The sequence below is a fragment of the Anguilla rostrata genome, chromosome 7 (assembly GCF_018555375.3).
Source record: "Anguilla rostrata isolate EN2019 chromosome 7, ASM1855537v3, whole genome shotgun sequence".
In the NCBI taxonomy this organism is placed as follows: domain Eukaryota; kingdom Metazoa; phylum Chordata; class Actinopteri; order Anguilliformes; family Anguillidae; genus Anguilla; species Anguilla rostrata.
The window spans coordinates 9,414,419-9,484,594 of record NC_057939.1 but is presented as its reverse complement, the minus strand read 5'-3'; the positions used below and the strand labels follow the sequence as shown (position 1 = coordinate 9,484,594).

Genomic DNA, 70,176 nt, shown 5'->3' with positions numbered 1-70,176 from the left:
TACTACTACTACTACTAATAATAATAATAATAATAATAAATCAAAGTATATTTAAAGTGTAACTAGGAACATTAACACTGACAGAACAGAAAGATTAATGAGGAGAGGACAGGATCCCAGTTCAACATCTTGCGAGGCTCTAACTGTCAGTGTCTGGCTGGCAGTTGGCCCTGAGAAATGCAGGGAGATGTTTGGTCTGGCTCTCCTTGTTACCAGGCATACTGCTCAGTCAGTGCCGGGCCACCGCTGAAACAAACAGCCCCATTCAGCACCGAGACGAAGAAAAATGGCTGACCTTATATTCTCCAAATCCTCTGACAGCACCAGCACTGGTTGTTTAAAGAAAATTGGCACTCTCACTTGCCCAATCACTTCTCTTCCTCTCTATGAAAGTATACACTTCCAAAACACTCAATATGCCCGTAAAACAATACTTAGGATGATGCAACAATTTTTTATATTAACAGGTTGCTACACACAAAGACCTATCAGAGGACATCAAAGATGTGGGAACAAGAACAAGTGTGCCCATGCAGGTAAAAATGGATATGTGTTTGTGTGTGTGTGTGTGTGTATGTGTGTGTAGTCTGAATATGTGAGCCACTGCTATATGTAAAATTGGATATGAAGTAAGGGTAATCTTACATTAATGCTAACTATGTTCAGAACTGGAAATCCTTTTGGCTTATGAACAAATAATTTTAGATGTTAGAAGAGGACACGACACCTTATAGTCCATTTTATAGTCCATTATCCTGAATATCGACACAGGAGGTTGCCAGAATGCTGTTTTGCATTGTATCCAGTAGCACCTCATAGCCTCGCCTATATTCACAACATAACACATATTCGAGAACCACATTTTTTTTATTATCAACAGTCCTGAGATATTCAGCAATTCCATGGTACTCCCTTAGTGATTTCTAGGTACGGCAGTGTGTTCTTATCTTGAAGATAAAATTGAATGTCATGAAATGCATGCGGTGTGCTGGTGCTGAAAAAGACATGTGCTTTGTGAGTAATTCCCTTGAGACCCGATATATAGGTAAGTGTGCATAATACAAATGTGCTGGTGAGCAATCTTCCATTGTGTGTTATTTTTCAGTTCACACACTGGAAGATCCCCTAAGACTCACACTGTTTCCCAATAGGAAACGTCTATCGAAAATGGACACACTATGTTACTGTAAACAAATGTCATCTGTGTTTCAGATTAAATTAATTAAATTGAGGTGAACCAGCTGGGAGTGACTTAATTTCAGAGGGATTTAGCCTACTTTTCACCGCCGGCTAATTCGATGCCAGGTAACGAACACTGAAAAACGCCTGTATGCTAATTACAAATACAAACAGGGGAAATGGATAACCGATAACTTGAGAACGCTGTCCCTTGAAAATGACGAAGGGGACAGTGTTGAAAAGTGCAGTAGCCCTATATGGGTATTGAAAACGGTATCTCTACACATTGTTTTGTATTTTGTTTGTTAATTGTTAATTGTTTTTGGCTCACAGTGAATCCCTGGTTCCTTTGCACTTGTGTCCTCATTAGCTGACCCGATGTCCTCTTGTTCCCAGACATGTCCTCTTCTTGGAACCAAAAATATCCGTTCTAGTGGGATATTTAAGTTCCCAAAAATGTCCGGTTAGGATTTGTCTTCCCGTAGACTATATGAAAATAAACGCATAGCCTAATATTTTGTTACGAAACTCCAGACCACACCTGTCTTCTTATATTTTAAAACCGAAATATGGTCACCTATATTATCATGGTAACCAGACGGAATCTTAGCTCAGACCCTCTGTGCTCTAACGAGAATGATTTACGGATGCTCAGCATCTGGCCAGATCCTGTCCAGTCCCTGCTCAGGCCCCGAGAGAGGAAGAGAGATACAAACAGGAGTTTTCCAAGCCTTTGTCATCGACAGGGGATTGCAGACGTGAAACCAGAAAGAGACAGAGGCCTGGCAGGCTCAATTGCTGCTAATGGCATAAGGTTTCTCGCAAAGCTTCCGATGGGTCACGTGTCACAGAATCAAACGTCGACTGAGCCTCGGTGTCTTAACGTCAATATCGAACCGATGTCTCCAATGACACGTGTGTTCCTTAGGAAGGAGAGTGGCAGTTGCAAGGGTTTGAATTACCTTGGGCTGATTCAGTGGGGAGAAAGTTCTGTTATATTTCGAACATTCCATCTTTTGAAAAGGACATTTCACTATTCTGTGAATCTTCGTCAGGAGATGTTTTGTGGGCACGTCATAGGGGTTTAAACACCAACTTCTACAGTCTCATTCTATGATATTTTCTTAGGTTCATTTCACGTTTGATAACGTATGGGCAGTGCATCATGCTTGAACCATGGTGAGATATCCATTCTGTTGAGTATTGTACAGATTAAGGGGCTGGAATCTGTTCCCTTTTAAGAACTGACTTTGGCAGTGCACATCCACTCTGGGAGGTAAGGAGGCCAGCAGGTATTTGAAGGGTAAACAAACGTGGGTTTTCGAATACATGCCCAAAGCTGCCTGAAGTTTCTAACCCTTTCAAAAGCATGCGTGCACTTACTGGCCCCCTGATTAAACTTCCCTCACTGTGACCTCTGCTGACTGCTCACCAGAGCTGTACCCCTGCCACCCCCATATCTGAGCGTCGTAATGGCCTGTGTTTTAGCTGTTTTGTGGCTGTGCTGTCTGTGTTTAAATCACTGGGAAATATACCCCACCCGCTGTCAGCAATTTGTGCTAGCATGACAAATGACAGACATGCAATTACTAGAGTTGTTCAGCTCATCATGAAGCCACAAATGGATGTGTGCAAAACAGAAGTGACAGTGCAGCAATTCAACAGAATGTTAAAGTGCACTGTAGTGCTCATGCCGGGAATCTTCAACGAAATCATGAAATTATTCATTTATCTCAACCATCGGGAAACCGTTATGTAAAGATCAGCAGGTTTTATTTACGAGAAAAGGACTGACTAACCAGTCCACCAAATGGTTCTGAGTGCTTGGAAATAAAAATCTATTTGAATTTGAATGAGTTTGAATGCTGATATCAGAGCAGTTAATTAAAAGCAGACTTGCCTGGAGACTCGTGAAGTGCGGTGGAATTACTACAAACAATCCATTTTTAATGAAGAGACTGCTGTGGCCTTATTTCATCCTCGTCACTGAAAATAAAGCTGGCATTAAATGATTTTCGTTCTACTTTGCCTGCATACACATATCTCATTTGTCTTTCAGGTCCAGCATGGTTTTGAGATTCGCACTGGAATTTATAGTCCCGGCGTTACAGAAGGAAATTAACACACAGCACCCCCACCCCCCCCCCCCCAACCAAAATAAAATAAATATTCTTCCTGTTTTTCAGAAGATCCAACCAAACCTAAGTGTAACATCAAAGACTGGAGCAAATTAAAATTTTACTATTATCCAACTTCCATTCTTTATTTCTTCCCCAGTTTGCAATGCTCTATGGGAATTGTAGTCCCTTCTCATGGCTACTTTATTGTCCATTGATTTTGTCAGGAATGTCTCCCTGACACACAACCTCCAAAATGCCGTCAGCTGACATTTCTTTTTACTCTACAATGGACAAGGTGAGCAGCAATGATACTACAGGAGAGGACTGGCGACAGGCACAGGTACATCACTGGATTTCGTACAATCAGAGGAGTTTCCAATCACTGGAGAATACCATGGTGACTAAAACCCTTCCTCTCTGAGAAATGCAATCGGCAGTTTTATGCCACTCCACAGGGTGCCAAGGCACAGTCTCCACTGGACTGGACCAGTTTTATGCAAAATGTTTAGTGTTTAACATTTAATGAATTCTCAATACTTTACTAGAGGTTTAGATTAGTAGACTGTGGCAAGACTCTCTGCTAAGTTAGCACAAAAAAAAAGAAGAGTTCAGCAAGTTCAAGTTCCCAAAGTTCCCACCCTGAAATCTATTAGTATCAACATATTGGGGACAGCTGCCCCATGAAGCATATTTATTAAATACATTTTTTCCTTCATGCAGTGATCAAAAGTCTTTGAAAATAAAAGCCAGGTGTAAAATCAGGTTTCTGGAGGAGGCGGAGTTCTCATGCACATCTTTCAGTGTCATATGATGGAGATGTGGTACTTATATAATCAAATCCACTGTCTTCTGGTAGGCACGGTGAATCTAAACAATACCAGAAGGCCCAGAAGAGAATGCTTGTATTGTTTCCTGTTTGCTTTTATGGAAGAGCACCAACAAAAGTTTAAAAAGAGCAAAAAGGTAATTACCCTTAATTGTGTGTGGAAAGAAATTATGTAACTTTTCGGGAACAGGAATTACTGAGGGGGGGGGGGGGGGTGGCTGGGCTGTAACATTTCAACATTGAGGGTGACAGGGAATCCCACTCCTCTAAAATCTATGCCTATCTCTGGGGACATATTGTATGAGGCATTACTCAGAAATTACTAAGCCGTATCTAAACTGGACTGATTAGTTGCATTGAAAATAGCATGTATGCTCTATAGCACAAAGTAACATCTTGGTGAAACAGCCAAAGAGTTGTGTTTAGTATCATACAGAATTAACCAAGATACAGATCACTCAAATAGGAAGAAGGTACATTGTTACCATGGTAATACTGAAAATGTTCAGTTCTGTCCTTCGTTCCAGTCTTATTCTGCAAGGACAATGTGTTGAGGTGAGGTATGAGTGTGGACATGTGGTGTGCAGAGGAGAGTTCCTTTTAAGCACTCTTAATGCATTTCAGAAGTCACGGCAGACTTGTTTTGAATTTAGAATGCACATTCAGAATTTAGAATGCTACAGGGATTCTCTGAACACCTTGAATTTATGTCACACCACCTACGGCAGCTGGAAATGTGGATAACAGATGCCAGGCTGCCAGTTTAGTGAGCTCATTGCTGGGTTTTCCCATTAACAGCAACACTGATTGAGTACTGTCTATGCAAATTGAATGTAAAATTTCCCCATGGCCACAAAACATCAGAAACCTTGAGAAATCTTGAAAATCCAAAAAAAGTGTTCCATTAAATAATGTGTTTGTGAGAACATTTCTACTTTGTTAATGCCCTAAAAAAATAAGCTTACTGATTATGCCCATTACGAAATAATGAAATAAAGCATTAATCTGGTTATATAAGGTATTTACTGAAAACTATTATATAACCTCAAGCTAGTCTTTCAATTCAAATGACCATGACTACAAATACATAGCCCGAAATGAAATTAAACAAGCATCATATAAAGGCTTTCAACATGCGGCAAAGAACATTTTTTTAAATAAAAAAGTCACATTTGTATCCCAGGAAACATCAACAAGTGGAATCAGCAGAATCATGGGGAGACTTTAGTTGTTCCACGGTATGAAATACCAGCAGATGTGTCAATACATAAAACCATCCAATAACAGCATGGAAATCAACCAAGAAACTTCATTGGAGCTCACTATAAACCACAATGAAACAATTTCTTTGTGGTTTTATTCATTTCCATGATGATTATTGGGATACCTGTAAAAGACTGTCATGAAAACACATTTCCTGCAATGAATTTAACCTTTTGAATCTATTCAAAACAAAAGACTATCTTGAGCTTTCCTTGGATGGCTCTGTACAGTAATTCCTCTAAACAACGACTAGCTTCCTTCCCTAACTGAGCTCAATCACATTCATCCAATTCGAAGAACCTTGCTATTCTTGTTCACAGTCCTGCTCTCCCTTACAAAAGAGTATGAATGGAACCGAATGATTGCACTTTTAAATGGTAAATGGACCGCATTTATATAGCGCGTTTATCCAAAGCGCTTTACAACTGATGCCTCTCATTCACCAGAGCACTTCGACACGCCCAGGGCGGGGATCGAACCATCAACTCTTACCTCTTGAGCTATGTCGCCCTTTTACCCCATACTTTTTTGTGGGATGAAACATTTTCCATGGAAAGATGATGCACGAGCTGACCTCCTCAGTGAGATAGATCAGCTGATTCAAAAGCATTCCCTTCCCTGAGCCTTATGTAAAAACGTGTGGAGGCAAAATAATATTCTTCTGCATGGACCATTGTACCATCAATGTACTCACTATGATTTTTTTTTTTTTGCTGTAACTACTTAAAAAAATAAATATGAACATATTTCAATCTGCAGTAATTTGTATATTTGCCTATAAATTATAAAGGATTGCGACAAACAACGAACCATGAGTACTATGGTGTTTAATTTCTGAACGGGTATAAAATTATTTTGCATAACTGATTAGCAGGGGATCCTGGATACCAACCTTCAAGAAAGAAAATATTCCATGAAAGATTCCATATTCTCAACTGTACTTTACACTCAGATGAACCAAAGCCCGAGAACTTGCTGGATCGCTGAATTTCTTATGTGTGAAAACACAGGAAATGTCATGACTGTACTGGGAATGGCACCAGCACCTCCAGCCAGAATTTTCCACTGGGTCATTTTCACAAGGCCACTAATGACTCAGCTGGTGTTTTTATAACTGCCATTTGGAGTGATGGTAAACTACTGTGGTGTGGAGCAGCCCCTTTTAAAATGTATGTATTTATTTATTTATTTACTTGCTTACTTTTTTATTTAGTTGCATTGTTTATTTAACCATGAAAACTAATTAAGTGGGGTTCTTCAATAGAACATAAATGGACAGATTACCATAAGAATACAGTGCGTCCTGTGGATTGGTCAAATGGAATAATTTCCCACAGTGTTTTTGGCTCCGGTCATACGGCGTTTCTTTTCGCAGAAGGCTTGCACTGGACTGCTGCTTTCAATTTCAATTCAGGCTTTTTTTTTCGCTCCCGGCTTTCAGAAATCTGTTCGGTCCATCAGGCATCTTTCTCCAGCCAAACATTACTTCAGATCCAGTGCAGATCTCCTGCTTAAACGCTTTAGGCCCTGTGAGACCTGGTCTCGATCTGTTTTTTAAGGGCTGAATGTGAATCGCGGACCTGCTGGGGAAAACATTTTGTCGCAGCACCCGGAGAGGGCCGCGAGAGGAGAAAGTCACCGTCGCAAAGAAAACGGGGAAGACCCACAGAGTTCAATTCATTCACATCACCTCAAGTTACAGGAAACTAAAATGAATCTGTCGCAGTTCCTCCTTTCGGGAAAGGAACTGCGATGAATTTGTCATAGCGTGCACTCCCCATTGCGCTGAGGTTCATTACTCTGAGGGATCTGAGGTGAATATTCTTGCGCTGAGCTCACCCATCTGGGCCCGAATACAGAGGGGTTTCTCTCCCAGCAGCAGACCAGATGGTCCTGTTCAGTGCCCAGGGTGCTTTCGCCAAACAGTGATCAGTCACATCCGAGGCTGTTTACGTTTTTAAAAACATCATTATGCAAGCAAAGCTGAGACGTTTCCCCGAAGAGCACAAAGGTCACAGAGACACAGGAAAGAGGAGTAACTTGATCCGCCCTGGTTGAAAAAGCCTCTGCATCCTCTGTGTTGGTACATACAGTCCCTGCCTTACAGTGAAATATTCCCATCTGGAAGAGGGGTGTCATATGTGTTCAGCACTGCTCCACAAAAACGATCAAGCAGCACATGCAGAATTACAACTGGTATTTATTCCTAAATGCATATATATATATATATATATATATATATATATATACTCCATTTAAAACGTGGCCAATGATATAACGTGTGTATCGTTTGTGAGATGTTGGGATATACAGTGAGCTCCATAATGTTTGGGATGAAGACATATATACATTTTCTTGATTTGGCTCCGTTGAGACAGTGAGGATTGAGTATAGTGAGTTTAGGTTGTGCAACATGGAAGGTTGAGAGTGACGGGGTGGGTTAGGGAGGTGTTTTGCACTGATTGGGTAATAGCGTGGAAGGGTGGGGTATGTTATCGGAAAGCTGACATATTTGCATATTAAAGTGTCCTTATGTTGTGGGAAGCAGGGCTATGAACTATGATATTGTTATCAAAAGATTCGTGGTTTTAGACTCTTTATAAAGACATCAAATATGAATAAGTTAGGTTGTAATCCCGCTCAATTATTGCTTACCCCTAAATAAGATGGAAGTTTACTTCTGCTTCTAACAACAGAGGTGATTTTTGTGGACAAATAATTATTAAATCCAGTCAGCTATAATCTCCACCTTCAGGCAAAATATTTTCCATGGAACAAAACCAAATTGCACCACGTTTGTTTCTGCTTGAAACTGGAACTGCTTCTAAAAATTTAGATTTCAACTATCAGACCTCAACAACCATTGTCAATATACAGACATTTAGATTTTCAATCAATGATTTCAATTAAATGTCGCAGATTGCATTCAAACTTAATATCAAAAGCAACAAGTTCTTTGTGTGTTCTGTAGTTCGGGCATCTGTGTTTCCTCCAAAAGGTAAATAAGTAATAAAACTTTCAAGGAGGAGAAAACCCCAGGACACCCCAGGTTTGTATAAATATATGGCCTGTGACATGAAGTTTAATTGCCCCAAGGATGTTTCCTCTGATGTTTGTGGAGGGGAGAAGACTAGCATAGAGCATAGAGAAAGTTTGCCAGATCAAATTATATAGTCTGTTCCCTAAAGGTGATAATCTAAAAACTCAAGAAAAAAAACTCTTTGTCCCAAACATTATAGAGCTCACTTGTATAGATGATTTTCCAGTATGCAATGAGTTTGTGTAAAGCGACTTGATAATCCTATTCTTCACTTCGCTCAGTAATAGTAACCAATTTTTTTCTTTCACCGACAGATCCAACAGAAGAGAACCAATCCACTGCTGTCTTTCAGTTGACAGACTAATGTTCATGACCAAACTGCTGATTTTCATCGTAGATATAATTATCTAAAACAGTTATGTTCTTGTAGAGGCATTTTTTGTTCGCAAGTTGCACAGTAGTTCAAACACTGTTTGTGTATTTGAAAGTCGAACCAAATATAGGGCATCTGAAAAAAAAAAAAAAAACTGGCTTCGTGTTACCATGAAAAGATGCAGTTTAATGAGCTCTCAGAAGAAGTGGGGAAATGAAGGATTTTAACAGCTGGTTTTATTTTGTCATTGAGGGGAATGAGACAGGCGTCTGCAGTGAGCCACACGTCAGCCCCGTGTGGGACAGGAGGAGTGGGGTGGGGGGGGGGTCGGGGGGGGGGGAGGCCACGACCGGCTGGCCCGTGGAGCGGCGTTTTTATTAGAGAAAGTCCCGGAACTCTGCTGAGTAATGGAAAGAGACTGCGGACCACTCTCATTTCACCCTCCGGCACTTTTCCAAAGTATTTAAGACCTGTGAGCTTTGGAGCAAAACGCCTGGCCTCTTGTTACGGTCGTCCTGTGGAGAGGCAAGACTCTACCTGCTCGCTTTTCCTCTCTCCCTCGGATGCTTTGTCTCGCTCTCTCTATTTGTCTCTCTCACTCTCTCTCTCTCTCTCTCTCTCACACACACACATTCATGCCCACGCGAGCACACACACACACACACACAAACACACACATTATTGGTTACAGAATCGTTTTTTTTTTTCCCTCCAAAATCCTCACAATCAATCAATCAACACACGGGCCACGTCAAGAGCTGTCTCTGCCGAAACCTGCCCACTGCCTACGTCTGTCTTTATCAGTGTCGTCCTCCTTTATCGGGCCACAATGGGAGCAGAACCAGCTCCCGAGGGAGCCGCGTCTCCCCCTCCCCGCTCCTCCTATCTCTCATTCGATCTCTCGCACTAATCTCCCCCCGAAGGACTATTTCGTTCTGTCTCTCCGCCGCTCACACATTCAGGCTCAGGCCCACTTTCGCACATGTGTGTCATAATTCATTACATTTTCTGTTTTTGTATCAGTGATGTGTGGTTTAACCGCAGTAATAAAAACACAGACATTTAAAATGGCTTTCAGTGGTTGTATCCAAAAATCACTGGTATTGTTTTTTTTTATTGAATATAATGACTTCCTTTTAATTCAGTTATGGTCTCTTTTTCCAGTACTATGTCTGCGTCTCAAACATGGTGACAGTGTGGGCATTCTCAATGAATTAAGACAAAGTAGCATATTACAGCTTCTGGGTGTGTATCTTGGCATCGGTGTTATTGTAAATAAGAGAGCGGCCCATTATGTACAATATTATTAAATAGCAGCGCTATATCATTCACCAGAGGGGAACGTATCACTGATAAAGGAAACAGATCGCTCGCAGGCAGCAGTATGAGTTCTCCATTTGATGTGTGTGCAGTATAATCATTCACCTTTCTCCGTCTGTTTCTCTAACGCGATGGAAACTATTTATCCGCTCTGAAATTTCCCCCAAATTCCTTTCCTCTCTGTCTCAAAGTGACCTGTTCTGCCCACCCAGCCCGCAGACACCAGGAGAGAATAAATGTGTCAAACTGTGTTCCCCAGCTATTCAAACTTCCATCCGTAGATCCTGTAAAAACACCCGTTAGTTTAATACTTAATAATACTGGTGCAAAAATACCCACCATGCTGTTTTTACCCTTACTTTGCAGACACTGTAGACCAGGGGTCCTCAATCTTATCCAGAGAGGCCCGGTGTGGGTGCAGGCTTTTGTTCCAGCCAAGCAGTGACACACCTGATTCTACTAATCAAGGTCCTTAGCAAAGACTACTCTAGTGGTTGATTAGTAGAATCAGGTGTGTAACTGCTCAGTTGGAACAAAAGTCTGCACCCACACTGGCACTTTATGGATAAGATTGAGGACCCCTGCTGTAGACAGTGTATGAAATTTAAACAAATTACTTGTTTTCTCTCTTGCAGAGTAATTCTAGCAGCTTTTTCCCTGATTGTGGTGTTAGCAGGCGAAAGCAGCAGTGTAAAGAGACGATGGGTTTTCTTTAACTGTGGTTCTGGACTAGGCTCCAAGTCCACAGGGACAGTCTGGCAAATGGCGAGCTCGTACCTGGACAAGTCGGATTATACGATGCCCATCTGTCTCCCTTCGCATTGGGGTTTTCTCCCAGTGAATGAGCCACCTTTGGGACTCACTGACTTTCACTACGAGAACAGTCAGATTCGAGAACGGAATGTGACTCTGGCTGGTTCTCAAAGATCTAAAGTAGTGTTCCAGGCAAGGACCAGCGTAGCCCACTTTGAAAACAATGAGGCGATGCTCAGAGCGGATAGCACACCCCTGACGCATGGATTTACAATCATCGGTGTTAACCCCTAATACAAACTCCAAACGCTTTGTGTGGAGTTCAAACTGACCCAGGGTCAGTGGTCATTCCCCTTATCGATCATCACTGTGCTTTTTAAAGGGCTAGTGCATGAGCTTGCAGCACATCCAGACGTTCACCCAGGATTGTTTCTCAAACAGTTCATTAGACCAGTGAATGACCTCCAGTTAAACATGTCTGATGGTGTTTGAGAGACGGCGGAGGTGTTGTTGCTAAGTAACACTGTAACAGAAACACGGGCACTTTCGGGTCACGAGGTCAGAGCAGAGGACTGTGGTCCGTGGGGACCTCCTGTCCCTTTTCCCACTCAGAAGTGACTGGCTGTGAAGGGTAGCACTGGGTGACCTTTGCCACAGGTAAGTTTCCATGTGTAACAAACACCTGAAAGTGGCTTACCATGGTTTGGACAGGGTATGGGAACTGTTTTTTGTGCATTTTAGTTACTATAGTTACCCTGGGAATGGTTTATTATTGCAGTAACTTCTTTTACCATGTGAAAGCCTCTACAACTCAAAATATATGTCACTATTAATAATCTACGTGCTAAGTACCATTCCTATTTTAGCTCTTATTCTTTTTATGTCTATAGTTGATGTATATATTTATTTTATGTTATATTATCTTCACCTAAACCTAAAATATCTGATCCTGAAGACAAACATGTGTCAAAACCCAGAACCCCTTAAGATCTTACTGCAAGCTGAGTAGTGACAGAGAGCCAGGAACAAACTCCTCCAATCTGCCACCAGCTCCTCTTTCCATTGCGTAGCGTTGTGTTAAATAGAACAAAGCTAAATTAGGGGGAGGGGGGAGGGGGGGTGGGTATTGAGCTGAGGCTCTGGGATTAAATTTAAAAAAACACGAAGAGGAAAGTGAAAGCTAGCCCAGCCGGAGACAGTCTTGATTTCCCTCCGTCAGGACAGGGAAAGTACAGGGTGATAAACTGCCCCTGGCTAAGGCACAGAGGAGCATTACCAGGGGATACCTTGAGCATCAGCCTGGCTGCGCCCTGTGTTCACTGACTCAGATAACGTCTGTCTCTCTCTCTCTCTTTCACAAACACACACTCTCCCTTTCTGTCACTCTTTCTCTCTCTCTCACACACACACACACTCTCTCCCTTGCTCTTTCACACACACACACTTTCTTTTGCTCTCTCTCCCTCTCTCTTTTGCTCTCTCTCCCCCCTCTCTTTCTCCCTGTCTCTCTCTATTTTGCTTTCTCTCCCTCTCTCTTTCTCCCTGTCTCTCTCTTTTGCTTTTTTCTCCCTCCCCCACTCCCCCCTCCCCCCTTTTTCCTCTGTTGTTCCAGCTGCTTTTGGAAAACAGCACCCAGAGGGGGGAGTTCTCTCCAATGATTGTCTCATCCATTCAAACAGGGCTTGAGTAACGGGAGCCTCTCTCTCTCTCTCTCCTTCTCCCTCCCGCTCGCCCTCCGTTGGCCATGCTCTCCCCCTCCCTCTCTATTCCTCTCTTTGCCTCTCCCTCCCTCCCTCTCTCCCTCCCTCCCTCTCTTGTCCCCTGCCTCCTCTCCTCCTCCTGTGACTGCTCACACCTGCCTCGTCTTCTGTACACTTTTTTTTTTTTTCCAGCACAATTACCCCTCGGCCTCCTGAGCGCACACTGCAAACATTTCCCCTTCTGGATTTTGGGAGACAAACACGCAGAAGCACCTTGCTAAAAAGAACACAGGTAAGATTTCTTCTCTTTGCAGGACTTGTCTTGGAAGCTTAGAAAACACCTGATACGCTCAGAAGTGAAGGAATACATGCAACTTTGTAGAGAGATAAGGATAAAAGAGATGCAGACAGTGTCACTAAAAAACAGAACCTGATATCTTTGCTTAATTTCCTTAATAGAAACACGAATTTGAGCAGTGCTGCTCTGCTGTGAAGATTTTTTTAAATCGCCAAAGTCTCGTGTCAGAAAATGCGCTGTTGGGTCTAAAGTTTGTGATGATAGACACACAGAAACGCTGATAGCACCCTTTTCATAAGAATGTTTGGTGCTAGGCAGGATTGGATCTTTCTCTCTGACAGTGTGCTTAATGATAGAGTGCTTTTTACTGATAGCGTGTACAGTTTGTATGGTTCACTGCAGCACCCTGAAGTATCCTTTCCTTCCAGTACCTGGTAGACTGTATTAACTCTACCCAGTTTCGTGCGCTGTTTGTGTGGGTGGATGGCGAAAAACACGTGCGTGTTTGTGCGTCTGGAGTTTTCCTTGTGCACACATGCGTGTGTGTTAATAAGTCAATGCTGTGCGTGTGTGTGTGTGTGTGCGTGTGTGTGTGCATGTGTGTGCATATGTGCGTGTATGTGTGTGCATGTATGTATGTGTGTGAGTGTGTGTGTGTGCGTGCATGTATGTATGTGTGTGGGTGTGTGTGTGTGTGCGTGCATGTATGTATGTGTGTGTGCGTGTGTGCGTGTGTGCATGTATGTGCGTGTGCCTGTGCTGCTGGCATGTATGCACTCTCTGAGTGTGCCTGTGTGCTGTGCTTGCACACGCATCTGTCCAGCAGGTCTGTCTCCCAGCAGGGTCATTTTTTGTTATAGGAGAACTCAGCTAAACACATCCAGACCTGACCTGGAATGTGCATCTGCTAAATGTACAGTATGTGAGGCGGTTGCTCTTATTTATCCCACATTTTGATATATACGAGTGACTTTGGTGTCGCCGTGTCTCACTGTGTTAGCTCGCTAGTCTGTGTACTTTTGCGGAGGCGACTGTTGTTCCCAGTGCTTTCAAAGGAGACATTTCCCCACGCACAGTAAAATGTCCAGTGTTACTTCAACCCTAACACAGTACATATGTGTCCAAATAGGGACCATATGTACTCGGCTGGAGTTGATTTAACACTGACCATTTTATGTGTGTGGATCAATGAAAAGATGAGATTGCAGAGGTTGGGTGGGGGGTGTGTGGGTGGGGGGGGGGGGGGGGGGCTTAACTTGTAAAATATTGTAAGTTCTTCTCTCTGCCTGACTGGCAAAGCCTTCAAGTTTATGGGAGCATTTTTTTCCCCTATGTAAGTCTTGGCATTTAAACAACCCAGAAAGAAAAAGAAAAAACCCAAGAAAAACAAGGATTTCTCTGTTCTTTATCATCTTCTGTAATTACTGTTGTTCGTGCGACTCCACCATTTAAAAAAAAAAGAAATAAAAAAAAACGATTTGGCATCAGGAGGGCATCTGGAAATGAAATGAGCGGATTTGGGCTTGGAGGTCCGAGTGCAGACAGTAGAGAGGGTATCTGTCCCAGTAATGGCGGGTTCTGCTGGGAGCCGCTCGGCCCGCTACAGCCCCTGGTTTCGGACGGCCTTGCTCCCTGCTTCTCCGTTTGACGGCGGCAGAGTTGAAACGCTCCTCCTGGGGGCAAACCCAAAATCCAAAAAAGGGAGGAGTACCTTTTTGAAGTACATGAAAAACCACATCTCCCGGGCCCTGTGTTCCAATAATCCTTTAATAACACTGCTTCCTGTTCACAGCGTGTCTGGCTGATGGTATCAGAGACCGACACAGCATGTAGGGGATCTCATGATGTTCACACAAAGTCACCGGCGTAGGACTGAGGAAAGGAGAAGGGCCTCAGCGTTGTGTTCGTGGATGAGAGGCCGAGGCCGTACTTAGAGATAGACACTTAAATTAGAATTTTGAGTTTCCGGGGGGCGGAGTCACACAGCTGTGAAAAATGACTTGCGTGGACATCTACAGTTCTTCCTTGCTAAAATAACAGAAAATTCCAGAGCCTAATGCCGTCGCAGGGTCATATCTGAGCCTCTCACTACATAGAGAGATTAGGAGAGAAGGATTGAATGAGTGAGAAGGGTATGCGAGAGAGAGAGAGAGAGAGAGAGAGAGAGAGATTGGCAAAGAAGAGTTGAGGTTTGTCCAAGCTCTAAGCTGCCAACAATGTGGCCCAGACTAGAGAAACATACTTTCTGGTGCAGAAGTAGTTTATTCATTCCATTCCATTTATTTATTTATTTTTAAAATAATGCAACAGTCCTTTGAGCATTTATGAAGACTTGTAAAATGAATGGAACGTTCAGTTTTAAAAGTGGGTCAGAGATTATTTGACTATCCAGGTGTCTGTAAATAATAAAACATTGTTCATAATTCTCCTTTCTGTAGAATGACAGGGAAATAGTGGATTATGGTTATTAACTCATCAAAGCTGTGCTCACCACAACTGTGGCTTCTCCTCTCTGACCCAAAAAGATGGAAAGCACAATACATGTAGGATCTCCTGCTGAGCATTATGTGATTTTGTACCCAGGGGACATTTCAAAAGACAAGAAAATGGATCATATGAAAAAAAAACAAAACTATTTGAAACCAGCACCCGGTTGTATTGAAGATCAAACAGTGGCTTGTTGGTGGGTTCAGAGACCTCTCACATGATGGTAATGCGGTTTGAATGTAAAGCAGTGTTGATGGTGGTCATATTCCACAGATGCCACATATTTTAAACATCCTGAAGCCTTGCAAATACCTGCACTGATTCATTACTGACAGACCCTCAGGCGGGGGGGCGGGGGTGTGGGGGGGCGGTGGGTGGGGGTTGCTTGGGTTGTGGAGTGGGGCACCCTGGGGCTGGGCAGTGAGAGTATGCACTTGCACGTGCTTATTCTCATTATCATGTGGGCATTGCTATGCTACATTAGCGGGTTTCACTAATGCTACCTTAGTGATTGTCCTGCTGACAATTCAGTGTTTAGAAATTCTTTTCACCCTGGTTTTTCCTCATTCTGCTAACCCACACAGGCAATGCAGAACCCGTACAGTGCATACAGTGCGTAAAAAGAAAAAGGGTTGGTGGGTGAAACGGTGTCTGGAAAAACGATGAGGTAAATAGGAAGAGAAACCGGGAGGAATGTTGTGGCCAGTTGGAGAATTCATAAGGAGGGGAAGCAATGACTCAGAGGGGAGCTAAAGACAGCATAATCTCATGATATAAGAACTGTCGGGAGATGAGTACAAGAGGGGAAAAATACAGCGAGAGAGAAAATCTGTTTTAAAAAAATACATTGGGGCTCCTGAGTAACACGTGTTCCTGATGCAGGGATATACTCTTTTGAGTCCTACAAAAAATAAGGGGGTGGGGAGGGGAAGGGGTGTGGCGGGTGTTGGGTGGCTTCATTCTGCAGGAGAGAAAGAAAGAATGAAACAAAAGAATAGAATAAAAAAAGAAAAGAATAAAAAAGAAAGAAATAACACAAATGGAATAAAACAGAGAGGGAGGTGGAGTAATCCTTCTTTTCCCATAATTATTTCGGATCTTAGGAGGGTATAATCTACAATCACTGCTCTCTGACCTTTTTAAAGCATAAATTATTTCTGTGAGACTGGAAATGGTGATTTAGGAGTTTGTTTTTTGTGTGTGTGTGTGTGGCCTTAATTGTCTGGGAATATGTGGTGTTAGCTGAAACAGAATGAATAGTTTGCCTACAGTACAGGATAATTCAGCGGTCATAATGACCTTGGAAGTGGTGAGGAGGATTCTCTGGTGAGAAAGACGATTCTCTGGCAGTTGGATTTCCTGTGCCAGTTGAGTTTCAAATCGAGTGATGATTGTTGTTAGTCTATTGCTTATAATCCATGTGGACAGCAGTCACAGATCTGGCAGAAGCTTGTTTTATCCGTGTTCCTTGTGACTGAGATAAATCATGAACGGTAGAATGATTGAAAACAGGATTCTCTTTCACTGGACAGAGGACACAGGGCAGTTTCAATCAGTTCCAGTTCCACAACTTCAGTGAACAAGATCAGTGCAGCGCCCAAGATGAGAGCACACCACACAGGGAACAGCACACATTATCAAACACAAGCCCAGACATGGGGAACAGCACACATTATCAAACCCAAACAGGACACTAGGAACAGCCCATTATTAAATGCAAACCGTACGCAGAGAACAGCACACATTCTCAAACTCAAGCCCTACACAGGGAACAGCACACATTATCAAACTCAAGCCCTACACAGGGAACAGCACACATTATCAAACTCAAGCCCTACATAAGGAACTGCTTGAAGGGAACATCACACATTACCAAACACAAACCCTACACAGGGAACATCACACATTACCAAACACAAGCCCTACACAGGGAACAGCACACATTACCAAACACAAGCCCTACACAGGGAACAGCACACATTACCAAACACAAACCATACACAGGGAACAGCACACATTATCAAACACAAGCCCTGCACAAGGACAGAAATGTATATTCATTAGCATGCATGCATCTCCCAGTTGCAATAGTTATAGTATCCAAAAATTTGTCAATCATCTTTCAATCACTCATTTCATTGAAATGTCCAATCATTTTTTGCAGAATATGCTGTTCTCTGTGTAAGAAATTACAAAAATAACCACATTTTCCAAAAGAAAAAACCTATATTATGTGCTCTGATAACAATATCTATCAGGATACAGCACTTAATGCTTTGGTTGCAGAAAAGAAATATGCATTTCCTGACCCATAGCTATCATCACGCAGCTGTGTGAGGCATTCTAATTATATAAAGCTGACTGCTAGGTTTGGTGAGAAGCCCTGTCATGCTGTGGCACGTTGAGCTGTTCAGAATCATCTTTGTTTGATTGTGCTCCAGCTGTTCATGCAAAGCCTTGCTTCATATGAACCACAATTAGTCCTCTTTCTCCTCCTGGCAGTACACTTATTCCATACTGTATCTCAGCTATCTTGTCTGCTGTTCTCTTGTGTGCCCCTTATTTTCCTTTTTATGCATGAAAAATAGCAATTCTGTTGCCTTTAAAATAATCATGGAGTCCCTGTACCAAGATAAGAGAGTCCACCCAATAGCATTGGCCCACACACCTGTGTAATTACACTTTCATGGCATTGATACTATGTGTTATATGTGCTTGCAGTTTTACACATTTATTAAAATAGATCATGCATTTGGAATTACAATTGTAACATAATACTGTAATGCAATGTGAGACTTTAGAATGGACTGCTCTGTCTCTGTACCGGCTGCCCTGCACTGTTCTCAGTGCTCAAATGGGACATCTCCCAGATTAAATGAGAAGTCAGCTGGCTTGCAAAGTTCTTGGCAATATTTTCCAACAACCTAAATTAACATCTGTGGCACGGCAGCCTGCTAAATTGCTATCACAACAGCAATTCTTCCATCCTTGTGTCAGTTCCAGAACAGCATGCTGACAGCCACCTAAATTGTAAGCTAGAAGTTACCTAGACAACATTATTTAAAAGAAATTAATGGTTTAGATATTTTACTAGGTTATATTTAAAATTGGAATCCTAGCTAGTTACTTTAGCTAAAAAGAGTGATTGAGCTAGAAGATGGGAACCACAAAAATGCAAGCTCTGCTTTCCTGTCAAAATATTAATGAGTGCTTTGCACAGTCAGAAACTACAGTACCAATCCAAATTCAAGGGAGAATCCATTGAAATGTACCCAACAGAAATAGTGAATAAACCTAGCCAAATACTTTTAGTTTTTTTTGCAAACTGCATTCATCTTGGGCCAAGGTAATTTTAGTGGTAGCCTCCCAGACTTTGAAGCATCACAGTCCAGGACAAGAAAATGATGATTCTAGAGCAGAATTATTAGAATTATTAAAAGATTATAATGGGTTCTAAAGGAAACAGGCTGCATAATATAAAAAAGAAGGCCAAGAAACTTGAAAAGTTTGCAACATGAGAAGTTTGTAGCGGTTGCAGACTGAGGCTGCATGGTTAGTAAAGTTTTTACATGGAGTAATAACCAAAGGAAACGGCCTGCTGTGTCCCCTAACTAGGCATGACATCTCCACTGCCCTTCTGCGACACCGAAGCCACATTATCAAGTGGCATCAACATAACATTAAGCGCAGGCCGGGGGATTTGTTCACGGGACTTTAAATTAGCAGACGGCAGCGCTGAGAACACAGACGAAACGCGGCGGAGGAAGCGTTCGGTTTCTGGGTCTCCGTCTGTCTCGGCTGAGCTATAATTCCCCGCGCGTTTTTCGGTCGGGGTTTTTGGAGCTGTAATTTTCTCTAAGGGTGCAGAAGAGGAGCCGCTCCGCAGCAAAGTCCTGCAGCCTGACGTGACCCGGAAAAGAGCGCGACGGTGTCGTTTACCCAGCAATCTCCCTGTCACCGAGGAGCCGGTGGCCATGCGCCACACCCTTGTTCTTAATCTGCTGGCCAGAGTGAGCTTCCGTCTGTGAAGGGAGGAGGTAGTGCCGAGTACGGCCTCCAACGGTTTCATAGGAGCATTGCTATAAAAAAAAAAACCCTAATTTGCCTTTCTGAAGCATTGCAGCCTGTGGTGAGCTCATGATAGGTCAAAGCAGCGTGAGGTAGCCTGATGATCTGTGGTCGCCTAGCGACACTGAACGTGGAGCTCTGAGGCCAGCCTTGCATACGTATCTTCTCTGAACTTCTGTCACATGGGACTTATTTCTGTCAATTGTTCAACAATTCAGGCATTACAAATTCCCCAAATTGGAGAAAACAGAGCCGGGTGTAATTTAATGGACCCTAGAAGGGGCGGTCATGATCCCTTGGACGACGTGATTCCTTCATACTGCTTTGCTTTGAGGTGCCAACCGCATATAGGATGGTCCAGTCTGGTCTTGGGAGGGCTGTCACTGAGGTGGATACTCAAGGCCCTGAGGGTCTGGTCACCTCTGGCTGCTCCTCATTTGGGCCAGCAGTGATTTATGACCTTAGAAATACATCTCTTATCCACTTTACATTAACACATTTCCATGCGTGTGTGGAGCTTGAAACTGTATTTTAAAGAGAGCTCCCATGTGATAGTTATCCTCCAGATCACTCTTTTTTGGGATGGACAATGCCAATGCATGTCATGACAGACCCTATATCCATCTATGCCTTTCTTTACAAATCCTTTCCGTTATAATAGCGCTAGTATTAGCCTTTTAAAAAAGCACTGTTGATGTTGATGTAGTAAAATTGCCCTGATAATTACTACCACGGCAACCTTTCGGGAAATTGGTATAAGCAAGCCGAAGACAATGCTAAAGGTTTTATGTATCAAAGCCCAGAAAAACATGGTTGTACTCTACCAACTAAATGCCTTTCCTGTACATGGATTGATTGATCAGTCACATGAAATTATGTGGTACCACTGATGACCAGATGCAGCTCAGCGTAAAGAGTCAGGAAGTAGAATGTTTAGTTCTGTGCGAAGTTGACCTTTGACCCCTGGCTCTCACTTCCAGGCCCCCCATCAGCAGCATGAAGTCGGCGTGTCTCGTCCTGCTCCTCGGCACGGCCTGCTGGGCCCTGCCCTTTCGTCAGTCGGGCTTCCTGGACTTCATGGTGGAGGACGAGGCGGGCTCGGGGCTGCCCGAGGAGACCGCGGAGCCGGCACCGCCCATGCTGCCAGTCCCAGAGGGACCCATGTGCCCCTTCAGGTGCCAGTGCCACCTGCGAGTCGTGCAGTGCTCCGACTTGGGTAAGGAATCACTAGCTCTTAAATCTTCATGCCTTCACGCAAAATTCTGATACCGTACCCTGGTTTATTTTTTTTTTTCCTTGGAAAAATCCAATCTGGCCATTGGTAGAACGAGACGGTGGCCATGAGAACCCGAAAAGGAGGTCGGCCAAAAAAAAAAAAAAAAAAAGAAAGAAAGCTGAAAAACAAACAGTCAGGAAAAATGACACATCTTAGTGATCTTGCTCATTTTGGGAAAAATAAATTAGCATTGGCCTTTAGTGAGCTTTTACCTTTCCAGTGCTAACCGAGGAGAAATGAGGTAAGTGGGGAAACTGACAGTCGCCGGCGGAGCAATGCTGCGGTTGCGCTCTGTGTATATTTGCGCTCGCTCGCTCGCTGCGGCGCGGTCGTCGCGAAGCCCTGCGACTCCCAGGCCGTGGTCCGAGAAGGAATGTGTGGACCGTGTGAGCGTAGCGACGCTAGCTGACGGCTAGCCATTCAGCCGGCGTGGCCAAGGGCCGAGCGCGCGCTAGACTCCGCGGTGTTTACGCGGTCGGTCCGCGGTGCCAGCGGAGAGCCTTTTCCCATCCTCGGCTTTTTCGGGTCGCACAAAGAACGGCACTGTGTGTTTGATCCGCCCAATCATCAACGGGCGAACTTTGCGAAAAAATGTCCTGTTTTTTTTTTTTGCCGCTCAAATATGCTGGGTGCTTTGTTTCCACAACGATGGGATTTTCTGAGCAAATCTCCGCTTTCATTTTCCTCCATGCTTTTTGGCAGTCATGTGGAAAGCTAAACAAATAAATTATGACATTATTTGGTTGGTTTTGGGAAACTGGAATCAGAATGATGCTTTTTTCCCCCTTTTTTCTGAACTTTCCTTGATGCCTGAGGGAAATATAAAGCTTTCCAAACAATTTAAAAAAATTTATTTATTTATTAAATTTATTATGCCTTGTGCAATCCGCCCTGAGAACAGTGTTCTTTGTTAAAATGCTGCACACTGTTGCTTTATCATCAATTAAAAAGGCATACTCAACATATATATTTTCCTATCAGAGTTATGTTGATTTTGTGTCATTGATGCTGTCGATTTTAATAGGATGACTAATAGAACAGACTGGTATATAGCCAACTGAATTATTGATTAATTGTGAGGATGTTGTGAAAAAGAGATTCTGTATGCAATGATCTCTGCTTGGGTGTTCAAGTAACTGATGTGTGCATGTGTGTGTGTGTATGTGTGTGAGAGAGAGAGAAAGAGAGAGAGAGAGTCAGTCTCTGGCATGCTCTCATTTGGCAAAGTGCATTGGATATATGGGGGAAGGCTTACACATAAAAAAAACAAGTGATTTACACCAAAGCTTCACTAGCTTAGTGATACACACCAAAGGCTATTGTTGCTTTGTGTCAGCACCTTGAGGATGAGAGTGACATATAATTTTCTCCCAGCATGTCCACATGCAGGCAGGCACAGGCGCTTTGAGAGAACACCTTTTTTTAGATGACCTCATTATCTCTGTTGAGTACTGGGCCATTAATGCTGCTTCCAAAGGACGTTCAGCGTTCTGCTTCACTGAACTCCACCGCACCCCCCCCCCCAAGGTGTTGCACACGTGATGGAAAATCACACATACTTACATACAATGACACATACTCCCACAGTGGACCTATTTTTAGATGTCTCAAGGATGATTACCCCGCACAAAAATAAATATCATTGCTCACTTTCTAAAATATTCCAAAAACACAATTGACGATCCAGGGTAAACTAGTAATTTGCACATTTTTGTCAGGACTGATTGAAATTGAGTATAATTAGAACACTATATTTGCAGCTCTACTTTCAGACTGGCCAAGAAGAATGTCCTGTGGAGCTTTTGAGCTCATGTTATTTCCCCCAGTGCATTGTGGGTAGCAGTTGCAGTTGCAGCAGCACCCATTATTCTGGGGTTACCACAAGAAAGGCTCATGCAAATGCATGGATGTATACTCTGTCAGAGTGATTTATGCATGCCTCATTAAGATCTCTTCCTCTTTTTTTTCATCCAACCTGAATCTGTCTTTCTTTGTTGGGTTGATTAAATTAAATGAAATTAAATCAAAAAGTGTTGAAGGCAATCCAAAGCATCTGAAACATATGCATTTGGACTGTGGATTTAAGTTTTATTTCCTCTTATCCATCTCGTCAGCATGTTAGTGCTGGTTTGATATTTTTAGTAAGACTGATCCTCAATAATATCCTGCATAAAATTTCATACACAGATGCACTGCAGCAGATGTCTCCTAAATCATAAATAGGGAAAAACAGCATGAAGAAACTGTACACAGTGCAGTACAGGGGGCCATGCCTGATGTTGAATCAGCCTGTACCCTCGCTTACCTTTGTGTGTCTTCCCTTTGCTTTCACTTATTCTTCTGCTAAATGTTTCAAACTCCACGTCAGCTTGTTGGCGCAACTATGTGGTTCGTCCCCATAATACTGTGAAACACTACAGACCACAAGCAGCTGTGTGGAGAACTGTGGAATTCTGAAAAAGAGGAGAGGGAGGACGCAATGTTCAGAGTACAGTATGTTCGTTCTGAAGCTTTTAAACGAAACTCTTCGTGGATCACCGGGTCGAGTGACATAACAATTTCTCTGGATTACCAAACTCAATTCATTTAAAATATCCAACCTAGTTAATTGTTTACTCATGTGCTTGCATAATTTTTTTTTATATATGGCGAGGAGGCGAATGAAAGCTGATGTTTGGTCACCCAATGTTCCATTTTCCTGGTGATGTTCAGCTCCACACCTTCCAGGAAATTTAGGAGCAGACAAATATTTTTCACCTAGACCCTTTACATGCATCATTATGCACAGTGGAGATCATGATGTTATGTTCAGCTACCCTTCTATTCAATCACGCATGTGCACGGGCCTAACGGGCACTAAGTGCTTTCCGTAGATGCATTGAAGCTCAGCTTCTGGACAGTAGGCTGCTAACACCGAAGACTGTAGTGATGTGTGGGGAAAACTGCAGCCACTGCAGCTGAATCTGTGTGCGTGGAACCCCTTGGGCCAGGATTACAGCTTCTAGATAGCGAAGTGAAAGAGGTGCCAGTGGCAGAATACGCTTTGAAAGCGAGTCTGTGCTTGTCGGGACACGGGCTTCCAAATACAATTTAGCATCTCAAAGGACATCTAAAAGGAAACGGTCTAAAAGGAAACAATGGGAATTTTTTTGTGCGTACCTGACAGGTAACACTTTTAAATTTTCTTTCTCTTCATATCTCTAGCCCTGAAAAATGTCCCAGAAAAAATTCCTGCAGACACCACGCTGCTTGACCTGCAGAACAACAAGATCAGCGAACTTCGAGAGAACGACTTCAAGACCCTGAAGGGCCTACATGTAAGAACCAAACTCCTCTCACTCCTAATCTCTTGGCTCATGGGATGATTTAATGTGCAACCAATATTGACAACAATATTGTAATGAAATTCTCTTCTCCATTTTTAAAATAATGGTAATTTCTGATCACGTAATGAAGAAATATGTTTCATATCCTCTCTGAAACTGAATGCTGAGTGAATGATAAATGAAAGTATTTGGTGAAAAGGCTGAAAGCTTTAGGGAGATGCCAGCAAAATACTGCCAAAAAATGTAATCCAGGCTCAAAAATTGTCAAAATAAAGAAACAAAAGATTTATGTTTTGAAAAATGAAACCATGCTAACAGTTGCATTCACAAAGATGAAAGTAACTGGAATACTTCAACCTCATATGTTCTTTATTTGTGATTTGAGTCTCCTGGAGGATGGATTTATTAGTGTTATGTAAAACATAGTTCTCAGATAGTCAATAAACAGACCAATATGGCAGCATGCAGTGCACTGTTGAGTAAACTGTCAAAAGCTGTTATTATCAACAGTCTGGATTTCATACAAACTCAAATTTTAACATTGAACAATATCCCAGCAGGCCTGTGTTAGAAACTGGAGGTAATCAGAGGAAACTGAGTGAGGTCAGAAATGTTTGGCAAGAGCCCCCCAGCACATAAATATTTCTGAATGGTTTGGGAAACGTTGCATGTCTTCCTTTAGAAAGATAACCTCTTGATTACTTTTCAGATTTATACATTTTATTAAACTAAATTCTGTAATGGAGTGTCTCTCCATGTATATATTATATATATATATAATATAATAACAGTTTTATTTGATAAAAAAAAGAAAAGTTCTCACATATTTTCCCCTTCCTCAAAATAAAAACATATAACGATATACAAAATATTAAAACTACATGTGTGAGTGCATTTTTATGCAACATTATATATCTGACAAATAAAAAATATATAAAAACATGTGATTGATGAACTCTGTCAATTAAAAAAACAAAAAAAAAACAGCCTTGATGAAGCTAGCTCTGTCTTGGTGACTTCAAAAAGAAAAATCAGTTGTGATACAGCACAGCACATGTAAATGTACAGAGCTCCACACCTCTGTAAAACATTTAGTTTTATTTCTGTGCCATTTTGAGCAGGTGCCCTGCGTTACCCTTTCCTGCTGGCCCATACCTGTCTAGATGATAAGATTTCAAATCATCTGGGGATATGTCAGTGCCCCCAGAGGTACTTAGGCTGCAAAACTATAATTAGTTTCAACTTGCTGGGTACCCTGGGGGATGAAGGCTAAAAAACTCTATTTTTATAGGGGTAATTCAGGTAACGCTCCTTCTACACTACGCAACACTTTTATCGCAGATCTTGGCACTAGTGAACAGTTACACATTAAATTAAAAGTCAAACATTCCATTAATTTTGAAAATGTTACAAGCAATTACAGGACAATTACAGAAAAATTACAACATTTCATAGATGTAGATAACAGACTTCATGCCCCACAAAAAAAATTCACAGTTACACAGTTTTCATTCTGGATTACAGTATAGTGTGCTTATCTGACTAAAACCCATTTATCATCCTTGAAGTTTAGTTTATTAAATAAATGCATGTTTGCACTGTGTGGCTAATGTGTGGGGAATGTTCCAGTTTAAAATGACCCAACCATCAATCACTGAGGTGGGTGGTCCAACATTAACAAACAAAAACATTATTTACCAGTAAAGCACTGAGATCACCGGATGACCAGTGTTGTGCAATATGAGTAAGTAGACGTTTTGTTTTTCTTTCCTGAAGGCCTTGATCCTCGTGAACAACGTAATCACCACCATCCATCCCAAAGCCTTCATGCCTCTGGGCAAGCTGCAGAGACTCTACCTCTCCAAGAACCTGCTGAAGGACATGCCACCAAACATGCCCAAGAGCCTGCAGGAGCTGCGCATCCACGAGAACGAGATCTCCAAGATCAAGAAGTCCGCCTTCGAGGGCATGACCCACGTCATAGTCATGGGTACGTGTTCATGACATCTGGGTTACCTCCGCAAGATTGCCAAGATCCGGAAATGTGTGCCTTTCAAGGGCATGGTCTGTAATCAAGCATCTAATCTCTTTGAGTTGATCACAAAATTCTGATTGTTCGGTAGTAGTGAGAATATCTTCTCTCACACCCACATTCACTGCCCAGTGGGCTGCACTGAAACCTGTTTGGCCCAAAAAATAAGATCTGTTGATACTGCTGAGTGTCATGGATTTGCTCTCCAGAGATCATATTTGTACATGAACCCGTTTCACAGCACAGGAACTTTACCAGCCCTCATCCAATGGGTGGCAGCTAACATATATATATAAGTTCAAACAATACTCCACTCGCAATCAAAAACGTTCTCCTTCATCATCTACACGCTTTTAGAAAATGTAAGTAACTGCAAGAGCTACCAAGAGCAAACAAACAGTGCCTCTATGAGAGCTGGAGGTTGTCCACCTCTCTGCTTCTTTGGTCTCTGGAACCAAATCCGCATGACGACGTCACTGTCAATCATCTGTCACTGTGAAACAGAATAAAATGTATACATACATAGACATCCAACACCCTGACCAGGATTTACTGCAGCAGATTCACTGTTTTCCTTTGTCTCTGATGTGCCCCCTGAATTAGAACTGGGATCAAACCCTCTGACGAGTTCTGGGATTGACAGCGAGGCCTTTGCCGATCTGAAACAGGTCTCTTACATCCGGATTGCTGACACCGGCCTTACCGAGATCCCCAAAGGTACGCAACTATCTCTTCACACCTTCTTTCACTGGGTTAAATATTCTGTATGCTGTGTGTTCTGGAATGCAAAAAAATTGAGAAATTAGCCAATGAGAAGGAGACTAGGTGGAAGCTTGGGTGACTTGTGCTGCTTAATTGGTTTAAAGAACCAATAGGACGCAGACGCCATTGAAGGCTTGGGGGTGCGTGCCCGATGTGTTATAACTGTGAGGAAAAATCGCAACCGTGTGATCAAAGAGGAAAGCATTAAAGGGTTTTTTATGTAACGGCTGTTCCTCTTGCTATGTGTACCAGGCCTTCCCAGCTCCATGTCTGAACTCCATCTGGATGGGAACAAGATCACCAAAGTCCAGGCAGAGAGCCTCAAGGGTCTGAAAAGCCTGGCCAAGTAATGATTCCCTCTTATTTCAGTTGTATGACTAACAAGGCCGTCTGGGCCAACAACTGGCTCTTCTCTAGAGTAAATAGATGATCTTTCCCCTTCTCGCGTGGGGAAAAAAAAAAACCTTTTTCTGATTGTTAATGCAGAATTAGAGACAGCAGAGACACATCACTGCAAACTAGGCACAGAACACCACACAATGAAAGCAAGATAGTCAAAAACATTGTCCTACAGCAATGTTTATGACTAATAAAACACCTTCTGGGCTTATCAAAGTCATTGAATCACTGGGAATTTGGATGTCATACAGCACATGTGCTATGGAAAAGTACCAGTTAATTGGTGCTTGTTAACTTACCACCCCATTGGCTCTTGACACTATATCATGTTCCCTCATTGGTTCCTGTGTCACATTACATTCTGCGTTTTTTTGATTGTGAAGGACGTTGCGCACGTCTCACAAGCTGATGTACTGTCCCCTCCCCTCAGGTTGGGTCTGAGCCACAACGAGATCAGCGTGGTGGAGAACGGAACCATGGCCATGGTGCCACACCTGCGTGAGCTGCACCTGGACAACAACGCTCTGACCAGCGTACCCTCGGGCCTGCCTGACCACAAATACATCCAGGTGAGGTCTACTGCCAATGAAGAAACGAAGGCCATTCGGGCTGTTGAAGCCAGATTAATCATTACTAGACAAGTCTCAGCATTACCTGCAATCCCTGCCTGTTCCCCATTTGATGAGCAGTGTGGCATATATGCACAAGTGTTGTCTTGTATAGTTGTATCGAAGTAGCCTCACTATTTGAGACACAAATAAATAAATAAAATTGTATTTTATGAGAAACACTATAAAATATGCCCAAAATAAACAGCAAATTTAACAGCACTCAATTTATGAAGCAATCGTAGGATAATAGCTAATTCAATAGATTTCAACAGATGGTTGTCTTGTGTATAAAACGGTTTGCTGATCAACTTCTGTCTGCCGTTGCAGGTTATCTATCTCCATAGCAACAAGATTGCTGCGGTAGGAACTGAGGACTTCTGCCCCCCTGGTTTCAACACCAAAAAGGCCATGTACTCAGGGATCAGCCTGTTCAGCAACCCCGTACCCTACTGGGAGATTCAGCCAATCACTTTCCGTTGTGTCTTTGACCGCTCCGCCATCCAGCTCGGAAACTACCGGAAGAAGTAGATAGTTAGTGGCTGAAGACCATTTCCTATGACTGTGCTGCCCCCTCTTCCCCCCCCCCCCCCCCAACCCCGCCCCCCGCCCCCTCGCCCCCCAGAGTCTTTGTACTGCACACCCCATAAAGCAATAACTAGAAAGACAGATCCAACTCCATATTTTTTACACAATCCTGAAAATCACAGCAACTCACAAAACACATAACTGACATCTTTTGGCTAGTCTGGGTCAGTCCTTACAGTAGAAAACTACAATCCCCAATGGTATCCAAGTGTACGGTTGTACATGTTCACATCACACTTTAGTGGAATCTAGGGTGGTGCGGAAGAAGATAATGGAAAAGACAACAGCAGGAGATTTCAAGAAAAAAAGAAATATTTCAAAAATGTAAAAATTAACACTTAAAGGTAATGAACAGCAACATTTTGCCCTATAACTCCCACATTGGTCAGACAAAAACTGGAAAATGATGAAAACATTTTAGCTATGCTGAGTCTCTAGGGCCTAAGTGCCTAATCATATTAACTATCCCTCTGATAATTTCATCAGCTGGCCTGCAGAGCGGGCAGCAAAGGGTTAACTTGCATCTCATCAACAATATCAACGGCAAGAACTGGTGTACAAGAATGTACTAGAATATCATGTATTTAGAGGTAGTGTTCAAAGTGTACTACGGGGATAGGAGTACACCCTGACATGTACCATTTTCTTTTCGTATTGTAGTTAGTTGAAGTAGAAAAAGTAGTTTTTATTCTGCCAAATTTCTATATCTTCTGCTTGCTTTACATGATTCTCGAAAAAAATAAGAAAAGTTTTTGTACTCCCCTGTGTTTAAACATTTCAAATGTTTTATTTTTTATAATATGCTGAACAACTCCAAATCATCAATGTATTGTAACGAGCAGTTGAAAATAAAACCAGGGCAAGCAGATAGAATAAGCTGCGTACATTTTCACGAAAGGTCTTTCACACAGACCTGTTCTCATACATTCGCTTTTCGACCGACCTTGGATTATGGATTGCAGTGTTTGTGATTTGTTGTTTGTTTATTTGTTTGATATCTTTAAGTTTGAAGACTGAGGGAAGCTGGCTGCAGGATGATCACGCCCACCATGCTGATGTTAGTTTGAATGTTCTGTGTATAGATGCTGTATATACAGGCTGTATAATACCTTTTTATTGTTTTCAAGCATTTCTTGCAGTAGTTCAGACTGAACCTATCAGTGACTTAGGTGAATCTCTCGATCAGGGACTCTGCCCGAGGTGTCACTAACCTGATAAAAGTCAGATAATAAAAAAGAAAAAAATGCAAAATAAATTATTGCATTCCACATGAGGATTGATTCTCTACACCCAGTCAGACACAACTACTTGCATCTATGATTAATTGCCCCACCACTAGAAGGTTCAACAGCATCATCTTCACAGAAGAAGGCAGACATCGGCAAGCGAACACTTTATACTGTGCTCCATGACACTTTATGAACACTGGCACATGCCCATAAAACTGAGAAAGAGACCCAACAATTAACGACAATATATTGCATTTTCCAAATATTTTCGGAACCCTAGTGTTTTGTCATCTCAGGCTAAATTTTATTTCTGAATTTACGACTTGTGACTCAGTTGACTCACACACAGAGGGGTTGTCTTCCCCGTGTGACGACTGAAATTAACGAGGAACGTGAGGACAGCCAGTGCCTTGTGGTATTAATCTTCAGTACTTTGAAAATATCTTCTGTTTTTTTAAAAAAAAATAGTTGTCTTTCTGTTTGAATTTGTGTATATTTCACCTCAGTGTCTTTATAGTGTGATAAGTAACTGACAGGAGAAAAGAGCATTTCTCCAGTGAATAGAGAAATTTTAGCAGATGTCCAGACTTGAGGCCAGAACATAACCCTGAGGTCTGCATCCAATATGCCAGAACAGAGGCAAAAAGAACATCTGAGAGCATTCAGTAGGCACATAAAACATTAACCATAGATCATGCTTTGAGTTTTGTGCACATAAAAAGATTGTAATAAAACTACATATAACCATTTTGTATAAAATTTATAACTTAAAATTGGATAATATTCTATTCCGGTTGTGGTAGTCTTTCCTTTCTGATATTAAAATATATAGCGATTACATGAATGGACGTGTGGGTAAAGTGATTGATTCTACGCTATCAAGGCTCAAAGTCTTTCATGTTTTGACAGCATTAGGGTGAAAGTATCTGAACCCTTTTCATGTTTCTTATCTTCTCCCTCAGACATCATAAGAAGACAGATCATCTAACTGAAATTTACAGAGTATCATTTACATTTGGGAATCATCTGTACTTATGTAATAATTTATACAACATCTATGAAAACTATATATTTATATATACTTATGCATATGTTTGTACGTGTAAAGATCAAGATAGAATAAGGAATGTAGTTTATGAAAAATTAGTGGAAATATTTGTAGTGTGGCCTGTGCTGTATTTGCGAGCTTGCATTTATGTATGGCAAATATAAAGTACCTAGATACAAATACAAAATGTAGAGGGTTTGGTTGGCTTTACCAAGGAATGATATGGGAGTATTGTTTGAGAATTTTACTGAGGTTAACATCCGAATAAATTCAATAAAGAATTTTTAGAGTCCATAAAAATCATTTTAAAAAATTATCAGAAGAGTTCATCCCAGCACAACAATTTAGGTAAGGTTGCAACTTCTAGTGCATGGTAAGCCAATAGGCGCCAGGTTATGGTCCTTATGGTCTCTCATTTGTGAATACAAAATGTGCTGGAATCTATCCAACTGGGAAGCTCTTGCCTGAAAGAGTACTTAGGTATCTGAGCTCTGATATGAGAACCAAGAGCTGAGAGAACCAATACCCGTAGAAGGCCATGTCATACTCTATGTGAACTGCCTCTTATGTGCACAGCAATATGCTCAGTTCTCTCTCACTCTCTCTCTATCTGTCTCTCTCTCTCTTCTTTCTTCTTTCTCGTTCTCTTCTTTCTTCTTTCTCTCTCTCTCTCTGGCACCCCCTTGTGGAAGCCACTCTTCTGCCTGTGCTTCTCCACCATTTTTCACCATCCAAACCACTTCTCTCATTTGCTTGTGTGTTCACTTTTGTCTTGTTCCATTTAATACTGTGTGTGTGGGTACAGTATGTGCGTGTGTCTATGCACTACAGCACTGAGCCGTTTATGTAACCAATGCAATGTGAGCACACTATCCCTAGCCCAAAGCAGTGACTTCACTTCTCGAGTGACTTCACTTCCCATCAGGCAAACTTTGAGGAAGCCAAACACAAGTGAGTGTCAATGAAATAAAATCCTTTCTGATTTTTTTCTATTTAATTTCATTAAAATTTTATACAGACATCAACTTGCATATCTAGTGTTTAAAACTAAAAGCGCCTCATCCATGTTTGTGTCACCATGACTAATTTCTTCAAGAAGTCAAAATATTCTGTCCCTCAAGCAAGAAGGCAAAAGATAAAATGGACCAATCAGACTGCTCCGAACTGTGGCTGAAAGCAATTTTTACGTTTCTGAAAGATGACTGGCTGATGCCCTTTAACCTTTGCCTGAATTCTTTATCCCCCGTCCTCTTTAACTGCATCATCTTAAAAGCTTGAAGGAGCAGTTGTGGCAATCTTCCCCCACTCCCTGGGTGAACAACACACACAGCTGACTGCACCCAGGGAGACAGATGGAAAAGTGGACCATAACAAATAAAGCTGAGAGGTATTCAGTCATCTAAACAAACTGAGTAGTAAGTTTTATCAACAGTGATTTCAAAAGAAGAGAGAAGTGCAGTATCACACAGATTTTGAAGAGTCAGTCTGAATATCCGCAACTCCATATGGTCACTGAGTGGAGTCTATATCTCAACAGTCTGTTCTGTCTACACTGGAGAGATCAGAGGGACTTGCTGGTAATGAGGAACGACCTGTTTTGATTTATCGTCTAATAAATGCAGCCCTTAGCTATTTGGCATATTTCCAAACATAGATGTATGTGATGGGACGCAGTACACTCTGTCTGCTATCGACCACGTTCTCCATATGTCAGCCAGATGTAGCGAGATTCTGAGATCAATCTTATATTAATTTCCTCTGGAGGATGTAAATGCAGAACCAGCCATTTTTAAAGGACTGTTTATTTGCCTTGACTCCTCTCTGCTAAACCAGAGCTTTCCACTGCATGTGATCATAAAAGGCTCTTTTTAATTGCTGATAAGCTCCATATGGCCAGACATTTCCTTAGAGTTATTCAAATGGTTTCTATAGATGTTGCCTTCCTTGAAATGTCCGTGCCCTGGTTGTCACGGTGACTGTTGTAATGAACAGGCCTGAAACTAACGTGAATTGGGTGTCAGTCACAAAAGGGTGCCCCTTTCAGGATAACTGCATGAGGACCATTTTATCATGTGAGAGTACAGGCCCGTCATTACCTGAAGCAAAATAGCAAAGTACATTTATTTATGCCTTAAACCTCAGAATATATAAAGAATGCAAAATATTTATTGTTAAGATGTTCTGTAACAGTTGTTACAGTAGTGAATTATATTGTTTGAGTTAATTGTATAAATAACCATTAACTATCCGCCATTCCTTTTGACCTGCTGAATACATTTTTTTTCATCATTACCAGCGTCTGCTAAATAAATGCAACGTAATGTAAGAAATGACAGAAAAGGCAATATAAAGATGGTCAGCATCCCATAATCTCACTATCAGAAACCAGTGATGGTTCTCCAACATCCCTACTTCTTCCTTTAAATATTGTCCAGTTTCTAACATTTATGTCTGGCTGTAAACCCCGCAGCAGAGAGGCTCTCTAAATCAGATTATGAAGGTGAGCTGAAGTGCTGGTTGGCTGGAAGAGGTGCCACTCACACATTCTGTTTGGTCTGATTGGGTAAAGCTTTTTTGAAAGAGTAGGGGCGTTAACCCCGGTGTCCTGGTCAAACTCCCATGAAAGTGGCTCTCTACATCTGGTCACCCAGTCGTTCTCTACATTTTGTTGGCTTCACCATGCCTGACATTCAGACTAACTTTGATTCCTCGAGTCACAGTTCTCAGTTGTTTTAAATGTTTAAATAATAGTTTAAATAATAAAAAGGGAACTAGCAAGCTAAATTGTGCAATCCTTTGTTCTAAGGAGCATGCACTGAGTGCATGTGAATCCAGACCATAAAAAGTGTTCGGACTGCAGTTCATTCAAAAAGAATGCAGACTGTTCTCGGGGAGTTCTGTGCATAAAATAATAACTCTTACCATCTCAGCAACATTTCACCCACACACACACACACACACACACACATATATATACATACACACACACACAACTTATGGTATGAAGCTCCAGAATTGTTTCTGATGAATGCAAATAAACAGGTTACGTAATTTGTACATGCATGCAGAGAAGGCATGGAAAAAGAAATCTCACTAAGAGACTGAAATGCAATGCCAAACAAAACACGCAGGCTCTGTGGATGCGTTTCTGAAGATGTCTGGATGAGCCCACAGGACGAGCCTTGGGAAACATCCCTGTGTTTCCTTTGGCTCCTGCAGAGCCTAACTTCCTATTTTCATCAGCGTCTGGAAAAGAGGTCTTTCAAACTTAAATGAAGGTGCAATTAAGGAAAGGAAAAAAGATATAGAAAATGCAGACTCTTGGAAAATTTGAATTGAAGGCTCTTACTTACTTCGCCTTTCAGGCATTGCACTGCCATCACAGTATGCTTGGAGTTACATTTGACACAGTTCATTTGAAAATAATATAATACTAAAAATGAGCCTGCATAAAAACACCACCAGGTATATTTCGGCAAAAGCAAAAGGACGGGTGGCTCGTGCATGCCGCACATTGAATATTTCATTGCTCTGACACATCTCTTTTTTTCAGACACATCCGCTTCCTCCCTTCCTGACAGATACAGCCCTGATAGACACAGCCCAGAGCTGTTCGTACAGTGATGTCATCAGCCGTCGGGAGCCAGGGTTCGCTGACTGCACATCAGACATCAGTCTCAATCATCAAGATCATTTTTCATACACGTTATATAATGCCAAGTGAAACGTTTTCAGCAGAGTTACACTTTAAACACTTTCAACCATTTTGTGATATTGTTGTTTAAAGAGTTTCAAATTCCAAGGCCTCACCAGCACCAGGACCTGAACTTGTGCTGCAGAGCAATAGTCTGTGGGAGGACAGAAAAACTAGCAAAAAAAATGTTCTTCTTTGTATATACAGTAAAGCTTCTACAGTCCATTAAAACGTGCACAGATCATTTAAATACAACCTTTTTTGGGAACTTGCAAAAGACAAAATGTTCTCCATCCACTTTTTTTTGGGCGTTTGAAGGGGGAGTGGCTAGAGGGGTAGCAGTATCGGATGGGGGTGGTAGGGAATCGCCTTCAGAAACAAAAAAAGGAGAGTATATTTCCCCCTCTGATCATTTGTGTGTGGCACTTGCATGCTTGCAAATGTGTGGCAGGGATCCTTTTGATGTACCTGAAGATTAAACAAGGCTGTGAGTGTCTGACTGATTTACACACAGCACATGCTAAGAATTGGACATGGGCAGGGCAAATTCTTCCCTGGGACGACTAAGGCTATACAAAACACAGGGTAGAAGGGTCAGAGTGGAGGCAGCTATGCCATTTATATCTAGTCCATTCAACTATCTCCCACATATTCAGCTTTAATGGCTAACATGCTGTTACTGAAACTTTATTTGGCTTAGGCATCTGGATCATTTCCAGTGAAAAAGAAAACTTAAAAATTTTTTTTTTTTTTTTTGGTGTAACATTTTTGTTGTTGTTCTGGAACTATCATTTGACCACTGTAGTTCTGGTCCGTTCTGAGTTTGCACCTGAGTAAATACACAGGAAAACTTATTTGTTTGGAGAGGTAGTTAAAGATTTTAGGAAGGAGGGAAAGTCAGATATAAAAAAAATAAACACTTTCAGAAATACAGGTATGGTGCACTGCCGTATGTGTGAAACAATACAGTCCCATCCAGGCAACAGATGTTCTGCACTATAAGGGTACGCCTGCACCTCATTAGAGGGGCCATATTTCATGGAAGCCGTGCTGTAAAGCCCATATAGATGACATACTCACTTTAAAGTGCAGCGTGACTCCAGTTTGGCTGTTGTCTTTTTGTCAGTACCAGGACCACAGAGGTCTAGCATAGACTTCCACTCCCTTGCTCTCTTCCTCTTGAGACCAGCGTCTGATCTCCCCGGTCACTCCTACCTGTTGCTGAGGTAGAGGTGAGGACCATTCTGCCCATCATTCTGCAAGCGGACACACAGAAAGAAAGGTAAGTGCATTCACACAAAAAATTTTGTCAGTATGGTAGTCACTTATGTTCTTTAATATTTTTGCTGTAGAGACAAAGCTGAAATGTGTGTCCTGTGTGAGTGCACAGACATGAGTCTTAGTTACACTTTTTCTTTATTTTCTTTTTAAAGGCTGCTTAGATTCTGGCTTCAGAATTTTTTGATTCAGCTTCAAAAATGTTGTGTGATAGACTGTAATATTAGTCATGGCAGTACAGAATTTGGATTCAGCATGACTCAGTACATTTATAAACTCATAATGGGTATTTTTGGATGTGTCCAATTTGTACTGCATGTCCAGTATTATGTTACAGTGAGGATTTGGCATTTGAAATCATCCCTGCTGCCCTGCTGCTGAATTTTAACAGTGATATACTACAGAGTGTTTAGCATTAATGGGAATTAATAACAAATAAATGTATAACTAATTATTTTTTTTCAAATTACAGTAATTACAAATTCAGGATTCACATCAAATAACAAATTTCTAAAACTTTTAACATAGATGAGCATCTGGCATTCATAAAACTTTCTTTCCAATCAACACAGACTGCTGGGAAGTAGTGTTCATTGTCTATTATTGATAGTTATTGCTTTATTACTAACATCCCGTATTTTTGTCAAATGATTAACTTTTGAAAAGTTATACTGAGGTTTTGCCAACACAATAGCATTTGTGCAAGTGTTACAGCTACTATTTATTTAAATGAACTATCTTGCAAATAAGAGTAATTCTTCTAAATTTTGAGTAGTTCAATATATGATATCTGAAAGCTACTGACTAGAGGCTGAAAAGTCCTTAACTGTTCAGAATGTACAGTCCATAAATTTAAGGGCTTGTGATACATCTTCATATGCCATTGTATGATTTGCTTTTCCATTGTACTGTAGACCTTAACTAAAGGATTATACAGAATGTGGGGGACAGGGTAGGAAAATGGTGCACAGTATATGAAGTATAGGAAGGTCCTTTTTTATTGTTAGGATGCAGGGTGCATTTTTAGCACAAACACTCAGTGTCACCAAGATGCCTCTAATGATGGGAGAGGGATGGAGGTCAAGCTTCTCACCTGGCCCACCTTAGCTATGCTTCCACTCTAAAATGACTAATATGGCAGTTTGGCTTTCAGCCAGTGGAGTCTCTTCACTCAAGCGCTACTGATTCCAGACCATCTGAACACATCTGGTGTTGCGTACATCATGTTTTTTTTTGTTTTTTTTATAAATGGAAAATGTCTTCACGTTTGGTGTATTTTCTAGCTAGCTTAAATACATTCTAGCTTAGCTAGCTAGCTTTTGCTTACTTAAGCTAGCAATAATTAGCTAGTGTTTGCTTTTTTTTCTCTCGCTAGAATAAACCATTAATGACGTGAATAAGAACGTGGACTGGAATTAGCATTGATTTAACTGGAATTTTAGCAATTTTAACTCTACCAAGTTCTGGTTGTCTTGTGTAGGCGCTGAGCTCATTGTACATAGGAACTGCAGTCAGCCAACAAACTGTTAGCCAAGGCCAGCTCCTGTCAGGAGATCTACAGCCTAAAACCAGAAAGAGTAGAGTGGCTCAGTGAAAGAGTACTTAATGGCTTCACAGAGCTGTGCAGAATTTGTGTGTGGTCTAATGGCTCACTGTGGATTGGCAGGAACTAGGTCTTATCTTTGGGCCATCTCTGTGGGTTATGTTCATTGCTCTGATCCTGAAATTATCTCCATGACAGTGATTCTCAGTGGAAAGACAAGAGCAATAAAAAGCCTTACTGCTGTTGTTTTGTTTTTGGGGTAAGGTCATTTAGTCTGACACACCATATAGGCAGTACGCTCATAGCAGATATGACATCACTTTGATGGGCATGACATGTGTTTGTTCTTCCCTCTGATTTACCCCAGACAGGTTTAATTTGTTGGCAGAAAACATGAGTCCCCTCAGCATACTTCTTTTAAGCATTCTGAGTGGCAGTGTCCTGTGTCAGTACTATGACTACGAAGGCTACCTGGACCCCTCTCACCTGCTGGGCCCGTCGGGGCCTAACTGCCCCCAGAATTGCGACTGCCCAATGAACTTCCCCAGTGCCATGTACTGTGATGGCCGACGCCTCAAATCCATCCCTGGTATTCCCCCTGGCGTCAAGTACCTCTACCTGCAGAACAACCAGATTGAGGAAATCAAGGCTGGCGCCTTTGCCAATGTCACTGACCTCCGCTGGCTCATCCTGGACAACAACCGCATCAAAAGCAGCAAGGTGGAGAAAGGCGCCTTCGAGAAGCTGGCCTCCCTGGAGAGGCTGTTGTTCAGCTACAATGACCTTTCAGAGCCTGTGGGGCCACTGTCCAAGTCCCTTGTTGAGCTGAAGATGATTGGAAACAAGCTGTCCATGATCCCCGCAAACCTAATGGTGGGGCTAGAAAACTTGACCTCCGTCCACCTGCAAGAGAATGAGCTCACCACCGAGGGCCTCGATGGAGCCTTAGAGGGGCTCAAGTCTCTTCACTACCTGGATATCAGCCACAATAAGCTGGGGAAGCTACCTGCTGGCGTGCCCAAGTCTGTTCAGATGCTCTATGCCGACAACAACAAAATTGCCAGCATCGCCAAGGACTACCTGCAGAACCTTCCTCAGCTGCAATACCTCCGCATCTCTCACAACGAGCTGGCGGACTCTGGCATTCCCGCTGGGGCCTTCAACGTATCGTCCCTCATCGAGTTGGACCTCTCCTACAATAAGCTGGCATCCATCCCAGAAGTCAACGAGAACTTGGAGAACCTCTACTTGCAGGTCAACGAGATCAGCAGTGAGTTGCCATGCCCTTATCTAATGTGATTTGTTTGCCATGAGTGCAACTGGATCGTTCACCAGAGCTTGGGTCCTTATGATGCAACCTTCAAATTAAATACATTTATAGCACAAATTGCTTTCTGCTTTACCATCACTATAGCTCAGTTGCAATTAGAAATGTCTCTTAATGTTTGAATAACAAATGAATGCAGGTATTTTTTTTCACAAACATTTATGGTGTGTAGATTAGTGTGTGGACAAATTGCCAAACTTGAAATAATTTATTTTTTTTCCTAAAGAATTTTCAAACAGAGTTTGCCAACTTGAGGTCTAGAACAGCTTTCTGACAAACCCTTCTTTTGTTCCTTCTGTTCCTGCAGAGTTTGACCTGGGGAGCTTCTGCAAGATCGTTGGGCCAGTCAACTACTCCAAACTCAGACACCTGCGCCTGGACGGGAACCACTTAACTCGCAGCAGCGTGCCATTCGACGCGTCCAACTGCCTCCGCCAGGCTGCTGAGCTCACTGTAGACGCCACAGACTAAAGGCCTTCTCCAGGCTTTCCCACCCTCCTCATCCTCCTCCTCGTCACGGACAGTATTTCAAACAAAACATTCACGCACCTCTTTCGCCCTGCTTCAGACTCAGCAACACATCGTGCCAAGACCTAAATCAACTGAAAGACAACAGAGAGGGCAGTTCTGCAGTGTGCTGTAGGTTCATAAGCAAACGAATCATATAGGTCCATAAATCTGTGCCCCAATGTGGAGCTTAGTAACTTTATATATATATATAAATATATATAAAGTGTATGTTTACATGAAATAAATACACTATAATTGGGTGACATTTCAGTTACGGTTTCACAATGAATAAATAAAAACTAAACATATGGGAGTTATTTTCCTTATAGACATTATTCAGACATTGATGTGACCTACAAAACCATAGGCAGTGTTTTGTACATCATCTATAAATAACTTGTTTTCGGTTACTTGCATGAAACCCATGCTAAATATGTATGATAACTTAGCATTTTTTGCTCATGGTTACATTGTTTTGCCATATTGTAGAATACAATCAGTTGAATAACCGTTCTAATGTGCAAGACAATGAGTACATTATCTTGATTTTTTATATACATGTTTTTTTTTTTTTTCCACCTAAACCATTCTTGGCTGGATAATCCATTGTACATAAAAAATAAATAAAATACATTTACCAAAACCTGTTGTTTAAAATTCCATTCAATGAAATTGTGGACATTATAACGCATTAAATTATATGATAATATTAAATATATCCACACATATCCAACTTGTACAAAACTTTCATATTATATGGATTTATGTTAACATTACTTCATAATGTTTGGAACAAAGATATATTTGTTACTTGATTTAGCTCTGTACTGAAAATTTTTAAATTTGCAATCAAACAATGCACATGTGGTTAAAGACTTCCCAGCTAATCTTAAAAGGTATTATAATATATTTTGGCTTCACCATGTAGAAATAACAACACTTTTCATGCATAGCCCCAATCCCTCCCCATTGAAGGGCACCATACTGTTTGGGACAAATGGCTTCACAGGTGTTTCTGATTAGTTAGGTGTGTTGAATTGCTTTTTTAGTGCAAGTATAAGAGATCATCAACAGTGGAGGTCTTCCTTGGCCTACCAGGCCTTTTGTGATTACTCACCAGAGATCTTTCTTCTCAATGATGTTCCAAACAGTGTAAGGTTTGGCCTATGTCTTTGCCTGATTTTTTTCATGTTTTTGAGCCTCATAATGGCTTCCTTGGCACAACTCTGGTCCTTATGCTGACAAACACCTCTCCAACGGCAATCAAAAGTCTTTAATCAAGACTAGATGCTGAAAGCTATCTTATACTTGCAGTAAAGAAGCAGCTGAACACACCTGACTAATCAGAAACACCTGTGAAGCTATTTGTAATGTACTAAAATACCCTCTAATAAAAGCTGGAAAATGCACTTTAACCACATATGAATTCCTTGATTCTAATAAAAGATTATGAAAAAGCAAAATGAAGAAAAATATGGTTTTGTCTCAAACATGATGGACTTGCTGTTTGTGAACATATGCAGTTTGGATTATGAAGAGTAATTGTGCTACACAAATGGGAGTTAAGCAATTGTACACTCTCTTTATAAGTTAAGTAACTAAATAAAATTCCACAGCTATTATGTCATGGAAAAAGTTATGTTGTGTATATAATAGGCTCCAAACGATCTCTCTTATGGCTGAAATGTATAATTGAGCCATCTGGCTTCAATTCAAAGGTCTTCCTGCTACATCTATACAGTACCATTCAACAGTGTCATATTAATAATTCCAACAAGGCCAAGTGTGTAAAACACAGTAAGTAACAAAGGGCAAACCAACAACGAGCGGAGGGAGGGTGCCCCTCAGAACACATATGCTCCTGTACCCTCCCGTTAATATCAACCATGAATGCACTACCTCTCCAGAATGTGAAATAAATCAACAGGAAGAAAGATGAGGCGCCGGAAAGGCTTAAGTTTGAGGTACCGAGGACCAGCCTGTAGGCCATCGGTGCCTTGGTTTAGGGGCCTGTAAATCTCTGGCTAATGCTCTGGGCCTCATTACTCTTTGGCAGGGTCTTGAGTGAGGCCCATCTGTTGCCCACTCCCATGTGCTGAGTGGCCAGAGCGTGTCTGGTGAGGAGAAGACTTTGCGCAGACATTCCTTTGAACGGAAGGAATATGAAAAGAAAATCAGACTACGGGGCTCACTGTCTCCACTCTGCCTTAGCTCCCTAGCACAGCTTGTGAATGTTAAGTTGTGACTTAACATGGTCGGGTCAGAATGCAGCGGACTTTGAAATGGGTTCTCAAGGCCCTAATGGAACTGAATGAAGAGCACTAAAATTTTTGCCTTAAAAATACCCAGTATTATTTTTACAGTTAAACATGTAACTGTACTTGTACCCTTTAGGGTGATGTGCCAGGTGTGTGTCCGTCTGGATGGTTGTAGGTCCAACTAAACAATGACAATCCTAATGTCAAGTGCGCTTACGTCAGGGAGACTCAAAATTCAGTGATTTGTGTGTGTGTGTGCAAACAAACAAATTATTTCAGTCAAAATTCATAACCTCTTGTCCTTTCTTTCAGATCTTTGTGAAACAATCTTCCCAAGTCTAAAGTAAACATAATACGGACCTTTGGGGACCGACAACATCCCATCTTTGGAACTTTGTAACTCTTGAATGACACCTGTTGGCGTCTTAAAACACTCCCTTTAAACTCCATTTGAATAACTCCCTTATTCCTGACCGTAGATTCGTTTTCTTTCTTTTTTTTGTTATGTAGCGGAGACTTGTGACTCTCAAATATGTCGAATCAACCGACAATAAAACCGGATTTGCCGTCGAAAACCACAACTACATTTCGCTAACTGTCGGCTGTTTCCACACAGTACTAGCTACTGAAAACACACAAAGCAGAGAGAACGCAGCGGTGCAGGTTGTAATACTTCAGAACTATGTCTCAGAAATAAACATTATCAGTAGAACTGCCACTTCATGCCATACTTCATTCTAATGATGGTTCAGTAGGTGAAAGTGGAAGTGTACTTTCTTGGGATGGGGATGTTTATTTCCATGACGGACAACGTGCCAAAGTAAAACTGAAACAACAAATTCACGCTATTCTAAGAGGTTACATGTTGTTTTTACGGTTTGTGTTAAACAATCCTATGTATACATTGTACTACCATATAACTATAGAAATATAGCCATTGTTTTACAGGCATTCCATTACTACAGTTATTCTCAAGCTGTGTCTGATACATTGTCCTATTGACATGGCTTTATGATGAGGTTACTCCATACAACCTATTCTTGTAATCCAAGATGATATACCTGAGCTGACACCTTTGGTTTTGAAGATGTACTCAAGTGAACACATTTTTAGTAAGCAAAAATGTTTTCCTCCTATAAGAGGGCCTACCAACTGATCCATATTATACCCAGGCCTATCCTTGACATTCCCTTGATAGGGGAAAGTCTTGTGAACAAAGGAGGGGGTTGCATGAGGGGTTATGTATTGGATAAACCTGTTTAATCAGTAAAATACTCAGTGGAGTGAAAAACATCAAAATCACTTAGGGTTGAAAGAGTTAATGAAAGTTTGGCCAGCTCTTTGCCTCTCCATGTGCTTTCAATCTCCCAGAGACACCAACAAGCCAAATGGCCAGATGTTCCCAGTTTTGGGACTGCTTCATGGAGGGGGCAACTGATACAGCTGAATACCTAATCAGAAAAAGGTGTTTGCTTTTCCACAGAGAAGGCCCCCTCCCACCGCATACACACACACACACACACACACATACACACAGATGTACCACCCCCCCCCACACACACACACTCACACACACACACCTACTTGAATTTACAGCACAGACAAAACAGTGAATTCTTGAATGAGACATGTCAGAGCATCTCTGTCCGTCCTTTCCCCAAACTCTCGGAAGAGAGAACCAGTGAAATGTGCGCCTCGAGCGCCCGTCTCAGCTGTGGAGTAAAACCCATCAGGCAAATACCGAGACCGTAATGAAAAGTGCTGGTGTCCAGCGCCCACACAAGGGTTAACCAACAACCTCCCAAACACCTGCCAGAACAATCACACCCTATAGCATGGAGACTGGATGAACTCTTTTTTTTTTTTTTTTTTTTAAGAGAAAAAAGAAAAGAAAAAAGAGAAAAGCACATTATGTCGATGCTTGGGCTCGTATACCGCAGCCAATGTCAGCTCGGGAAAGAGACCCCCATCCCATCCCCCCATCCCCCATCCCCACCTCCCCACTAGTCACTGTCAAACGTATAGCCATGAAGACATTATAGGAACAACAATAAAAATAAGGCTCCCCGCAGTCGTACAGGAGCCATTGTGAATGCAGCTCTTCTAGAAGCGGTCCCTCTGCAGGCAGAACCAGAACCTCCAGCAGGACGAGGGGGAGTGTCACACCCAGACCCCTTATCGAGCGCCTCAACCTCACCACAGACGACCAGGCAAAGATGTTTTGGAAAAACAGGTATTATTATAATTATTCATTTTTTTTTTTTTTTTTGCTTGTTTTGTTTTTTGCTTCTTTCCAAAAGGAGGGCTGTTCCTTCACCTGCACTGCATTACACTGTCTGTTTGAAGGGAGCTGCATAACAACAGTATTTTATTGCTCCATATCTTTCCTCTGACTTCACGCTCGCGCGCGGCCCCAGGCTTCAAGGCAAGCAGCTGCTGCAGGAGTTTCACTGGGCTCGCGCCGCTGAAGCTGAGCCAGGGAGGGAAGCGCTGTGTAGCGGACGAGGGCGCATTTTAAAAATCAACATATTGTGATGATCAGGATTATGATTACAGATGCGTCCTGTGGTCGACGAGCGCTGTGAGATTTCATTATGAGATTCGCTCGTGAAGATGTCGCTGACTGCGCACTTTTTGTGGCTCTTTCGCGTCAAAGCAGATCTGTCCAGATTTGTGCACTTGACTATCCTTACTTTGTTAAACGACAGTGATAATAAGCACTTGAATTTAGACTGTATGAAATGTATTCTTGTGTGCTTGCATTTTTTCCTTGACTTACCACTTTCATTTTTTAATTGTCTGACAATTCTGATAGTATAACTGAAGTGGCACCCTCTGATTTTCTATTTCAGTAAATTGCAGAACTTTAATAAATATTTGCTGTAGCCTGTTTGTATTACTAGACTGGTCTTGTAGTTTCATGCATACATTTTGTAGTAATATATGGCTACTTTTAAGAAAACATGCATAAATATTGAATTATAATTTTTATTTTTAAAAGGACTTGGAGGTCTTCCAGTGCATTGAGGTATGTCTGCACAACCAGTATCTTATTATAGTATATGGTGATCATTTATTATGTATAGCATGCTTTCTTTGAATAATATATTATAGAATGTATATTACATTTTATAGAGTGTTGCACTGATATCAATATCAAACTGATAACTCATGAAGCTGTTTATGAGCTTCATAGCTATTATCATAACATAAGAAAGCACCAGACGGATTATCTGTTTTCTTATGAACACAAGGGCTTTCCAAGTCATTAGAGTCAAATTGGTTCTTCAAACAAAGATTTTTAAAACAATGAAAAGAGCATATTATGGAAAACTAATGTTCCGTAGGACAGGCAGGATGTCTATCAAGCTGCTATACAGTAATCTAACCGGCTTCAGGGGTTTTTCGTGCGATAAGGCCAGCACAAGGGCAGAAATACTTTCAGTCAGCTGTCTAAATATCGGGCAATCAAAGGCCTTGAGCCAAGCGCAGTCTGGAGATACAGATGTTACAGTTTATAGATACAGTTCTACAGGTTTACTGTTTGTACAATATTTATTATGATAATTTATGGTCACAGAGGATATTTGCCAAAAAGAACGATATTGTATATTTTATTGCCAATAATTCTTTTCCAGCCCTGTGCTTGGTATTTTCTTTGTTCTTCTGTTGGGAGGAGGGGCTTACAGAAAACCAAAATGGAGATGCACTTTTGGAAAAGTATCAGCTGGCCAGTGTCAACAAACGGGGTGGTTTCTCAAACCGATCCATCATGATGAGTGCTTGATTTATAGAAACAGAATTACATAAAAATGAAAAAGAAGTACATAACACTTCAGCTCTTAAAATGTGAGTTTTTTTTTTACAGTGCTGAGTTTACACGACAGCATTGCAAGCTAAAAAGAATGTTACCTCCTAAAAACTGCAACTATATAAATACAGTGTCTGGAGTGGAACATTAGATTTAGTTTAGTTCAGTTCATAAGGCTGTTTAATGGCCCAAATAATCACCATGGAGCTTTAGAACTTCATTACCCGGGATATAAATGCATTTTATAATTACATTTGTATTCATGGTAAAAACACATACAGTAATACCATCCCCAAAAAGCATCCATGAAGACGCTCTAAAGAAGTAAGTGAAGAAAGACAAAACCTTTTTTTTTTTTACAATGCAATGCTAGCACAATTCTTTTTCCAAATCTGGACCTCATTACTTAGAACTACAAATAGTTGGAAGACTCCCAAATGTTCACCCTGCTCCTAGTTTCAAGGTAAAGCATTTCAGAATTTGACATCAACCAGCACACATGGTCACAAGTACAGTACAAGCAAGATCTCTTTTTATTTTTTATTTTTTACAAAGCCTTTTAAGTATGTGTCTGGATTGGAGCCTTTCATATACATCCCCATCAGTCACATTTCTTTGTTGCTGACAGTCTGGTACCATGCGTACAGACCATTCAGGATTTTGAGTGAGAAGTAGTAATCTACCACAGGTGGCGTTACCTCTGTGACTCTCTCATGGAACAGAGCCTACAAACCCGGCTCCAATATTGACATTTTCAGTGGCCACTTCAAAAAAAAAAAAAAAAAAACCCTCATAAAGGAAAAGTATACTGAAGTATTTTTTTTTCCTTATGCTGTGCATTGTGCATTCTGTATTTGCACATGGGCAACTTTCCATACGGAAACTACAGGAAGTATACAAAAAAATAGACGCATTTGGGTAAGTGAAGGGCAACAGGTACTGAATAGAGTATGTAAAAGGCTACCACACAAGTGTGGCTTATCCACAAACTGAGAGCATAACATCACAGCATGAATAGAGTCCTGCATAAAAATTCTGGATAAGACTCATTGCCTATGATTATGGCAAGCATTGCTTCCAGAGGACACATCGGTAACAGCTTTACAAGACAGCTTTAATGATGATCTTTCGGAGGCAATGGTGCGTATAGTGCTGTCAGCATGGAAATCTTAGGGGAATGGCATCGCCAGCGATGGGCAGCAATGGACAGAAGAATGTCCTCTAGGACCATGATGTCAGCAAAACGGGGGAGTGGACGCAGGCCCACAAATTTCAACCTGGGGGCGGGGTGGCATGGAGCGGGGAGCCAACAACATAATCCAAAACAGTACTAACCCAACTAGTCCTATTAAGTGGGTTCACATTGGCATATGGCAAGCAGGCTGCAGCAGAGGTGGGCTCAATGCCTTGATGGTTTTTAGACGGGCTGACTCACATCTCTGTGGATGAGCGAATGCTCTGCTCAGCCACTTTCCCTTTCCGGCTTTCTGGACGTCGATCCAGGAGAGATGGAAAACGGACGATGTGATGCGATGAGCAATTTTAGAGACGGCTGTTGAGGGATGGCCTTAAAAAGCAACAGCTTAGTGTTTGTTCTCCTCTTCCTGGAGACAAAGGCCTCCAGTTAATCCCAGAAAAAAAGGCACCATTTGGATCTTGCTGGAAAATATTAATATATTTACAGGAACGGTGGTTGTCAGAAATACATGAAATGCCCCCTGGGTTCAGTGGAGTCAATCTGAACCCTGAACATCCAGAAACTCTCCAAAAGTCCTGATCTGCCCCCCTAGTTTGGCTTGGCATAAATTAGGTCTAATAATGTTCACTGCGTGAACTGAACTGGGTTCTTGGCTATAAATAGCTGTACGAAATGAGTATTGTACATTACTGAACCGTGTTGTATTGCCCATGACCTGATATGCATTTTGTACATGCTTGATAAGTGTCTGCTAAATAATGTAATGTAATGTTACGCTAGGTAATCAGGAATTGACTGAAATCAACAAATTACTGAAACTTTCAATTCATTCGATTGAACAGATTGACCTATCTGCACATACTTTGTTTCCTTTAAGTTTGAATTACCGTTTATTGATATGCAAATAACTTTTGGACTGATTCCTCAGTCATAGGGAAACATAACACTCATAACAGGAATGTTTATCTTGCATGATTGACAGTATTTCAGTTGAAATGAGGATTAAATCAATTAAAATAAAAAAGAAAACTCAGCACAACATAAAAAGATGATTATGCATGCCTTCTACAACAAAATTTTGAACATGTGCTTTAGTGATCTCATACGAATGGTAAATTCCACCACGACTGCAGTTTTGGTGAACATGGAATATTTAAATAATTTAAAATGATGAATTACAGATGGATAATCAGTACCAGTCTTGGAAGAGAGAGAGAGAGTGAAAGAGAGAGACAGAGAGACAGACGTTATCTCAAAAGAGTCTACAAAAAGTGTCTGGGGGAAGGTCATAACCAGGATGAAGGTGGGTAGGAAGGAGGAGGGTAAGCAAGAGTGAGTTGGCCTCTATTAACCTGGCAGTTAATAATATATGTCTACAGGACATGTCTACTCTACTCCGGTAAAACTTAAGAAGGATAGGATCTGCTACCAGAATATTATGATCATTGATATGAGATGATTGTGATTGGCTGAGAGGACTTCTATTGTCTGCCAAATTAACCGATCACATATCAGCGGCTTCTACAAGTACAGGGAGAAGGAAACTCAATCCCTCCTGTCAAGGCAGAAGAACAGACAGAAAGACTTCTCAAGGTGGGTCTGTCGGCAATGGATGTATATGTGGCAGTTATTTTTTAAACTATTAATGATGGGAGTCTTGCATGAATTGTCAGTACCTCAAAACAAATCTTGGGATTTTTTCAACTTGTTTTTGGGGGTATTGAGGTACCCAATATAATAATTTATTAGATTTAATGCTGCTACAATATAAATGGGAAAGGCTGTGTTGTTTTCAGGGGTTACTATTAAGCAGTATATGTGTATCTGAACTTTGATATGCTATGTCCTTTGTGAATTTACAACATGCAACAATAAATGTCCACTAAAGAGAAGTGAGATGTGAAGTATAGCAAATGCACCTGTTCTATCTCTGTAGACACTTTGTATTGCTTGGACTGTGTTATATGCATTGCACTGAATTCAGCTAGCACAGAGCATGCAAGTATACAATACTTTTCCTTAGCAGACAATTGGAAGCATTGGTGATCAGATCTTTGCACTAATGTCATCTCGGCAGTGATATTTGATTCTGAGATTTGATGTATAGCACCAAGTGAGTCTGGGATCTGCTCTCCCTTGAGTAACCCAGCTATGTTTGGGGACTGATCTCTCTTCTCTTCAGTGATCCTGGGATCTGACCTCACGGCAGTGACCAGGATGCTCAGGGGATCTGATCAGACTGTCGCGAGCCGGGTGTGTCAGGGGTCTTATCCCTACGGTGTGCGGGGTATACCAGGGGCCCAGCCTGGCAGCCAGCTGTCTGGGCTGTCTTTTTGATCTCTGTCCCTCTATGGAGAATACAAATGTGAAGAAAACTGATTCCAGGCACAAGAAGGGAACTCAGACACTCACAAGAATACAAACCAGGACCAGATGACAGTCCTGAGAAATCCTGCATCCAAAGGCAGGGGTTCAGCCTCCATCAGCACTGACACTGCTGACACGTTGCCAGAATAAGCCAGTTTAACAAATAATTTGAACCCCAAAAAAACCAACTTTTTTGAGGTTTTTTCAAGGTTGAATTACATGTTTTTTTAAATCTGAAGTAGAATATTTGAGGCATAATATAATGTGTATATTGGTTTAGGTGCAGATTTATGGTTTCAATTCTCTGTACATCCTGAGATTAAGGACTTTGTTTACCTATTGCTAGTGCAACAGGGAAATGAAACCATTCACACTCGATGCTTTAATTAATTTAGAAACACAAATTTCTGAGGATTATGGCTATGATGAGAAGTACTGTATGTCAGAGACCAGATAATTTCCCAATCTTTTCCCCTAATTTCCCTCTCAGCTCTCTCCCTTTCTATTGTAGGTGGATGGCCTCAGGGAGCACAACACAACGGAACAGAGCCCTCTCACTCGCTCATGTCCCAATGGTGTCTATGGTCCCTGTGATGCTGCACTCATTTTAGCTCGTACTTTCGTCCTGCATGTGTCTCAACAGGCTGAACGGTGACATGAAGCTGTTCTTGGTCTTCTCCACCCTGCTGCCCCTGGTCAGCTCACAGGACATGCCGTACGAGCACTTCCTGACACAGCTTCAGGGGTGTCCGAAGGAGTGCCGCTGTCCTCCCAGCTTCCCCCGCGTTGTGTACTGTGACAACAGGAACCTGAAGCAGATCCCCGAGATCCCGCCCTACACCTGGTACCTCTACCTCCAGAACAACCAGATCGAGGCCCTGTCCGAGCAGGCCCTGCGGAACGCCACCGAGCTGAGGTGGCTCAACCTGAACCACAACAAGATCACCGACCAGGGGATGGAAGAGGGTGCGCTGAAGGCCCTTAGCAGCCTGATCCACCTGCAGATGGAGGAGAACCTGCTGACCACGATCCCCAGCCCGCTGCCTACTTCTCTGGAGCAGCTCAGACTCTCCAGAAACAAGATCTCCAAAATACCCCCAGGGGTCTTCTCCGGGATGGACCACCTGGCCCTGTTGGACCTACAGGGCAACAAGCTTGGGGACGAGGCTGTCACCGAGCAGAATTTGAAGGGTCTGGGTGGCCTAGTCCAAGTCAACCTGGCTAAGAACAACCTGAAGACGATGCCTCTGGGCTTGCCGGCAAGCACTATTCAGCTTTACCTGGACAGCAATGACATTGACAGCATACCCCCCGAATACTTCAAGGATCTGCCCAAGATGGCCTTCCTTCGACTCAACTTCAACAAGCTGGGTAACGGGGGCCTCCCCAAGAATATATTTAACATTTCCAGCATTCTGGACCTGCAGTTGTCCCACAACCAGCTGACCGAGGTGCCTCTGTTCCCGTTGAGCCTTGAGCACCTCCATCTAGACCACAACAAAATCAAAAGTAAGTACACCGACACTGTCTGCAATGCGAGTTCACACAGTGACATTTTTAAATTCTGCTTTTTATTTTTAATATTGTTTTGTACCTGTGCGGGTGAGGGACTTGCTATTGACAGGTGTAAATCTTGTGCCTACAGGTGTGAATGGAACCGAGATCTGTCCCGTGCCCATTGGCACAATCGATGAGAGTGTGAACGAGTGCAGGCCTCGACTAAGCTACCTCCGCCTCGATGGAAACGAGATCAAGCCCCCCATCTCCTGGGATCTGATGGTCTGCTTTCGACTCCTTAGAGCCATCGTCATATAACGTCCTCGTCACTTCCGCATCGTGGCATACAACGACATAGATTGGACCAAAGCTACATTTTCTCTCAAATTTCTGAACAGAAGATTACACAAAATGTCACAGAAAATAATTGTGTTTATGTAAACAGTGACATAAGAGTATGAAGAGTATGAAATCATTGTTTTTAAATGTGGATTCCATTTGAAATTTGTGGACAGCATTACTGCTTATTGACCACACATTGTGCCTACTCAAGCCCCGTTCATTTCAAAATGCTCCATGCTATTAGAATGCTGAGGATGATGTCACAGAACAGGTTCTTTGCTAATTTCATTTGTATTTCTCAGCAAGTACCAGTTAGACTAACGTATTTATTATCACTGAATTTGTACTCCCCGAGAAAATTAGTACCGGTTAAACTAACATATTTATTTGTGTACTAACAAAAGCATTTAAATTTGATTACCGTTATCTGATAAATAAAATATTTTTGGGTAATTACTACCTTATTCTTCTAGCTTTCCCCCATTTTATGGTTCCTCTGTATGTATTTTTTGTATTTATACATATGGAAGTCATTTACACTTAAGTCCTGGAAAATTCTCAGGCTGGGATTCTTTCCATTGACATAATTTATTCTATATAAATTGTCCTCTGTATTTAAAAGCTGTCAGCTCAGTAACCTTTGATTAATGTTTTCAAAAAATGTGAACTCTGTGCCTGCACAGAAAAGTGTAGTCGTTCATATATTGCATGGACATTACATTATACTGTAACTGCTTACGTGTAAAATAAGATGGCCAGTTTACCAATGGCTTTCCTTTAATGTTGCTATTTTCGCACATGCTACAAAAACATTGCAAGGGTGTTATGTGCCTGTGTCTGTGCCTGTGCCTGAAGACAAAAATTTCTCATAAGTGATCAAACTTGCAGCCACTATCTCAAGTAACCAGGCTGAGAGGGCATTGTGTTTGAAGGGTTTGTGCTGTTTATGTGTTTTAATATTTTTATGTGTTGATAAGACTTTTAAAATGTTTTAAACTGGCTCAGCTATAATTTGCCAGTAGTAAACATTCCAAATGCATTGAATGCTTAAAATGCTTTCTAATGCTGCAACAATAAAAATGATCAAACCTTTAGTTTGACTCTTTCTTTTGACTCTTTCCATTGAGGTCCTGGTAGAGTTGTCAACTCCCACCAAACAAATTGCAAAACCTTATAATCTTCTGAAGTCACCCAGATATTCTGGGGGAGCAGGAAACCCTGGTCCCAGCGATAACATTAAAAAGATAAATTCTATGCCCATTGCAAAATGAATAAATAAATCAATAAATAATAATAATAAAATACAAGATTAATTGACTTGTTCAAAAAAAAAAATCTTACATTTATGCTGGCTAGTATTGCATCGATGAAAATGGAAATAATAAAAATAACTAAGTAACCATGTCTTATATACACACAGACACAATGACATGCACGGCCAGCAGGTATGCAAAATAGTGAATTTAAAAACTCCAGGTGTGTTTCCATGCAGTGGCTAGCATTTGCGCAACAAAAAGTGATCTCAGGTGTGCAAATACTCATTCACTTGCCTCTCATGGCACGCAGACTCACTAATCATTCAGCCGCGGATCCATCCCGTGACTGCTGGGTAATTTACACCTGTATCTGGCGTGTGCTGACTTTGAGGTTTCCTGATTTATGCCGCAGCAGTGGGAAGCCGGAATCTCTGAGGGTGCTTTTCGGTCACACAGTCCATCCGCCTCAACCACACATCTGTGCATGTCTCAGACAAATGAATGCACTGAAATACAAGCCTTGGATTGTTGCTCCATGCCGTACCTCTCACCAGGCTGTTTTGAAAAGAAAATGATTTTAAGATGGACACCGATGGTTTTCGCCATTCAGGCTTTTCCTTCGTATTTTTCCTGTACGATTGCCCAGCTTGATCCAACTTGTTGGATCACTTAGCTATTTCCAACCAACTGAGGTAGAAATCCATCAACAGTCTTTGAAACATCCCATGAATCCTGGATAAAAACACTTGTACTACAGTTGTGTTATAAAAACAATCGAATACCAGTCATAAAGACACCGTCACTGCTTTGGGACCCATTTCTTGGCTTTCAGTGACAATCCACAAAACTCATTGGTATGAGTGGTGCTTAAGCATACTGTGTTCACAACTCGGCAGTTACTGTACAGTTCTGCAACGTTGCAATGTTTGCTTTCACTGTCTCTGAAATGGTACGTACAAGAACAAAACATACCAAAAACTTCAAATACAGAACCTCTGTGACACAAACACATTGGGAATAGAGGCCCATTTATCTAATTATGATAGCAGGCCTGTTCAGTGACGATGATAGTATAACCTATTTTTTGTTTAATTCACTCATTTGTTTTGCATCAGTGAGAATAAAGAGTTTTATATGGTGAAACTGTGTACATTCTTTCAGTTTCAATGTGATAATTGGTAGTAGTCAGGGTCCAGGGGTCTGCAATGATCCCATCTTTACGATGATGTTTGCTATCTATGATAACTTGATTTTTCAATGGCATGTTTTCAATCTTGCAGGAGAATATGCCATTAAACCGCAATCTGGCTTACAGCGCTGTGTAGTCTTGATGTATTATGCTTGGGTATGATCCAGGCTTTTGTCTTTCAATTCAGCGTTCACGGGTTCAAACACACTGAGTGCCAGCTGCTAACCATTACCGATTGAAGCAGTGTCAGAGATTAAAGAGGCAGGAAGCGGAGCCCTACCTTGTGGCTAAATTTCTGCTTGTACTTGGGAGACCCATACTTCTGAAGAAAAAATATATCTGGACACACAATATCAACAGCTCAGAATAAATTACACTCTGAATTTGATGTGATACATTACAACCGTTCCTGAAAAAAAAAAAAAAGCCTTACACCATAATTGTAAACAATTACGCTTTTAGAACCATCCCTAGCATTACCTCCACTTTAGCCTTTAGCACGCAGGAGTTTGGAGTCTTGAGACCAGGAAGCACGTTCTGTATCGCTACATCAGAAAAAAGCTCAGCCGTCTTTGGTGAGGGGGAAAATGGCGCAAACGGGGATGAAAAAAGCTGACGCATGAAAACTGTCATGGGACTTCAGAGGGCCGGCCGGGCCCTTTGCGGTCAGCCGGCTAGCCCCGCCGCGGCGCTCCTGGCATCGGCGCGGCGGCGGCTGTGCGGAGAGGCTCCTCGCAGGGCCAAGGCTTCCCTTCTCAACCGAGCGGCAGAGAAAAGGAAGCCCGGCACACAGAGGCTCCATTGTTCAACAGCAGAGTCCCCGACAGATGTGTACATGAAAGCGAATGTGTTCGCTGAATCTTCACCTCAGGAAAAAGGAAGGCGAATACTTCATACATAAAACTGATTAACCTCCTCAAATAAAGTTATTCTTGTTGGTATTAGGTGGGTGGGGGGGGAGGCAGTTTGGGGGGTCTTCGTATTCTGTTACAGTTTTTTTTCTTCTTCTGGTGATAAGGTGGAGAGTGACCAAAATCAAGCTGCCATCACACATACGTATACGTACGTGGGCGCACACACACACACACACACCTGGGTCAGGGAGAGCGTATGCATACAAACGCACACACACCATCCTCCCTCTCACCTCCATTCCAATCGACCCCTCGCCATTTCCCAGGCCCCCCGAACCCTCAGCACCTTCACCTCACCGGCCAGGACCATTTTGGAAAGCGGGAGAGAGAGGTAAGAATATTGGGCTTTGGGCTTTCCCTTCATTTTAATTCCACCATTTGGTTGAGACAAGTTGACCAGTTTGGTTGAGACTAATTGATTATTTTGGTTGAGACTAGTTGAAGCCCTCAGAAATATTGTTCAATACAATGCTATGTGTAGGCTACAGTACCTTATTAACACTACATTGCAGGTTCTGTGTTTTTTTTTTTTAAGCTCAAATTTCATAGTAATATGTTATGTATGTATATATATATATATATATATATATATATATATATATATTTATATATGCTACTGAATTTAATGTTTAAATATGGTTCAAAAGGTTGTTCCTGTGATCTTGTGATCAGTATCCTGATGGCCTTAGGAGTAATATTATCTTTGCTTCATTTAGTCCAGTTCATTTGGAAATGGTTTCTCTTGATCACACAGTATTTAAGGTGGAAGCGAATATCAGTAATTCATTATGGCCTCTGTTATGCATAGTTTTGTTTCGTGCTGGTCTGTCTTCTCTTTTACATTTTGTGATGATGTGACTCCTACCTTTGCACTAAGATGACACTAAAATGCACACATTGATCTACAATACCTCAAAGGCAGGTCTGGATGACAACACACTGCTTTCATGAATTTTGTGTAATTTGTACAAGTAGCATTACGAACAAAAGACAACCAATACTATTAAAATATCATTATGCTTAAGCTTAATATAAAACAAAGAAAGTAAACAAATGTGTTTGTGCACATGTGTGTGTATGCATGTGTGCATGTGTGTGTAGATTACATCTATCCATAGTTGCACATACTTATACATGCATATGGTGTTTATGGAAAAAATTACAGTATGATATTTATGCCCATCCCCACTGCTCAGAAGAAACGGTAAAATCATTAGAAGTCTGGAATGTACAAAAAAACACAGCAGCTGACTGTAAGCCACACGCAGACACTTCATACACTGCACAGTGTAATTATAACTGTCTGACAGCACACTTGTGGACCAGCACAAAAAGAAGTGTTTTTTACAACACAAAGCAGATGTATCTCTTTGCTGAAACTGCAAGTGATTTTCATTACTGTTCAGTCACATTTTAGACTCCATCAAAAGACAGTGCCTGCAAAGTCTGTGAGTGTGTGTGCATGTGCATGTGTGTGTGCATGCACGTGTGTGTGTGTGTGTGTGTGTATGCATGTCGGTGTGTGTGCTAGTGCAAGCGTGTGTGTGTGTGTGTGTGTGTGTGTGTGTATGTATCAGTCTGACTGTCTGTCTCACTGTTTGAGGACATCAGAGAGCTCCCTGTATTCCCCCGAAGCGAAATCTCCCCCTGCAGTCATAACTCACTGATGCTCTGTCCACAGCCCCTGGTGGAATTTTGAGCGTGCATGCCGAGACGGGCCAAGATTATCTCCCATAAAGGCCCTCTGTCAGGACCTCTCTTTCTTTCTTTTCATTTTGCCTTGAGGTCCGACCGAGCATCAGACTCTCTCTCTCTCTGCCTCTCTGTCTCTGTCTCTGTCTCTCTCTCTCTCTCTCTCTCTCCTCTCGTTCCTCTATCTCCTCTCACTCCCCACAGTCTCAGCTTCTCTCTCATTCCTGACACGTATTTCCGGTCTCTTTATCAGAGAGAAATAAACTCCCGGGGACTTTGTCCTAGGCCAGCTCAGCACCCTTTTCACATTTTAACCGGGGCAGTTGAAAGCCTTAGCAAGCTACTTTCTGCTTCCAGAGGATGTCTCAGCTCAGCTTATTGCAGGGTAGAAGCCCAGAGTGATGGTTGGTTAAAAAGTATGTCTTAATTTAGGGAATCAAGAGTAAAACTTTGGTTTGAGATTTGATCCACCTTCTTGACTGCGGGAATCTAAAGTTCCAGGATTCAGTCTGACCTCAAATATGTCTGGGAATCACATTTACAAAAATATGACCTTCCTAAATGTTCCATAATACATTTGAATCATCACACTACTTTGCAGAGATGTGTTCTCCATAGAAAACTAAGACCAATGTCTCAGGGTTTCATAAGGAGGTTGCCCGAGATAAGAAAGATTTTTCGTGTCTAGGATGAAAGCATTCCTGCCCTGAATATATCAGATGAACTCTGACCTTTTATAGCGGAGGGGGAGGGTTAAACAGACCTAAGATGGCAGTTTGCAAGTCAGAAGCATGAACAGCATGTAGCTCTGAACATAGGCCTTAGAGTGGAGATCCCATCAGTGTTATTTGTCTGAACAGTCATGCAATCAACAAGTTTGTAGTGCTGTGAGGCTTCACCTACAGTGAATGCTCGCAATAACAAAACCACAACCCTGAGGTTAAACAATGTTAAAATTCCTTTCCGTGACATATCTGATGAACTCTGACATTGTGTGCCAAAGGGTGGGACTGAGAAAAATGAGGATACAATTACAAAATGGAGGCTGTAGGTCAGAGGTCACTGGTAACATATGGAACCATTGAGATTCAGGTGGATCACAAAAAAGTGGAGGAGGCAGAAAAAGGAAGAATCATGTTTTTGTTCTTTAATTTATTAAATGATTCAAATCTTTACTATTGTTGCAGCCAGTTAGCATCTAATAAGTTATAAGGAGACGAGAAAACAAGGTAGTAATGAAGTTCTCTTGCAGGCGGGATGATGAAGATGATGGTGCACTTTCTTTTGGGCCTTCTCATCTTGAGGGTCTCTGTGGCCGCACCCTCAAGACAGACTCGGCAGGAAGAGCTTGACACATATGATTCCGCCAACTACGATGTAGATCTGGACAACTTGAACTTGGAGAACCACGACATCTACGACTACGACGATGAACTGACCATTGATGAGCCTCAGGTAAGAACTTCAGGCTTTCATGCTGTTAATGTAGTGTTGCTGTTGGCGTGAAAAGATCATGCAGATTTCAACTTGTGTTTTATACTTGGTGTCTGTCACAGTGGTGTGGATCGATCACTTGGCATGAGGAAATCTGTTAAGGGACAGAATATTATTATAAATGTTACAATAACTATAAGACAAGTGGCAACCATACTTAGCTACCTAAGTATGGGTGTGAAATTGCCAAGTGTAGGTTGAAGAAATTGGTATAATAGAGAAAGCGAGAAAGACAGTGATTCCCTGAGGTTCAGCAGGTTACAGCACAAAAGGAACAAATCTCACAGGTTTCTTTCAGCAGAGCCTGCTTCATCACAAGAACGTGTGTGTTGGATGCTAAAAAAAAAGACAGTTAGATAACACAATCATTGTTATGTAACTGTCTTTTGACCTGAATAAAAATGTCACAGGAAAAGTGGCATCACAGTGCCACGATAAAGAAAAACAATTCTTATTACCCATTTGATGCAAATTGAAAGCTAAAGATTAAGGAGCTGTAACTTTGTTTTCTTGAGGAAATGATGGATTCGCAACTCTGACACTAACCCCAAATATAAATGTGTTTTAAATGTGTTGTGTCTGTTTTTACAATACCCCGTGAAAGCAAGTTTGATGCTCGGCATAACGATTTTCCATATATTTAGGTTAGAATGCTGAAGTGTGCCAGACTGTGCTTAAGCCAAACCTGTTCTCCTCTCTCTTACTACCCACTGAGTTGCTACCCAAGTCCAGACAGCTTACCTTTTTTCTGAATCATGAGACAGTGAGTGAAAAAAAAATGGCGAAGATAGAATCAGGAAGGAGGGCTGACCCTGCCAAAAAATGCACTTAAATTCAGACCAAGCTGGAAGTGATGTGGAACGTCTGCAGTGGAGGTTTGGAAGGGGAACCCTTAAACAACCTTTTTTTAACACACTATGCGTTCCGGTTTATGCTCTCTTCTTTTGTGAAGCACCGAAACTATGCTGGGCTGGTATAATAAGAAACAGTGGACTCAATGTTTTGGAAAATGAATCTTGAAGCCAAACCCACATCATGAGCTGATCATGATGTACAGCAGGCAATTCCACTGTCTGCATTCAGCACAATATCTGTATACAAAAGCAACTTCACCAACTTAAAAGAATTATCAAAGTGTAAATCAATTGAATAACATTTGATTATTGGTGCCTTTTGCAATTATTTGGGCACAAGGATGCAAATAAGTGAACATGACTGAAATATATCTATAACATCAATGAATATAACAGTGTTCTGTATTGTTCAATTCCACCAGCAGGCCTAAGATTTTAAATTCAGATGTATAAATAGGTTTTTGCCATCTTACTGTCTGTGAGGAAATGGTTTCTCCTCTGGCAGGGGAAAATGACTAAAAGGGAGTTGGCCCTTAATGCAGTTGGTCCTTGAAGCCCCATTACCAAACTATGCTCTGTCGAGATGACTAACAGGATGGGCTATTCTGAGTCACAGCCCTGCTCTGTCTAGATTTCACTGGCCTACATCCTGTAGCTTGAAAACTTACAAAAAGAGAGAGAAGACCAAATCAGGGGTAGAAGCTAGTACGTGGTAGCCCCTAATGATCCCTGCTGTCCAATCCATGTTCCCACAGATGTTCACCCTGTTAGTCAAGTCCAGAAGTGGGTGGTGGCCATCCAAGTTCAGATCCATCCCTTGGAGGTTAGCCACCTGGGGTTTATCCAGCTAAGCCCTTCAAATGTGCTACCTTTCCAATTTTCAGCCTCCTGTAACCTCAAAGGGCCCTGTCTCTCCACAGCAGCTATTTTCTTCTGGAGTACAACAAGAATCTGTCTTTGGCCCACTTATTTGATGTACAAATACCCGTTTTAGGTCATTTGATATGAGAACAAAGTCTGAAATTCTCAGTTGTATAATTCTCTTGTGTCAGCAGTGATCATATGCTCTTGCTGTTGAGTTCCTGTAACAAATCCTTGAAGAGAGATGTGTGGCAGGAGTTTTTTTTTTTTTTTACTTCTAATTGCTAGTATCACAGGTGTCGGAAACTAGGTCTGGAGGGCCATAGTGTCTGCTGGGTTTTTGTGTGTTTCAGCACCAGTATTTCATTTAAGACATTGGTTGGCTAAAGAATACATGCACCACCAGCAGACATGATGACCCACAAGGACTTGAGTTTAAATTGTCACCCCTGCCCCCATTTTAAGTTCCAACATCAATGCGAACTCATTCTATAGTTGATAACTGCTGACACCACAAAGGGCAGTGGTAGAAAATATTTATGCAATTGAACTATATCGTAAGTCACTCTGAATCAGAGCATCTGTTAGATTAATGTAAAATGTAATTTACCCAAACATAAAATTTGTTCTTGGCTAGGTTGGTGGAGGAACATAAAAAAAGGGGAAAAGATAAAGTTTCAAAAAATCCAAATGAACATTAAGTTTTAGTATGCTTTGATATGTTCCCTTTCATTTGGCATATGAATCAGCTGTCTGAGAAGCTGTGGTATCATAATTTCCTTAATTTAAGATGGGAAATTTCTACGGCTTGAAACTGGCAGGCCACTAGCACAAGTAAATAATATCTTTTAAAACAAAATTTCCTAACATTGCTTTAGGAAGCTCAATAGAGATGGATCTGTAGAAGATCCCATTACTGTTTATACAGTAGTAAAATATTAGGTTAATTCAATTGTAGTGCAAGTGCAAGGAATTGTTCTACTTGGTTCCGCCCCATATTTGTGTCTACAAGTCCTGTAATACATGTTGCAAGCAGAATTTTATAATTATTTTTGACTTTTGTTGTGGGACATGCTGTTAATAGCTTTTTTCTAGTGTTATGCATAATTCATAACTCAGACTGTTGTTACAGTTTTCTCTGTTGCTTATTTCCCATAAAAGTTTCAGGGTCATTATAACTTCACATCGAGAAAGACAGTTTGATTACTTTGTGAAGGCAATGTCAACTAAATCTAAATAACAAAATCAGGCCTTGTAAAATCTCCACGGTTAATCTTCTCCTCACATTTTTTTATGAGATTGTTCAGCCATCAAGGCGTCAACGACAGCAAAAATGTTTGAAATGAAGTGCTTCGCCGACCTTTGACCCTTTAGGCAAACCCAGACCTGCTGCAGGACTTCGGTGTGTTTCAGATTTCAAGCCTGAGGCCTGGAATGAGGCACACGCATGCACATATGCACACGCATGTACATGGACGCAAGAATGCACACACATGCATATAATAATAATAATAATAATAATAATAATAATAATAATAATAATAATAATCGATTTATTTTATATTGGGTGTGTACAACTCTGGTCCGTGTGCTGGTTTTTGTTCCAGCCATTTACCTTAGATTTAGTTTTCTGACAGCTCTATAAACTATAGTGGTTCACTTGATCACAGTAAAATATACATATAAGGATACGCTAGCGGTCTGTGGCTTTAGCTGGTGCTTATACAAATACAAATGTCAGATTAAGATATGATTGATCTAAATAAATAATAAAGAGCAGAGGTTGGCGCAATTCTTGAAATGGATCGGCCCTTGTTGTGCACTCCTGATTTATATGGTGCTTTTCATGATCTCAGACCTCTTCACAGTGAAAGGTGAGACACACCTCAACCACCACTAGTGTCCACCTGTGTTGTACTGTTTTGCAACAAAACACCCACTGCACATTAGACTGTTTGTAGGGAGAGAAACTAAGGGACAATTTGGCAGCCATCTTGGGAATGCCAGTATTAAAATTTTTATAGGATTCCATGAAACCCCCTTCTCTTAGAGATAAGTTTGAGATCCACAATGACCAAACAGAGTCAGAACCTTGGTTTAACATCTCATCCAAAAGGTAGCACTAGGTATTTTGTTTGGTTCAGAGGAAAGACCACCCACTACTGGCCACCAGCAGCACTTCTAACAGAAACTGTGCCTTCCCAGGTCTTCTACCCAAATATTAACCAACCAGCACACTTACTCAGCTCCAGCCTCTCAGCAGGAGAAACATACATTGTGATATGGCAGCTGGTACATGCAGGCAAGCATGCATACATACATACATACATACATACGCACATGCGTACATACATACGTGCAAATGTATACACATACACTTATGCACACACACCTCTAACACAGTCCTCTCAATTTCACTGTAGCCACAGTAATCACACACATATGTTTCTGGAGAGAACAAGAATATTTTATAAGAACAAACATGTGTTAAAGGGTGATTCAGACATGCAATCTTTCTATGGTTGATTAGCCAGAAACTGTTCACGGAATATTACTTGTAGAAGAAAAAATTCTGGAAAGCTTCCTTCTTCTAGAAATCTTTGTTATTCATTAGCACAACTTCATCTTATGAATCCAATGAGTCTCTGACCCACTTGTACCTATGCCAGCATCATAGCTGGGGTGCAGGTTCTTTCTTGGCTTAATGAAAAACATAATTAAAATTAGAAGCGCCGGGGCTAGAAACCGCTATACCATGTTCTCTGTCTTTGACAATGAACAATATCCTGTGTATGTGTATGTACGTTCAATGGAATTGTGCAGGTAGGCCAGGTGCACACTGGACAATGCAGTCCAAAAATGAGTTGAAGTAGTTCTTCAACACCCCTTGCTTCCAGTGTGAGAAGCTACATTATTATTATCACCCAATGATATTGTTGAATAGAGATAATTATTCACTTAGAATAGTCTAGGTATATCCATGTAAGAAATCCGTATATTTCTGCAGAAAGAGTTTTCCAACGAGATGGACGTTGTATCAGTGGTGTACAGTTCTTTATTTTACCTTTTTTGTTAAAGATATTCAGATGATTTGGATGCTTGGGTAATGTTTGTTGTGCTACATAAAATCAATCTAAATTAATTCTCAACAAAGCATACATTCATCTCCAAGTGCATATGTGGAGACTCTCGTGTGCTCCTTGCATTGAAATATGTTTTTTGTGCTACCATGAGTGTCTTGGTTCCACAAGGACCATTTCTCACTGTGAGAGAATTTCATTCCTATATGTCAGAGAGCGAATGGCTGTTCCTGTTCAAGGCTCAGCGTGGGCGCCCAGTGCCACTGTGTGGCCAGGGGTGGAACTGCAGAACGTAGTCGTACATTAAGCTGGAAGCCTGACGGTTGAAGGCAGATGCTGTGCTGGCAGTTTTTGAAGGCGTGGCCTTTACTGACAATTCAGACTCTGGCTTGATTTACTCTAGAGCGAAGTAGCAAGGCTTTAGCACTTAACCACTCCAGTTCTAAAAAGCTGTGGCATTTTCCAGCTGTCATTAATTAACCACACAACCTTAAATATGTACATATATATATATATATATATATATATATAGTATTGGTGCATTTTTTACTCAAAAAAGCTATTTTTGTCTGAACAAAAGAAATGACTGATATCAGGAATAGAAAATACTTACAAAATTCTATGGAGGAGTGGGAGGCTGCATAATTCAATATTCACTTTACAAAAGTCCCCACACTATATACCTCCACCAGGAGACATTTTGTGACTGAGACATGCGGTGTCTGTGATTCTGGTTGTAGATAGAGATTGGGACATTGGCCCCCATGGTGGATGGGTACCAGGCCCCTGCTGCCTCCCTGGAGGAAGAGGAAGAGGAGGAAGAGGAGGAGGAGGTGGAACAGGAAGAGGAGGAGGACCAGGAAGAGGAGGAGGAATATCGGGAAGAGGAGGACATGGAGGAAGTGGATGTGGAGGAGGAGGAGGAGGAGGAGGTAGAAGAAGAAGAAGAAGAGCAGGAAGTGGGACAGGAAGAGGAGGAGGAGGAACAGGAAGGAGAGGAGGATGTTTGGAAGGAGGAGGAGGAAGAGGAGGAGGAGAAGGTGGAGGAGTGGGAGGTTGAAGAGGAAGAGGAGGTTCCTCTGAGGCCACAGCCCCCGAGGCCACAGCCCCCGAGAGCCACGGGCAGCCCTGTGATCCCCGGCGTGCTGATGGGTCCGGACACACAGAAGGGTCAGTGAAAAACATCTTCATTACACTGCTCACCTTTTACACCAGCACCACTGGCCCAAATATAATCACTTTTTAGCCTGCTGCCAGTTCCATGTTCCTTCCCAGCTGGCGTATTGTTCTCCCATCTCAGATACAACCCACCTGCCAAAGACCAGCTCACCCATATCACTGCACCCCGGTCCAAACCTCCGTAGACATATTCACCGGTGTCAGTTGCTCACTTTTCTGAAAATTTGTTTGCCTTTAACATCACTCAAACCTCAGTCACCTACCTGTAACACTGCCACTGCGATATACTATTCTAGATGCTGTACTACTCCCTGTTCACATGTCCTAAATATACTGTATGCCTACTCAGTTGCCAGCATGCAACTCACCTGCTGAAGACACCTGTATAAACCTACCCAGACTTCAGACCCAATCTGAAACTCACCACTTTAAAACAAGCCACTCTGTCTATAATCCCTCTTACCTATCTCACATCTCACCATCTCACCACCAAGTAAAAAAAATACTTTAAAAAATATCTCTCAGTAACTTCCAGAAGAAGCAATTGTCAGCATTATTTGTGTTGTGACACATAGTGGAGAGGCAAGTTACTTTAAAAGGGATAGGCCTAGAAGTCTCTTTGTAAGCAACACAAATGACAGCTCAGTATTAATTCTACAAGTTGTAAGACTATGAGTGAGAACAATGAAGATTTAATGGCATTGATTGTACCCCTGAAAATGTAACTTTCTGGATACTTAAATCTATGTATTAGGCCAATAGCACAATCTTTAAAGTCCCTGGGGATTTAGGGTTTTGGACTGAGGGTATTTATAGTACACAGCCTTATACATACATCATCCCTACACGCTGTGTTTGATCGATCCTATGGCTTCCCCCAGGTCTACCAACCTGCCTTCTCTGTACCTGCATGGGCGGCTCAGTCTACTGCGATGATGTGAAGCTGGAGACAGTCCCACCCCTGCCCAAAGAGACCACTCACTTCTACGCTCGCTTCAACAAAATTACCAAGATCAACAAGGAGGACTTTGCTCACATGAGTATGTGCAGGTTCAGGTCTTCCACTGTAGCAGGACTACAGGGTTTCACAGTAAGCTCATAGCTAATAGCCGGTAAAGGCCTGGCAACTTGTCCAGCTAAAACGCTCACCTCATGGACCAAAATTTAACTGTTCAAGTGGCAACGTGGTGTGAAAGGAAGGGGGATACATGCGTGGTTTGTCACGAGGATATTGCAGCTTAAAAAATCTAATTAGGCTTTCTATTCAATTCAATTCAACTTTATTGTATTGTGATTTTTAGAGAGGTATTGTCACAATGACGCTTTTTAGAAACAGGAAATGGGAAAAAATGAGGAAAGACCAAGCCTGAACCCCCAAAAATCCAGCAAGTGTGGTTAAAAAGCTTTCCTGTATGTCAGTAAATGTTGAATCATAAGGGGCATGGGGAGCTCCCAGAACTATTTTGTTTCAGTAAAACCCTAAACCAACCGAGCACACATTTCCCAAGTCAGTGAGGCTCACATCTCTGAAAGGAATACGTATAATGGGACATATTTGAAAGTCACCATGTCCATGCCCTCGGTGAGTTTTGCCGTTTTATCTGTGACCGCAGACAAGCTGAAGAGGATCGATCTGACCAGTAACCAGGTCTCCCAGATCGACAGGGATGCCCTTGTCAAGCTGCCCGCCCTGGAGGAGCTGCTGGTGAGGGAGAACAGCTTGGCACAGCTGCCACCGCTGCCCGCCACCATGACCCTCCTCGATGCCAGCCACAACAGGCTGGGAAGCAGAAGCATCCAGAGAGAGGCTTTCAAGGTGAGGGGTGACTGCACTACCACACAAAACAGGAAATATTACAGCTCATTGCATTTAGATGTTTTACACTTTCTGTAAAATACAGTGATGGGGTTATAATTTTTAAAAATCATTTTGTAGGATATGACCAACCTGCTGTACCTCTACCTGACCGACAATGAGATAGACCACATTCCCTTGCCGCTGCCGCACAGTCTGCGCTCCCTTCACTTGCAGGTACTCTTGGTGCTGTTTCAACACTGCCCTCTGGTGGCAGTGAACTATACTCTTTCTGCTATGTTGTTCACGCAGCTAACATGAGACAGGACTCATAACCAGTGTGGAACACTGGAGTTCCAGGATGGCACATAACTTTGGGCGAAATTATTTTTGGAGTCAGAGAACTAGGAAGTTGTATAATACGTCATCAGGATTTACTGCTTATTGTCAACCCATGTGGTGCCAAACTCAAACACAAAAAAAATCAACATATGGCCACATAATTCTTTTTACTTTTCATGATTTCATTTTTTTTGTGTGTATTTTGTCATTACAACTGTCAATGAATGGCACAGAATTTTTTGGTTAGGTGCTCTGAAATGAATGTTGTATTTCTAATTTTCAAAACTCTTGGTGAATCAGGTAACAGCTAGCTAAAAGATCTGAGCATGGGTCAATATTGCGACATTTGAAGAAGGCTTCACGGCCCTAAAGCTTGAACGGTTTTGTTGTGTGTAATTATACAGAATGTGTTAATGCTGTACATAGATTCACATTGGTTTTACCCTCTGGTTGCAGAACAACAACATCCAGATTATACACGAGGATACTTTCTGCAACTCACATGATCCTAAATATATTCGCAACGCGCTGGAGGATATCCGACTGGATGGCAACCCAGTCAACTTGAGCAAGACCCCACAGGCCTATGTCTGTCTGCCCCGTGTACCCATCGGGGACCTAATCTAAATACACACACACACACACACACACACACACACACAAACATACACACACACATGCACGCACACATGCAGGCATGCACACGCACACACACGCACACACACACACACACACACACACACACACACAGTGTCTGTATGTCTGTGTACCCTGCACATTAATTGAAGGACTGACTTAAGTATATTCAGACACACAAAAACAAACTATTGGAAACTTAATCCTTGCTAAGCCACAGAATGCTGGGGAAAAGATAAAAGATTAATGTTCAAAGATTCCTGAGTATTTTTGTCAATTTTATTTGTATGAACGATGATTATTTTTGGTGTGTGATTCATGGATCCAAAACTTTCTCTGTAAAGAAGTTTCACAATAATGATGTACAAACAATAGGCTGTTAGAGCATTACTTTAGAGCATACTGACTTAACAAAACTGCCTGGCGTAAATAAAGGAAGCATTTATATGAAAGCAACTGTTGTAAAGTCTGTAATATAAAAATATATAATCAAGAGATTTTTTGACACAAACATCAAAATTTGGTTTATTACAAAGCTAACGGTTATTCTGAATATATACTATGCTTTGGAAATTTTTAAAGATGCAACATGATATGTCTCATTTGGTGGGGTATGGTTTGGGTTAATAATAGTCTTTGTGTGCTTTGTACTGAAATGCCACATTGAATAAAGTTGTTTTAATGACAGGAGACAGGAGTGATTTAACGTCTTCATTGTCAGGTGATTTATGGAGACAAACAAAATACTATAAAAGTGCTGCAGATGTAATTTAGAGGACACCCACACATTCATTCAGCAATTATATTTCCACTAAACCATGCAAACCCACTGTCATGAGCCAGAGTGTTAAATCTGGCCTTTCGCTTGCACCCCACAAACACAAAGGTCACCCCTAGAGTATCACCAGCACTCCATTGAGAAAGGCATTGCTGAGGAAAATTTGTGCTGGCTGCCACAGCTCTGTTTCGGGCATACACTTTATAATCGGAAGTATGTGAACACCCCTTGTTCTGGGGCTGTTTTTCATGGTTTGGGCTTGGCCCCTTAGTTCCATCCTTCCATTATCTATACCCACTTATTCTGGGCAAGGTTGTGGGGTGCTGGAGCCTATCCCAGCGTGCATTTGGCAAGAGGTGGGAATACACGCTGAACAGGCCAATCTATCGTCAATCTATCGCAGGGCATACACACCATTCACTCACCATTTTCAGACACAATCATACCTATGGGCATTTTAGAGTCTCCAATTATCCTACCGGCATGTCTTTGGACTGTGGGACGAATCCGGAGTACCCGGAGGAAACCCACGTGAACATGGGGAGAACATGCAAGCTACAAACAGAAAGGCCCAGAACCCAGGCGGCTTTCTGTTTCTATTTTCATTATATTCTTGCTGTGTGGGCACAGTGCTACCCACTGCACCCAGTGCCGTCCGGAGCAACGCCACATTAATTGCATTTCGAAAGAGACGTTGGGTGTCAGCTGTCCATACTTTTTTCCATGACATTGAAACTACAACGGTTGTAGCTTGCGGGCGGGCTAGTACGAAAACCTGAGTTGCGGTTGCCAAAATTCTACCTTTGTTGCAGTTTAAATTTCGCAACTTGTTAGCAACTTACTTTTTTCAAAGCACGTAACCCATGGCTCAAAAATGCGAACTTACTTCCTGACTGGCTTTAGGACTACAAACTTGTAGACACGTTGATGGAGAAGTGAATCTAATTGGCTATTACGTTCAGACACGTGACACAAGTCACTCCTACTTCCCACATCCTGTGCGTTTATCACACGTTCAGTTAACGTTTTGTTTAGTAATCCGGCAGGTTTTGGGCTTGAGGCGAGCAAGGGAACTAGGAAGGTATTGTGCTTGACTGGATGTAAACCAAGTATAATCTTCACTCAAAGACAACCTGGGTTTGTCGCGTGCTTTAGAATCGCTTTTTATCCTGAGAAGCGAGTAGTTCTTACTAAATTCCAGTCATACAATTCCAGTTGTTAACTGCATTACCTAGTTGATTTTCGAATCTGGCTAGTCAAGTAACTAGCTAGTTTGTTTTAACGCTCTTGCCTGCTGAGTAGGTGGAACTGAGAGACTAATCGTTTAGTAGAATGTGTATAGAATCAATGGATGTGAAAAGAAGTCGTGAAGAAGTAAGGCCGCGAGCTTGTTTGAGATTAAAATGCACAAAATGGCGGCGGATGAAGTGTCTCGGCAACGAAAGAGAAAAGCTGGTGAAGAAATGGAGGGTCAACAGGACCACGGCGAGGAAAAGCTGCCGCCACACTCGTACCCGTAAGACCAGTGACAAACAGTCGTACTGGATCCGTTTTGCCAGTCGTTACAAGGCCAGGAATGTTTCGCCGCTTATGAAGTTAGAAGGCGGACATGTTCCTCCCGGAACTATGGCCCCCGGCAACACAACGCAGTATTTGATGCGCCTCGTCTATCAAGACTTTGCGTATGAGGATGAAATGTGTTCAAGTGTAAATATAAGTACTGCAATGGACTTTTCGGGACATGACCAATGTCGGTCGGTTTATGCGGATTCCACCTCGCCGCAGAACGTGTACATGTATTTGGACTCCGCTTATGAAAGTACAGTGGAATTCCAAGAGAGAGACTTTGAGAATGTTTTCCAACTCTACGGTGGAGCGAGTTAGAGGACCGAAATGGACTTTTAAAGGGAGCCTTTTTCTGACTTAAAAATGTGGGAAATGTTTTGTTAACTTGGTTGGCACGATTACATGTAAACGAGTGGTTTCGGCCTAGGTGTGGGATGTTTGTATGTAGCTAGTGTGTTCCTGGTTTTTAAATTAAGCACTGTGTGATTTAATGGCTCTTTTCTGGACGTTTCCCCCACTCCAAAAAAACTTTCAAAGCTTTCATTGTTGGGTTTTCCCTGTCCCACAGTGACGCACCTGACACGGTCTGTCTGCATGGGACGCTCTTCCTCCGTCTTGCAGACCGCAGTGTCACTCGGCTGTCCGAGCCTCAGAAATCGGCTCTGCTCTTGCCGTCGCGGCCTGCAGGTAAACCTGTTGCATCGCGATACAGGTACAACATGGTGCGTGCATGATATGATGCTGTCCTATGATTTTGTACTTGGTCCAGTGTTAAATACAGCTTTTTAAATCGAAATTGGTGGTGTTCATTTAACTTGAAACAGTGCGTGAATGTATTACTCCTTGCTTTCAGATTTAGACTTCCTGTGTGAAGTATCTGAGTTCCTGTGGCCCACAGAGCCTTAACCACCAGCCTTTCGTCCCCCTGAGCACTAGGTGTTGCACAGTGGAGCCGCTCTGACTGCAGATCCTGTGGACACTCACATGGGTAATGGTTTAATTTCTTTTTTTTTTGCATGACACATTTTGTCACTCATTGTTGCACATCACTTTACGTGCTTGTCCAATAGAGGGAATTTTCAGACTTCCTGGTTTACATGTAAATCAAGTGGAAAAATTTTCAAAAATTCATGTCAAGATGGCAAGATTGCTTTTTGACCCTCAGACTTTTTTGAAATGATACTCTGTTACTCTCAGTTACCAGCCTGCTGAACTCGGGTGGGGATTTAACTCTGAAATCATAATTACCTTGCTGGCGCCTGGAAAATCCTGATGGTAGATGGACATTTTACAGTGTGGATAACGGCACGGGTAGGCCAGTTAATTCATCAGTGCACGCTTATCTATTTTTGATTGGCATATTTTGGATAATGTCAGTCCAGTGAGGCGGGGCGAACTACAATACATGTTTACATCAATGTCTGCACTGAAGCGAAAATAAAACTTAATAAAACATTTTAAAATGAATTTGTCTTCCTTTGTTTTTGTTTTGTTGAAGACATGGTCAGGCTTGTCAAATTGCGGAGGTTACTTTTCAATTGCAGCGTGAGGTTAAGTCGTTGGGATTAAAATGGGAACAGGGTTTTTTCTAGCATGAAATTGGTGTAATTAAAAGCTTTATATTCATTACATGGGAAATGTCCCAGTGGTGGTGTGCCTATTGTGGCGAATAGAATTGATATTCCTTGATTTGTGAGCAGGTCCTTGGGGTCTGGTGATGGTGTTGAAGTGGATGTGGGTTTAATTACAGCTGCATGGATGGGGAACAAGTCTCTGAAGTGTTGTGATAGACCCATCCAGAGCGCTTGTCTGATTAATGCTTTTAGTCTTGCAAGCTTGGGCTTGTTTCTCAGCTTTGAGTCAGCTGAATTTAATCATACTCCGGGTTCCTCTTATCTCAAAGTCCTGAAATTTATGATAATCTACTACTGAAGTTCAGAAGGGAAACATTTTGTTGGATTCTTTAAAATATTCAAATTTTTTGCTTCGATATTCAAGCAAGTATGTTTAATATAAATTA

General features: G+C 41.8%; 4 protein-coding genes and 1 long non-coding RNA gene across 7 annotated transcripts; all 5 read left to right on the top strand.

Moving 5' to 3' along the window:
• The first annotated feature begins 12,556 nt into the window (after positions 1-12,556).
• dcn (decorin) lies at positions 12,557-30,491 on the top strand. Its single transcript, XM_064342671.1, has 8 exons — positions 12,557-12,866; positions 20,408-20,643; positions 23,908-24,020; positions 25,806-26,019; positions 26,665-26,778; positions 27,076-27,169; positions 27,653-27,791; positions 28,161-30,491. Exons 2-8 carry the CDS (start codon positions 20,424-20,426, stop codon positions 28,359-28,361), a joined length of 1,095 nt encoding a protein of 364 aa, XP_064198741.1. The 5' UTR covers positions 12,557-12,866; positions 20,408-20,423; the 3' UTR covers positions 28,362-30,491.
• A 4,255-nt stretch (positions 30,492-34,746) lies between these two features.
• On the top strand, positions 34,747-39,690 carry lum (lumican). Its single transcript, XM_064342670.1, has 4 exons — positions 34,747-34,876; positions 35,516-35,671; positions 37,578-38,480; positions 38,845-39,690. The coding sequence occupies exons 3-4, from the start codon at positions 37,604-37,606 to the stop codon at positions 39,006-39,008; spliced, it is 1,041 nt and encodes a 346-aa protein (XP_064198740.1). The 5' UTR covers positions 34,747-34,876; positions 35,516-35,671; positions 37,578-37,603; the 3' UTR covers positions 39,009-39,690.
• Positions 39,691-43,339: 3,649 nt separating this feature from the next.
• On the top strand, positions 43,340-51,614 carry kera (keratocan). 2 transcript variants are annotated; one of them, XM_064342668.1, is made up of 3 exons: positions 43,340-43,538; positions 49,325-50,190; positions 50,327-51,614. In XM_064342668.1, the coding sequence occupies exons 1-3, from the start codon at positions 43,522-43,524 to the stop codon at positions 50,494-50,496; spliced, it is 1,053 nt and encodes a 350-aa protein (XP_064198738.1). In that variant the 5' UTR covers positions 43,340-43,521; the 3' UTR covers positions 50,497-51,614. The 2 variants fall into 2 exon arrangements, with proteins under 2 accessions (XP_064198738.1, XP_064198739.1); XM_064342669.1 differs by lacking the exon at positions 43,340-43,538 and adding an exon at positions 47,577-47,907.
• A 2,453-nt stretch (positions 51,615-54,067) lies between these two features.
• Positions 54,068-66,502, top strand: epyc (epiphycan). Of its 2 annotated transcripts, none has more exons than XM_064342664.1 (7): positions 54,068-54,210; positions 56,824-57,026; positions 62,601-63,030; positions 63,921-64,079; positions 64,653-64,855; positions 64,976-65,071; positions 65,633-66,502. In XM_064342664.1, the coding sequence occupies exons 2-7, from the start codon at positions 56,829-56,831 to the stop codon at positions 65,801-65,803; spliced, it is 1,257 nt and encodes a 418-aa protein (XP_064198734.1). In that variant the 5' UTR covers positions 54,068-54,210; positions 56,824-56,828; the 3' UTR covers positions 65,804-66,502. The 2 variants fall into 2 exon arrangements, with proteins under 2 accessions (XP_064198734.1, XP_064198735.1); XM_064342665.1 differs by lacking the exon at positions 54,068-54,210 and adding an exon at positions 55,844-55,987.
• A 533-nt stretch (positions 66,503-67,035) lies between these two features.
• Positions 67,036-69,623, top strand: LOC135258938 (uncharacterized). Its single transcript, XR_010331158.1, has 2 exons — positions 67,036-68,843; positions 69,010-69,623. It is a non-coding gene; the product is annotated as an uncharacterized LOC135258938 (long non-coding RNA).
• Positions 69,624-70,176: the final 553 nt, after the last annotated feature.

Coding starts and splice junctions, on each gene's coding strand:
- dcn (XM_064342671.1), top strand. CDS start 20,424: ATGAAGTCGGCGTGTCTCGTCCTGCTCCTCGGCACGGCCTGCTGGGCC. Junction 24,021..25,805: donor AGACCCTGAAGGGCCTACAT/GTAAGAACCAAA, acceptor TCTTTCCTGAAG/GCCTTGATCCTCGTGAACAA. Junction 27,792..28,160: donor CTGACCACAAATACATCCAG/GTGAGGTCTACT, acceptor CTGCCGTTGCAG/GTTATCTATCTCCATAGCAA.
- lum (XM_064342670.1), top strand. CDS start 37,604: ATGAGTCCCCTCAGCATACTTCTTTTAAGCATTCTGAGTGGCAGTGTC. Junction 38,481..38,844: donor GCAGGTCAACGAGATCAGCA/GTGAGTTGCCAT, acceptor CTGTTCCTGCAG/AGTTTGACCTGGGGAGCTTC.
- kera (XM_064342668.1), top strand. Junction 50,191..50,326: donor AGACCACAACAAAATCAAAA/GTAAGTACACCG, acceptor TTGTGCCTACAG/GTGTGAATGGAACCGAGATC.
- epyc (XM_064342664.1), top strand. CDS start 56,829: ATGATGAAGATGATGGTGCACTTTCTTTTGGGCCTTCTCATCTTGAGG. Junction 64,080..64,652: donor GGAGGACTTTGCTCACATGA/GTATGTGCAGGT, acceptor CTGTGACCGCAG/ACAAGCTGAAGAGGATCGAT. Junction 65,072..65,632: donor TGCGCTCCCTTCACTTGCAG/GTACTCTTGGTG, acceptor CTCTGGTTGCAG/AACAACAACATCCAGATTAT.